The sequence below is a fragment of the Magnolia sinica genome, chromosome 19, assembly GCF_029962835.1.
Source record: "Magnolia sinica isolate HGM2019 chromosome 19, MsV1, whole genome shotgun sequence".
Classification (NCBI taxonomy): Eukaryota; Viridiplantae; Streptophyta; class Magnoliopsida; order Magnoliales; family Magnoliaceae; genus Magnolia; species Magnolia sinica.
Window position 1 is genome coordinate 52,139,390 of NC_080591.1, and position 72,089 is coordinate 52,211,478.

The window sequence follows — 72,089 nt, forward strand, 5'->3', positions numbered from 1 at the left end:
TTATTAAGTGCTATCTTGTTCTAGTTCCTTCTTTATTCCGCATTTAAATTTTTATTTGGCATAGTCCTATTCAACCCCCCCCCCCCCCCCCCCCCCCCCCCCCCAAGGATTGTTAGCTCAGTCTTTTCAGCAACAACTAATTAAAGGGGGAACCTGAGCTTCGCTACCCCGACCCTCGGCCAAACTACCCGGTTGGGATGAGGAGGGTTGGACCTTGCAATTAGATGTCGCCCTCACCTTAGGGAGCTAAGCCTCGGCCATAGGGGCTCTCGACACCTTCAAAGATCATAATCTGGTCTGGAGGAGTGACAGTGGCAGATACAACGGCTGCTTTCTTCCTCAAAGCATGCCTCCGCTTCTTCTGGGTCAGCTCAACCGTAGAAGGATCCTTTCGCTTAGACCGATTATACTCTAGCATCTCTTAATGACAGACAATGATGATCAATAAACACATAAAGGCAAGAAAAACCTCTAATTAAACCCTAAAAAGATATACCTGTCAAGAATAAATCAAGACTTGATTTGAGCAGTAGTTGGGGCATGATTAGGCGCCTCCAAGATCTCAGCTCGGCGTCCACCGACCTGGCTTCAGCAATCCGAGCTCGCTCTTCCTCACTTACTCCAGTAGAGTATTTGGGCAGAATTTCCATAGATGACCACAGTTAGAAACAAAGAAAACAAAATAAAACTAAGGAAAAATAGTTCAGATATACTAACCTGATTTAGCAAAAGAGGCCGAAACCCAAGAACGGATCCTGAAAATTCCTAGTGTCTCCCAGTGTAACACCCCTAACTTTTCAATACTTGAGTATTAAAAGTCCTCGAGCGTTACTAAGAAATTAACTTAACATGTACACATGTAGGGTACAAACTAACAATCCTAACCATACATATATACCCTAATGTGAAGCTAACCATTGAAAATGATCTCCATTTAATAGATCAAGCCATTAGACCATTAATCTCAAAATAAGACCCTCCATCATGTGATTTGACGTAAATACTTTTCCATGAGGACATGATGAATAACTCCATATCCATATTGATTTAGATATACATTCCTTTGTAAGAATTGTTTAGAAACGTGCTTACAACCATGTAGAACCATTAGATTTCACAAAACTCTTAGATTAACAATAATTAAAAAAATATCATCAACCTAGACTCCTGAATTGTAGATCACATAGTTCCTATAATCCATTTCATGTGAAATTTTATAGCAGGCGTAATTATCATAAATTAACCGTACACGTTGAATTTCAGCACTTAGATCATAGTAAATCAGCTACTTGACCTCTACATCCGTTCATACACTTATCAGGTCAAGATTCTGATCTGTCCATCTTGTTCACCCCATATGAATATGCTTAATCCACTATCAGAATTATGATCTGGGAAACGTACACATGTGAACATGACACTCTAATCTAACAATACACATGCTTTACCCCTAATCACCCCAGAAACCCACGTTATGTCCATTCATTTATTAAACAGACCGTACGTTCACCTACATACATGGTCAGGATTTTAACTAGCAAGTTGTCTTATTTTTAGCAAGTCATCTGACCATCCATCATGTTTGGATCCACCAAACGGGCCACACAAACATCACGGTAAACCGATCATTATGAAGATCTTAGGGTGTTAGAAAGAACGTGAAAAATAAAGACTACCCATCAAATCTCATCAAATTTGGACGGTGGAGTCGTGAGCCACGGATGGCAAAAGTTTAGACAACAAAAAGGGTAAATTTGTAAAATAAGATAATACCCTGCTGTTTAACCAAGACATGTGAAAAGGGTTTCAATGGTGAATGTTCACTGATAGTCGTCGAGGCTTTGTAGTCCACCTGATAAAGTAAATTGTCTCACATTTTACCCACTACCTAATGTTAGTGGGACAAAAAGGTGAACGGAGTGAATTTCCCATAAAGTCATCCCAGGATGATTCCATACGAAAAAAGGAAAAAAAAAAATCAGGATTTACGTGGTTTACGTAGCCACGTCTCGTTACGTAACAGAAGGTTTGAACGGTGTGTGTCACCCACACACTTCCTGAATGTGTGGCCCTCCGGAGAATTGGAATTACTTCGTTTTTAGGGTGGGGCCGATGCCTAACATGACCCCACAAAACCTATGGGCAGAGTGGATCTTCTAAAAACACATCATAGTGGGCCCACTAGAATTGTAAACCAATCAGTATCTCTGCCCGCAAATCAATCTCCCGTCCACTAAGGCGAACTTTCAGGAAGCTGTAACTGGACGGACAACGTCTGTTTGAGATGTGTCATGGGCCATCATAGCCATTCCTTGAGGTGATCCAAACCGTTCATGAAGTTCGGGGATCACCTCCGTCCCATCCCTAGCAGTCTCACATGAGACCGTACACCTGTGTGCACATGACTCCCAACAAAGGAGGGATCTCCGCAACGTTAACAGACGACGTCTGTTTGGAGATGCTTTGGCCCATCATTATCATCACTCCGGACTATCTGAACCGTCCATGGTGGACACGGATCAAAACCGACCACTCCCATGAAGGCCATTCGAAACAGATTTCGGACCTGAGTCGCAAGAAGAATCGTTTCTTCAGGCGCAAATCTGCGACTAACTCTTTACGCAGAAAGAAGAGCTACGTAAAACAATTACGCAGGCAGCGCCTTGCATGAGGAATACGCACAGGAGTTCCGGCCTTCCCATGCCTATAAAAAAAAACCCCTCCCCGCAGTCATGAGAGCATAGCAAAGAAAAGAGGGAGAGAGAGAGACTTCAGCGGAGTGGCAACAGAAAGAGAGGTCCTGTTCGCCCAGGCTTGCTGCCGTCCAGTAAGGAGAGAAGAAGGAAAGAGAAAGGAAAAGAAAGAAAAAAGAAGGAAAAAAGAAAGAAAGAAGGAAAGAGAAGAAAAGAGAAAAAGAGAGACGTTCAAACAAGCTAGGCCGTCTATCTGATCATTAAGAAGAAAGAGAAGACGAGAAGATGGGATTTCCATGCAGTCTGCTAGATTTGGATCGTTGGGTTGAGACCCAAAGCTACACAAGGTACATTATCCACCTGTCTAATAACCTAGGTTAAATTTAGATTATTAAATTATAATACCCTACACCTAAACTACGGGCCCAACCTTAGTCATTTATCTTACCTATACAAACCACGTGTTATTGTGATTTAACCACACGAAGTATGTTAATCGTGATTAGATCTTGGCCGTAAAGTACGAATACACCAAACCATTGCAATTAAAAGGCAATTTATCTTAAAAGGTGAGGGTTTTATCCTTTGAGCTTACATGAATTTAAGTTATTATATTTATTTCACCTTTTATGCCTTCATGCAACGTTATCACGCCTTTTTGCGAACCTTTTAATTGAGTTGATGCATTTTATTTTGCCTTTATACTTAATACATTCTTGCCTTTACCTGCTCTCAAATTTTCATTACTTTCTCTCTATTTTCATTTTAAATGGATATCATCAATTATTGGCCCTTTTGAGATTTTTAGATGATATCCATTGCATGAGGCTTACCTGAGTTTATGTGAGGCTATGGGTAAAGCTTTGTTCTTACCTTTAATCATCCTGAGTTGGCCTTAACCACTCTCCTCAGTTCGAGTTGACCTTCGTCACTCGCCTCTTATTCGAGTTAGTTATTATCACTCGTCTCTTTATACCTTAAGGGCTTGGCAGGTGTCTTGATATTCTTAACTGACCATGGATAAAGGAATTCTCTCTTGATGCAAGTACTATGTTGGAATCCCTCTCCTACCAATCGATTAAATATAGTAGACATAATGCGCTTTCGGTAGCAGCCCTGGGGCGACACGTAATTCCATGTTCTCGGGTGAGAGTGTAACAGCTGGTGTGTGTAAATCGTTTTATATATGTGACACATCAATTTGGGGAACTGGATGTCGCTTAGTCGCTCCTTTTCTAATTTTGGGGTTGGTTGTTGCTTTAGTCGCTCCAATCCGAGTTGCGAGATTCACCTGATCATGTGTGGTGTTCGTCTTGGGACAACGCATAAAACCATGTTAAACGGGGGACACGTCGGCGAATATCCATAGTATGGGATGCGGGTCGAGTCGGATAACTGTAGTCATATTCCACATTGTGGTGATCGCTAAGTGTGATACACTGCATATACTTTGTTAGGCATGCATCTCATATAGACTGATTGCGCATTGATACCTCTTGTGGTGTGGATTACTTAATGTATCAGAACATTTACATCACTTTTATGAATCTCTTGAATTACTATTAATCTTGAAAGATAACCATCACTATGAGTAGGGCATTGACCCTCTCCCAACCGTATAGATGTTGTAGGTGACGTATAGATTGAAGACTTAGATGACCAGCTTTCTATAGAAGACTACACCGAAAGATTGTAAAGACAGCTTATTTACTTAACTTTATACTTCCGCTATGAACTCGATGGATGTAATAAGCTTCCATTGTGACGGCCTTTGATTATTCTTTTATTCTAATGAAATATAATGAAAATAGATAATTTTATTCTTGTGAATGTTACCTTCATGAATGTATCTGGATGTAAATCAAATGAAAAAAAGGGTGTGATTCAGATCATCCAGTTTATACATTATTAACACCTGAATTTCTCGGGCACGAGTGTAAACTTTGGTTGTGAAATTTCAAGATGTTACACCCAGTCCTCGATGTCCAGAAACATTTGCCCTTCGAGTTCTCATTCGAGGTTGGGACGTCTGTGATTATGGCCTTGCCAGTCTTCACTTAAGTGGCAAAATAGTACCAGCCCTCATGGAAAGGATTGGACTTGGTACAAATGGAGAAACTCATTCATTGTAAGCTCGGGATGATCAAGCTCGGACCAGAGACTGAATGTTCCCACCAACACTCTCCAAGCATTTAGAATCAGCTGCTTGGGAGCTAATCCTAAATACGCAAGAATTCTCCCCACTATCCTTTGTAGAGGGAGCCTCAACCCACGTTAAAAGGCAACCTGGTAGATGGCCACTCGCCTTCCCAAGGTTCATTTGGGATCTCACCCAGTGCGGGAGCTCAGAGTATCAAGAAATCAGGGATATGATACCCTGACCTAATCCACACCGTACTGGCCTCCATTAGCGAGGACCCTACTGGCCCTTTCTCCTCTTCCTCTGATGAAGACCCACTAATATCCTCGACCATTGGGGCAGCCTCCACTATATCCTCCGGCCACTCAACCGAGGACTGCTCCGCCATCCACGACTTGTGGGATGCCCGAAAATCCCTGTCACTCATCATCATTAAGGGTGATGGTGGGTTCGACATAGGGCGAAGATCATTTTCCCCACCGTCATGCCGGGATATCCCCTCCCATTGACCAGACATCTCAGGTACATTTTTGGGCAGGAGATTCGCCAAAAAACTCAAAGAAAAGAAGAAAAAGATGAAGGGGAGGGGATAGGGAGGCAAAAATGGGGCTCACCAAGGGAGGATGCCTGCTTCAAAAGATGCCAAAAAAATCGCTCGAAGCTTCGCCGGAAATTGGTTGACCCTAGAGAGGAGCAAAGGACGCAGTAGAGACGAAGGGGTAAATAGCTCTGGACTATGTTAAGGCATCCCTTTTTACAGTAGGACTGCTCGTATGAGCACTTAATACTCACATTCAATGCATAGCCAAAAAATGGCTCCTCGACACTCCTGCTCAGACACGTGGAGCGCTACCACTCGCTATCCGGCTCCGCGACCGAGAACAGGCCATGCATCATCACCTCATACACCGAGCGCTGAAAAGGTGCCCTGACGGCGCACATGACATCGAGCCATGACACACCACCTTGAGTGCAACGTATGATGATTGTAGATACACCCCGATTCATGTGGACACTGCCTAAACTTGACATTAATGACGAGTTGATTCACAACCCGAACATAAGACAATCCGACCTAACAAAGACAAATCTAATTCCTGTGCCCTCTACACGAACTCGAAAGTAGAGGGGGGTTACTGTTATGGGAAAAATGGATCGACCAATAAGAAAAGTTCAGATCAGGACTCTATGCATTTCCTCAGATTGAACGACAATAGATATGACTAAAAATCCAACCTCTGACCCCAAATCGAGCAAGAAATGAGGTCGGGCTACGTCTCTCATCAGCAGGTCGTAAGATCCACTAATCCGTTCGACACTGAAAGAACCTCAACTACTTATCGAAAGAGTCACGTAGGCATAACCCCAGGCCAGCATCATTCTAGGTCGGCACAACTTACCTTCTGTTAGTTCCGACCTCATCCCAATTGTAGTTATCAAAGATCCCAGCTGAAGATCTAGGAAGTCGACTGCAATACAGATTTGCCCAAGATCCTAGCCAAGAATCTAGGATGATCCTCATGATTTGTGTAGGATCCAAATCCTACTACAATACATCCCTATTAAATAGGGAGATCTCTCTTATACCACCGCCTCTCCTCACCCATTAATAAGGGCATCTCCAATAGTGAAAGGTAGGCACAATTTTCAGCCTAAAATCTTATTTACAACTAAACCTAAATTCCCTACCTTATTTAGGCATCGGGGGGTCCCCTGTACTAGCTAGGGTCTCCTTTGTTTGTCCCTTATACAGGTACATGAAGGTGCAGGGAAGGCCAACCAGAAAATTGCATCAATAGTCCACATCAGGATATCTTTTCATGATGTCAGTATATTTGTTTTATAGAAGAGTGCAAAATAAAAACTTATGGTTTCATCTACAATGGAAGTAGAATTTATTGTCTGTTACGAAACCACTTGTCTGGTGATCTGGTTACAAAATTTTATCTTAAGACTTTAAGTTATATATTTAGTTCCAAAGTCTCCGAGAATCTACTATAAAAAACTGCGGTAGTATTCTTATCTAACAATAATAAAAATTTTCCTAAGTTAAAGCACATAGACATAAGGTTTCTGATTGTAAAAGAGAATTGAGATTCATATAGTGTTTGTATAACACATTAGCACGAAGTTGATGGTTGAGGACCCACTAAATAAGAGCTTAACTTTCAAGACATTCAAAGAATTAGTAAATGATATAGGATTGGTTAGCATTAAAGACACATTTAATTAGTAGAAGATGCATATACTCCAATTATGTGCATATTTTAGTTTTATTCAATATAGTAAATGGTATAGTTTTATGGTGTTATGGTTTCTATTTCTTAAGGTAAAGTTTTTATGCGTATAATTAAATAAGTAAAAAAGAATACTTTAAAGTTTTTGAGACAGTGTGACCGCTTGAAAGTCAGCATAGAAGACCACACCAGACAAAGATTTTCTTACCACGCTCCCTAGCTACCAAAATTCATGTCATGAGAGTTTTGTTATCTGGGATCATGCATGGTCCCTGTTCACAACCCCCAGTGTAGGGTCGCGATGTAGTAATAATCTTAATGAGACTGAGGTCAAATCCACAGGGACTAATCTTGTGTGTATTCTGAAAATAACTAAAAGAAGAACTAGAAAAAGATGAAAACCTAATATGAAATATTTGAGAGTAATTGTGAGAAATTTAATGAGAAACTTAAGAAAATCAAAGGTGGGAAACTAGGGTTTCCAAGGATCCACTTGTAGAGATCAGGGAGATCTATGCTTGATTTAAGTCACACGATTGAAATAAAATCAAATATGAACTTCCTTTGACCTAGTTCTCAATGAATGAGAGGTATGAGAACTAGAAGTAATTCCATCACAAAACCATGTCCAGGAGACAAGGCAAACAAAAGGATTTACCATTCCCATAACCAATCATAAGAGAATCATGAAGATTATAAGGATTCTATCACCCAACCATGCCCATGGGACGATGGAGAACAACGAGATTTTCTAATTTCACAATTTCAATACATGAAAAAGACATACTCAAAGCTATCGCAAATTTATTGTAATTTAAGTCACAACAAACCATTAAAAACTGAAATTATTTCTTAAATATCAAACTTGAAGTGAAAATAGTTCAACTTAAACATAAATCAAAGCAATAGAAAACATCTCATCACACTACAAGCTTCATCTCTTAACCCTAGCTAAGAGGTTTAGCCAACCATATACATGATTGAACTAGAATCTCTTAATAAAAGCATAAAAACAACTAAGAAAAGGGAAGAAAAAAACTTTTGGCGATGACTTCTCCACACTTTTGCTTCACTCCTTAAGCCCTAGATGATGCCTTGGAACATCCTATGGACCCCTATTTATAGTTTTGCAACTCAAACTTTCGCACCAAGTTGGAAAATTCCAGAAACCACTTCAAATTTTCGCACTTTGTGTGCTGTCTATGTAACCCACGACTGGTCGAGGGTCACCTTCGAATGGTCAAGGGTTTCCTTCGACGGATCGAGGATGACCTAGTTTTAGATGATTTTGCCACTGGAGTTCGAGTTGAGGAATCCTCGACTGGTCAAGCAGAGCTAGGACTGGTCGAGTAGAGACAGGACTAGTCAAAGCAGGCCGATTTTTAGGGTTCCCTTTCTTTACTTCAAGTCTTCAATGTTCTTCCATCCTCACTTGATTTTCTTAAATCTTTTTGCATGTGAATTCTTCATTCTTGATCTCATAAGATCCATCATTGGCTTTGGTGATTCTTGAGCGTTAAATCCATGCTTTTAACATCTTTTTCAATCCAAGCTCTTAAATTCACTTTGCAACACAAACATGATTAAAATAGAATATTAAGTATTATCATGTTCGTAAAACTAAGTAATAGATGGGGTCCAATATGCAATAGTTGACCCTCAAAAGTCCCAATACGATAAATGCAGTAACAACTGACATAGTCCCATAACAGTAGTCTTTGTAGGCTAAATTATTTGGATACTAATCCTAATCTATAATAAATATCTAGTAAGGTTCTGAGCTCGTAAAGTTATATTGGATATACATAATCCATCACTGTTATATATGTCAATACCATATATAAACCAATTGGGAGAATATTAGAAATAGTAGGCCATACATGGCATTCAACAACTGGATGTGGATGTGAACGGTTTGGATCATCATAATAAATTCCAGGTGGCCCCCATAAGTCTTTGCTAGGATTCTCTCTTTCTTTAAGGGAGAGAGTTGTGTCGGTGAAAGGGTCAGCAGGTGTGGACTCACCGCCGACCATCATCCAACTCTATTTCATCGATGCCCTAATTCCGGACACGCCTCATGGTTGTGATTTACATAATCCCTCTGCACAGAGACATGAGAAAGAGAATGACAATCCGATAGCAAGGCTATCTTATCCAACAAGCTCTACCTTTGGCCATTAATGGCAAATCCATCAAGCATGCCAGGTAAGCCTCCAAATCTCATGATCGATGCATAGTAGAATGAACTTATTAAATGCATGAGATTCACTTATAAAGGGAAATTACATTTGAATCAATTGCGTCTAATCTTTTATGCATCTCTATCTCTCTAGCTATACAAGAAGTTGTAGTAATTCCATGATCTACACATGATAAACGTCTCTTTAATCAACAAAATTAGAGCAATGAGATTTTAGGAAATTTTTTGCATTCTTTAAAAGCATGCATAGGTTTCAAAGTTGCAAGTGAGGACAATGTTTAATAATCTAGACCACTAATATGTTAAGTCCCATCGGGTGAATCATCCACAAAAAATCTCAAAATCTAGAAGATCCCAACGACCAAGGCCAGGACTTCTTCATTTCAATGTAAACCCCATCCACTTTCAAATCATCTGTGTGAAAGAATAAGATTGTCCAACAAAGGATGTTTTGTTAAGTCATACTTCATTCATGCTGGGCCATGGGAATAGGCCAAGCTCGGACCAAGCGAGGGTTGGCTATATCCTAGCCATAGTCCCTTAAGCCTAGCCCTAATCAGGCCAAAAAGGCCTTAGCACTTGCCTTGGCTCTATAGGACCATTCCTATGAGGAAAAGATAAAGTCCGGTGAACAAAAGTTTTTAAATAGTCTAGTTTAAGTTTTTTCTTTTCTTAGAATAGTCTTCATTCATAATCAATCCTACATTGAAACATGAAACCGGGTTAAATGATTGTCTTTGACTACACATATACATAGAAGAGGTTTGAGAAAAAACATCTTATTATTTCTACAACCCCTGGATAGAATTGGCCCTTAATGATTGGAATGGACCAAGGTTTTGGGTTGGGCCAGGCCATTCATCACTGGCCCTGGATGAATGGCCTGGCCTAAGGATCAGACATGATTTTGACAGGCCATGTTTAGGGGCCCAATTGGTGGCCCTACAAGGTCGGGCCTAACCACCCTTCCATTGACACTCCTAATAAAAGACCTATGGTCTAGATTACCAAACTATGGCCCAATATTCATGCGTAGATCCGTTATACACTCATCTCAAACTAACCGTTCATATCATTTGCTCCACTTTAGATGGCTCACAACCTAAAAAATACTAAATGGTGCTCTTATATGGTAGATTTTAATGGACTATTGAAATCAATGGCTGAATTGAACAAACAGTGTACGTCAATAAAGAGTGTTGTATAATAAATATAATTTTATATGTATAGTCGTGTATGGTGGTTTTTATTATTTGACGGTGTAGATTATTACACATGTATTTTCCAAGTATATAATAGTTTAGTGCATGCTTATGGATGACATGCATTAAAGAATTCTTCTTTGAGAAAATTTCATTTTTTTTTCTACGACAGTTTAAGAATTTTATATCACAATAAGACTGGGGAACGAGTTCAAAGTAGAGTTGTACATGAGCCGAGCCAAATCGAGTTTGACCCAAGTTTAATTTTGCTTGTTCATGTGACACCCCCTGTTCAAGCTTTACACAAGTCGAGCTTCGAGCATATCCCTACTGTTTGACTTCAATTTGGTCCAAATTATATGATCTCGAGCTTGGTTTGGTTTGGTCTAAATATTTGAGTTGAACCGACCCAAGTTCAAACATGGGTCAGCTCATTTTTTTGTTAAATAATAATATACATAATATGAACTTTTTATACAAAGATAAACACTACAAAATATTTTAAAAAGACCAGTACAAAAGTAAAATGCTAAAAAATAACATAATGTTTAATATCCTTCATAGGACAGTAACAATGAACAAAAAGTTAGGACTTAAAATACAAGTATATATGAGTCTCAAAGTTTCCAATTACAGAAGGCCATAACCAAAGTAATATAATTACATGAAAAGAACATCTCAATGCAGGTAAAAAAGAGGGACCTTCATGTAGACCCAGTCTCGCATTGACCCTTATGATCATCCTCATCCTCCTCAAAATCATAACTATTAGCTCTCCAAACTGGATGTAACCAATCTTGGCAACATATGAGGGCTTCACTTGTTTTTTGTGTGAGCTACGATGCTTGCTCAAAACCATATTTCATGTACTAAAGGCAGCTTTTGATGCTACAATTGATATTGGAGTTGACAATATATCACATGCCATCTTTGTTAACGTTGGATATAACTTCTTACTTTATTTCAGCTTCCACCATTCCAAAAAATTAAAATTTAAATCAGAGTTCAATATGTGTGGCTCTTTAAGATGTAAGTGTAATTTTGATTCAGTTGTTTATTTTATTACTTTCTCATTTTGTAAGAATGGCATGAAATTGAAATCATTGATATATTGATTGGGATCATTTTCTAATGATACACTAAGCCTAACCTGAGGATGAGATTCTTTGTTATGTATTTCAGCCACAATACCAATATAAAAATTGAAAAACTCATTAAGTGAATCATGAACCAAAGAGACCTCCTTTTGAACCCTATATATAAGATAAATCTTGGTAAAATAGAATTTAACCATTTCTGTCTTGTACCGATAATCAAGAACAGCTACAATGGATATTAATAACCCACAATCAGCTCAATACTCATCAAATTTTAATTTCATCCTAGATGCTATGATTTAGAAAAAAACCTGGATTTCAATTAGTTGTTTCTTTAAGGTATCTTTAATCTTACAAACTTTTGTAAGGAATATTTTTGCCGTAGGATACTTATTTCTTGAAAAAAACTTGTTATATTGATAAAAGATCTTAAGAAACTTATTTACCTCTCTAGCCATTTTCCAATTAACTTAAGAAGGCAGCTAGACATAATTTCTATCATGATCCGCAAAGTGAGGGAAAGCTTGCTGCAACTCTAAGGCTAAAACCAACATTTCATAAGTTGAATTTCAACATGTACATACATCTAACTTTAGCGTCTTATGTGATTTAAAATTTAAATATTAAATTGTTTCATTCCATGTACTCAACCTTGAAAGCGATTCTCTAATGAATTTAAGACTCTCTCAAATATTCTCAATCGATCAATTGTTTTAAGCCCTTTTACTACAATCAAGTTAAGTATATGGGCACAACACATTACTTGAAATATTTTTTCTCCAAAATATATATTTCCAGTGGCCTCAAATGTTTTTCCTAAAAATGCAATGACACTATCATTTGTATAGGTATTATCTAAGGTTATTGTAGAAGCTTTATTTATAATGCCTTACTCAATAAGAGAATTGTAGATACAATTAAAAATATTCATGCCACTATGAGGAGGATGGTGGTGAAAGTTTAGATTTATCTTGCATAATTTTTATTCCACATCAACATAGTGGGCCGTTAATGACATATAACACTTTCTTTGATTTGAAACAGTCCACAAATTTGATGTCAAACTAACTCGCATCACTAATATTAAAAGAGTCTTCAACTTCATTTTTTTTTTTTTTTACTATATATATTCATGCTCTCTTTCTTTATTGTTACATGAAATTTTTTCTCACATTTGGAATTTTATTTTTATTTTTTGCAAAATCCCATAAAATCCTTACTTCATATTGATTGGGTATTCCTCCGCAGTTTAGAGGAGAGGTAGTACAGTTTATTGTAAATTAGATGCCTCAAATCTTGGCATTATCGTGCTGCTCGACCAGTCGAGGGACTGGCTCGACCGGTTGAGGCTCACTCGATTCAAAGTCCAACAAGCTGTATTTTTTTTTGTATCGACCAGTCGAGGGTCAAGCTCGACCACTCGAGAACTTGGCTCGACTAGTCAAGGGTTACGCAGATTCTGCGCGGATTTTGTGTAGACTGTGCAAATTTGAGAAGGTTTCGTAGAGGTGCGAAAGGGGAGTTTCCTAAACTATAAATAGGGGTCTCTAGGGCTATTCTAGGGGTATGCTAAGACTTCCTAAAGTGATTCTATTAAGGCGTTTTCACATCAACGGTGAGAGAGAGAGAGAGAGAGGAAGCTTGTGGAAGGGAGGATTCTTCTCGTAGTGGTGATCTACTGTGTAGTCGACGTATCCATACTTCTACGTCCTCGTGATCGGTGAGATCTCTCCGTTTTCATTATTCTTTTATTGTCCATCCACTTTTACGTGAGTGAAGAAGGTTTGATCCAAGTAGTGTGTGCTTGTGATCGGTTGTAACGTTTTACTTCATAGTGAATTGTTGCTCTAGACTAGGTCTCGTTGTTTTTACTTATTCTAGGGTATGCTAAGGCTTCCGAAAGTGATTCCATTAAGGCATTTTCATGTCAAAGGTAAGAGAGAGAGAGAGAGAGAAAAGAGAGAGAGGAAGCTTGTGGAAGGGAGGATTCTGCTCGTAAAGGTGATTTACTGCGCAGTCGACGTTGTAGCACTTCTACGTCCTCGTAATCGGTGAGATCTCTCCATTTTTATTATTCTCTTATTGTTTATCCACTCCTACGTGAGTGAAGAAGGTTTGATCCAAGCGGTGTGTATTTGTGATCGGTTGTAACGTTCTACTTCGTAGTGACTTGTTGCTCTGGACTAGGTCTCGTGGTTTTTACCTCTTCGAGGGTTTTCCACGTAAAATCTCTTGTATCGTGTGGTTTATGCTTTGATTTATTTCATTATTTTATTATATCCCATAATTCTAGTGTTTTGAGAGGCGAGATCCTAAGGTTTTTTGTGCAACGCTCTTAATAAAGTGGTATCAAAGCCAGGTTGGTTGAACGGAGTGGGATTAATTCTAAATTATGGAAGGTGGCTCATTAAGGATGATCAGTCTCAATGATTCTAACGGGACCATATGGAAGGCTAAGATGGAGGACTTACTTTATTGCAAGGACTTATATGCTCCAATTATAGGCATATCAGCAAAGACAAAGGATATGTCAGATGATGATTGGAAGAAGTTGGACCGGAAGGCGGTGGGGTTTATTAGACAATGACTTGACGATTCCGTATTCTACTATGTGTCTAGGGAGATGTAAGTGTCATAATTTATAGCCCTTTATGTTGTCAAATTTGTGGTGCCAAAGACACTGTTATGAAGCTTGCATCTGTGAAAAAATGCTCTACGCAAGATCAACTTAGGTTGACAAGCACTGTTCACAAGTCAAGAATCTCAAGATGCTTTCAAGTTCTACCTCAAGATCTCAAGAAGCTTTCAAGTTTGAGCTCTATCAAGACTTCAAGCTTCACTACTTTCAAAGGTCACTTGTCTCCTATGTCTAATGTCCTTACTTCACTCCTGAGGTATGACTGACCTTAGGTTGACCTTTAGAGTAGGTCATTTTAGATACATAATTCATATATTTTCTATAAGTGAGTTTTGGTCTGTTCTAAGACTAGTCTTGGACTTTGTTCGACTAGTCCTAACACTGCTTCGACCTGTCTAAGAAATTTCTGGATCAGTCATAAGTTTGTTACAAAAATTAAAAATTTTCTATTAGGCTTCGACTAGTCCTGGGGACTGTTCGACCAGTCGTAGGTACAGTGTCGACTGCACTTTGACCTATCGTAGAGCTACGACTTAATGTACAACGCTGAAATTTGACTTGCTTCGACTAGTCGTGTGAAACCCATGACCAGTTGTAGGAGACCCACGATCATTCGTAGACCACCTACGACTAGTCGTAAAACTGTCAAATCTTATCGCGCTTGAATTTTTCAAATATTTGTTGGTTCTATGACCAGTCGTAGAGGTCCTTAAACTAGTCGAAGACATGATTTGCTCACCTATAAATAGAGCACGAATCTCATAATTATTTCATTGAAAAAAAGGCAATTCAAGTTAATTTAATTCGGTCTTCTGAGAGATAAGTCGGTGCTCCATTTAAGTTAAGTGTGCATATTTAATATTCTCTTTCTTTAGCTTTCTTAATTGATTTTGTTTCTTGTATTCCAATCTAATCTGAAAAGAGGAATTGTTGTTTTCCTTTTTCTGGAATCAAAATCAATTAGAGCTAGCCCTTTTGTTTTAATTTAAAATCTATTAGAACCTAGAACCATTATAAAGTGAGTATTGGACATTGAACTTTGACATTCAAATCTCTACTCCAACTTGGTTCTTCTGGGCTGCTACAACGAAGGAGAAAATCAGGTATTTTACAATTTGTGTAATTTACATTGTTTGGTTTTATTTGAGGTTAAGCCAGAAAAATCTCAAAGTTGTTGGTTATCTGAGGAGAGCCAGAAAACTCAGAAGTGAGGGTTTTTGAATTGTGTAAGCCCTTTGAAAAAGACACAATTGTGAAGGTTTTGGGTGAACCTATGAAAACTTATTTAATAGTGAACGCTAATATCCCCTGTGTGAGGATATCAGGAGTGGAGTAGCATTCTGTGTGGCGGTTGTTTAACAGTTGGTGAACACATAGGAGAACCACTATAATTCTTTGTGTTATGGATATGTGATTTATATTTCCTATCTTTTATCATTTTGAATTGTGGAATGTATGTGTGAATGCGAATGTTGCAATCATTTCATTTCAAGCACAGTGGGGAATGTTGTAATAATTTAGATTTACACTTCAGCATTATATTTTTGCTATCTCTTTATTACGTTGAGCTTCAGTTTCTCTATTTGATCTAGAAATAAGGTTGTCCTACCATAAATTTTGGTTTTTGGTGTAAGGTTGTCCTTAGAATAATTTTTGTTTAAATTTCTCTATTTTAAGTTGCTTTCCATTCCTATACTGTGATTGGTGTATAGCGCTATCTATTCCTTGTTTCATATTCCGCTGTATTTATTTTTAATTTGGCATAGTCGTATTCACCCCCCCTCTAGGACATATAGCTTGGCCATTTCAGGAGACCTCAACTGCTAGCCTATGGTTGAAATTGTAAGGGTTGTATGAGAGGAAGATAGCTGGTAATAAGATTTTTTTGATAAGACAACTTATGATTCTCAAGTTTCAAGATGGTGGTTCTGTGGCTGAGCACATGAATGAGGTAAGCAACATATTAAATCAGCTCTTCACTATGAAGATGGTCCTGGACGATGAACTACAGGCTTTGTTATTACTTAGCTCATTGCTTGACAATTGGGAGACATTGGTAGTGTCTTTGAATAACTCCTCGTTAGATGGAAAGGTGTCCATGGAATAGGTAACTAGTTGTCTCTTCAATGAGGAGATAAGGAGGAAGTCTTAGGGGTCTACTCAACAAGAGGCCCTAGTGAAACAAGATCAAGGGAGAGAAAAGAACAGAAAGGGCGGGAAGACCTGAGATAAATCAAGAGGCAAGTCGAGTGTCATGAAGGATGTTGAATATTGGAATTGTGGCAAGAAGGGCTACTACAAGTATGAATGTCATAAGAATAAGAATACAAGAAAGGAAAAGAAAAGGAGGGAAGATGAATCAGACTTCATTGCGGTCTCTTCAGATGGCGAAGTTGTAGTTATTCTTTTAACAGATCATGATATTTGTCTTACGGCTACGAGTCAGGACACCGACTGGGTGATAGACTCGGGAGCCTCATTTCATACAACTCCACGCAGAGATTTCTTCACGAGCTACAAGTCAGGTGACTTTGGAAAAAATATGGCGTATCGAAGATCATAGGGGTCGGTGATATTTGTGTGAGGACCAATGTGGGTTGTACATTGGTTCTCAGGGATGTGAGGCACATTTCAGACCTTCGCCTCAACTTGATGTCGACGGGGAGTTTGGATGATGATGGCTATGAAAGCCGATTTATTGGTGGGCGCTGGAAGCTCATCAAGGGTTTGTTGATCACAGCCAGAGAAAAGAAGTGTTATACCCTTTATAAGGCAAGTGTCAGTGTGTACAAGGGCGGATTGAATGCAGCGGAAGATTCAGCTACTGACATGTGGTGCATGCGTCTAGGCCACATGAGTAAAAAAGGGCTTCAGCTACTAGCGAAGAAGCGGCACCTTCCAGAAGTGACAGATATACCTCTCAAAACCTGTATTAACTGTTTATCAGGAAAACAACATAGAGTTTCATTTGTTGATTCTTCTTCTCATGTTAATAAAATACATGCATTAGATTTGGTTTATTCTAATGTTTGTGGTCTTATAAGGATTAAAACTTTGGGTGGGGCATTGTATTTTGTCATTTTTATAGATAATGCATCTAGGAGGGTTTGAGTTTATGCTTTGAAATCTAAGGACGAGGTCTTTGGTCTGTTTAAAATGTTTCATGCTATGGTCGAGAGAGAGACAGGTAGATCATTAAAGTGCATCCGCACTGACAATGGTGGTGAATACATTGGTGACTTCCATGAGTATTGTAAGTCCCTGGGTATACGGCATGAACAGACGGTTCCCAAGACCCCCCAGCATAATGGTATGGCTGAGCGAATGAATCACACCATTGTAGAGAAAATCAGATGCATGTTATCCCATGCAAAGTTGCCCAAGTTGTTCTAGGGAGAAGCAATGCACACGGAAGTGTATTTGATAACTAGGTCTCCATCAGCCCTGTTAAATAGAAAAGTACCTGAGAAGGTGTGGACTGGACAAGATCCTTCGTACAGTCATCTCAAAGTATTTGGATGCAGGACATCCATTCACGTACCAAAGGACGAGAGGTCCAAGCTCGATACGAAGATCAGGCAATGTGTGTTCTTGGAGTATGGTGATGAAAAGTTCAGCTACAGATTGTGGGATCCGACCGAGAAGAAGCTCGTCAGGAGCAGAGATGTGGTCTTCTTTGAAGATCAATATATAAAAGACATTTGTAAGCAAGAGAAGACCCAACCTAGTTCAAGTGAGCTAGAGGACATGGATCCGGTTACTCCTCATGTGGTACCTGATGACTGGGGAGTATAGTAAGGTGCAAAGGACAAGGGAGTTCCTATTGAAGATGGACTGGGGGAGCAGGCCCTACTTGATCCACCTGTTGAGCCACGGGTGAGGAGGACATCTAGAGACAGACACCCGTCCAAGAAGTACTCACCACATGAGTACATTATGCTCACTGATTGAGAGAACCAGAAGATTATTCTAAGGCCCTAGCCAACGAGCATATGGGGGAGTAGTTGAAAGCTATGTAAGAGGAGATTGAATCCTTACATAAAAACTACACCTATGATATAGTAAAATTGCCTAAGGGCAAGAAAGCTCTGAGCAACAAGTGGGTGTTCAAAAAGAAGATTGAGCAGAAGAATTCACAAATGAGGTTCAAGGTCAGACTTATGGTAAAAGGGTTTAGTCAGAGGAAAGGTATAGACTTCAAGGAGATATTCTCACCAGTGGTGAAGATGACATCCATACGGGTGTTGCTTGGGTTGGCGGCTAGCATGGATCTGAAGATAGAGCAGTTAGATGTTAAAACTGTCTTTCTCCATAATGACCTGAAAGAAGAGATTCACATGCACCGATCAGAAGGGTTCGAAGTCAAGAGCAAAGAACATAGGGTGTGTAGGTTTAGAAAGATCTTGTATGGTCTAAAACAAGCTCCAAGGCAATGGTATAAGAAGTTTGACTCATTCATGTTAAAGCATGGATATGACAGAATGGAGTTGGACTATTGTGTGTTCACGCGCAAGTTCTCAAATGGTGATTTCTTAGTTCTGTTGTTATACGTTGATGACATGCTTATCATGGGTAAAGACATCAAGAAGACTGATAGGCTAAAACAGGAATTAGGCTAGTCATTTACGATGAAAGACTTAGGCTTGGCTAAACAGATCCTAAGAATGGAGATAACCCATGACAGAAGTAGTAGAAAGCCTTGGTTGTCATAAGAGCGGTATATTGAGAAAGTCCTACAGCGGTTCAATATGAATGCAGCGAAGCTGGTCAGTACTCTATTGGATAGTCACTTCAAATTGAGCGACAAGAAGTATCTAAAGATGAAGGTAGAAGTAGATGAGATGAGGAAGATACCTTACGCATCAGCAGTAGAAAATTTGATATATGCTATGGTGTATACATGCCCAGACATAGCATATGCAGTTGGTGTTACTAGGCGGTATCTTGTCAATCCTGACAAAGAACATTAGGCAGCGGTGAAATGGATACTTCAGTATCTAAGATGCTAATCCAGGTTGAGCCTATGCTATGGTGACGAAACCTATGTTAGAAGGTTACAAAGATGCAGATATGGCAGGTGACATAGACTCCAAGAAGTCTACATCGGGGTTCATGTTCACATTTGTAGGGGGCGCGGTCTCTTGGCAGAGCAAGCTATAGAAGGTTGTAGCATTGTCAACAACAGAGGCTGAGTACATTGCAGTCATAGAGGCATGTAAAGAGATGCTTTGAATGAAGAGGTTCCTACAGAAACTTAGCCTGAAGCAGGAGCAGTACGTGGTCTATTGCGATAGTCAAAGTGCTATACAATTGAACAAGAATTCAAGTCAGCACTCCATGTCGAAGCACGGAGATTCAGTATCACTGGATCAGGGATACTTTAGAACAGAAGGTGTTACATCTTGAGAAGGTAAACACGGATGATAATAGGTCAGACATAATGAATAAGGCATTGCTCAAGGGCAAGTTTGAAGTTTGTAGAAACCTAGTTAGCTTGAAGAAGGTGAATTCCTCTTGAGTCGAAAAGGGGGAGATTTGATAGAGTTTTCCTCCTCAGTTCAGAGGAGAGGTAGTGCAGCTTATTGTAAATCGGATGCCTCAAATTTTACAATTACCGCACTGCTCGACCAGTCGAGGGACTGACTTGACCGGTCGAGGCTTGCTCGACGCAAAGTCCAACAAGTAATATTTTTTGGTGTCGAGCAGTCGAGGGTCAAGCTCAACCGGTTGAAGGGGTCCTTCGACTAGTCGAGGACCTGGCTCGACTAGTCGAGGGTTACGTAGATTCTGCGCCGATTTTGTGTGGACTGAGTAAATTTGAGACGGCTTTGCAGAGGTGCGAAAGGGGAGTTTCATAAATTATAAATAGGGGTCCTTAGGGTTATTCTCAGGTATGTTAAGGCTTCTTAAAATGATTCCATTAGGGCGTTTTCACGTTAAAGGTGAGAGAGAAAAGAGAGAGAGAGAGAGAGAGAGAGAGAGAGGAAGCTTGTAGAAGGGAGGATTTTGTTCGTAAAGGTGATCTACTATGCAGTCGACGTCTCAGCACTTCTACGTCCTTGTGATCGATGAGATCTCTCTGTTTTCATTATTCTCTTATTCTTCATCCACTCATATGCGAGTGAAGAAGGTTTGATCTAAGCAGTGTGTGCTTGTGATCAGTTGTAACGTTCTATTTCATAGTGAATTGTTGCTTTGGACTAGGTCCCGTGATTTTTACCTCTTGGAGGGTTTTCCACATAAGATCTCGTGTCGTGTAGTTTGTGCTTTGATTTATTTCATTGTTTTATTATATCCCATAATTCTAATATTTTGGGACGCGAGATCCTAAGTTTTTTTGTGCAACACTCTCAACACCTATCATTTTGAATAGTTTTTCCTTGACAATTACAAGTCTTGCAAACTACTCTTTTAAATTTTATTTATCAAATGTATAGTTAGAGAGGTTGGCTTGAGACTCATCCCCTTCAGATGTGGTAAAGAAAAGTATTTGTTGGCCTTTTCATGGGTTCCTCCTAGGTTTCATTTCACAAATCTTAAGATGTCTAATTAAATCACTCATTGCCCCACCTGTATTATTTATATATAAACTTTTACAATGTAGACATTTGATCTTCACAACACCCTGAATGGTGACTTCCTATAAATCTAGCTATAGAGATTATCTTTTCTTCATGGTTTTACTTTTTTCCAAATATTCAGTTACATTGTTTCCAATTATATCTTCTCCTTCCACATCAAGAGGAGAGATAATTGATACATCGGGACCATGGGTTTGGACACCTTGCTAGCTATCTATTCATTTAAAGAGAAGTGAGGTAAGAACATTTAAATACAAAACATGTTAAATCGTAAAGCAAATGTAAGGTACTCATTTTAATTATAAAATAGATGTGATGTTATGCAAACTAAGAAAGGAAACAACACTAACTAGGATAAGATAAAGAGTGTTATATGTTGTGGTCGATAATTTCATTGTCGAGTTTATTGTAACAGGCAGCCAAGTGCTTCTCCAGAAGTGTCAATCCAACCGCATTAACAATACCTGATCACGAGGGCCTATGGAGAAGAACATAATGAAAAATGAAAAAAAAATCTAAATATAATTAATACCCAAATAACAAAAAGACATAAATTCAAATAGCTACACATCTACTGAAAATAACTATACATCATAGGACAATTTCTTCTTCATTCCAATTTTTGTATTTACTTCTATTGATATAAAGCAAGCAATTCTTAAAAGGTGATATCCTAAGAACATATTTATGAATATACATGATCTATTGAAGTCAACAAATCATGCCGAGGATGGCCTACAGTGCGTGTTATCTGAAGGGTGAAGAGAACACGCTTTTTCGATCGCGGTGGTATGATTGTTGGGCCCTCTCCTCGTTCTGCTCATTGGCCTATTGGGATAGCAGCCTTCGGGCTTTGCCTGCCCTTTCTAATAAAGAATTCCGGCTCGGCTCGGTAAAGCGCTGGCAACAACAGAAAGGAAGGGGTCCATGTAGCTGCTGCGCCCGCCCACTGAGCAGCAGGTTCGGCATCTACTACAAAAGAGAGAATCCACTTTAGATAACCACGCTTCTGCCAGGCAGCGTGTGGAATGGCCGAGAGCGGACCTTTCCCTCTTTCATTGGCATATGACAGCAAAGTTCATTCTTTTGACAACATGCTTAATTGAAAATGGAGTGTTATGTGGCAAAAAAAATTAAAAAAAAAAATAAAAAATCAAATAACACTCCATTTTTTCAAATAATCCAAATCCGAATGACATCATAATTGATTATTTTCACCAAAAATTAAAGAAACTTCAAAAGGAGATATACCTACATGAGATTTCTTTCTATACAACATAAAGCTAATATAGAATAGAATATAAATGGGTGTAAAAGAAAGATTTAAAGAGAGCATAAACCTCATGATTGCACTTTTGGATCAAAAAGCCATAATGCTAACCCTAACCCTAGAGAATAGGAGAAAATCACCTTGAGAGAGAGAGAGAGAGAGAGAGAGAGAGAGAGAGATTTGAAAGAGAAAGAGAAATGGAGTGCGGCTAACGACACAATGCGGGAAACAAAAAGGGCTGGAGAAAATTGCCCTGAGAGAGAGAGAGAGAGAGAGAGAGAGAGAGAGTGGCACTACAAAAAAGTAGGCCTTTAGCCTCAATTTTTTAGCCTCATTTGAAAAAATGAAGGCTAAATGTGTTTTTTAACCTCGGTTGCTAAGGAAGTGAGGCTAAAAGCTTATTTTTCGCCTCAGTTGCTAGGTAACTGAGGCTAAAAGTCTACTTTTTAACCTCAGTTACATAGGAACTGAGGCGAAATGTCTACTTTTTAGCCTCAGTTGAAAAAATGGAGGCTAAATGTGTTTTTTAGCCTCGGTTGCTAAGGACCCAAGGCTAAAAGTTCATTTTTCGACTTGGTTTTTAGGGAACCGAGGCGAAATGTCTACTTTTTAGCCTCAGTTGCATAGGAACCGAGGTGAAAGGTCTAATTTTTAGCCTCAGTTGTATAGGAACTGAGGCGAAAAATTTACATTCTAGCCTCAATTGCATAGGAACCGAGGTGAAAAGTCTACTTTTTAGCCTCAGTTACATAGGAACCGAGGCGAAAGGTCTAATTTTTAGCCTCAGTTGCATAGGAACCGAGGCGAAAAATCTACATTTTAGCCTCAGTTGCATAGAAACCGAGGAAAAAAGTCTACTTTTTAGCCTCAGTTACATAGGAACCGAGGCAAAAGGTCTACTTTTTAGCTTCAATTACATAGAAACCGAGGCGAAAGGTCTACATTTTAGCCTCAGTTGCATAGGAACCAAGGCGAAAGGTCTACTTTTTAACCTCATTTGCATAGGAACCGAGGCAAAATGTCTACTTTTTAACCTTTTTTTCAATCTCAATTCCATAGGTACTGAGGCCAAAAGACTATTTTTTAGCCTCAGTTGCAGGAATGGAGGGCAAAACCCTACTTTTTAGCCTCCGTTACGAACCGAGGCCAAAACTCTACGTTTTTAGCCTCAGTTATGAACCGAGGCCAAAAGTCTACTTCATATAAAAAAAAGGTATTAATATTTCACAATTTTTACTCTTTTTCTTACAAGGGTAGCCGACTTCCCCGTGATCCAAACCGTTGATACGAAGGACCTCACTCTGGATAGCCCATTGGCTAACCATCCCCCATAAGAAAAAATGGTCTTCTATCTTCTATCCGTGGAATGTGGAATATTGCCATATTTTGTTTCTTACAAGGGTCAGGATCTCTCCATCCAAAGAATTTTTTAATTTATTGTCCATTTATAGTGGGGTCCTTATCTTCATCAGTTCGGATCACTGACCCATGTTCTTCACTTCCACAAGATGGAGTATGAACATACAAACATTTGTCCAGAGCATTGTATAATTTCACCCATTTAGTTCTTTTAAGTAAAAGTACAATGGTCCAGCCTCTCAACGACTCCTTGCTTTTATTTATATATATCTTTGCTAAGCCCACACACGTGTAAAACTCATCTAACGCACACGCCAGCAAATAAACCAACATGGCACATGATTGCAAAATCCAAGCCATTCATTGGAAGGGCACCATTATATAGATTCACTATCCCTGGAACCAAATCGGTCCACTAGACAGGTGGGCCACGATTGTAAAATCCAAGCCATTCATTGGAAGGGCACCATTAAAAGTCTGCCTTTTTACCTCGGTTAGTGAGCAACTGAGGCCAAAAGTCTCCATTTTGCTTCGGTTGGTAAGAAATTGAGGTTAAAAGTCTACCCTTTTGCCTCGGTTGGTAAGTAACCGAGGCTAAAAATCTAACCTTTTGCCTCAGTCGATGAGAAACTGAGGCCAAAAATCTGCTCTCAATCATTTATAATTTTTATACAAGAGTAGACCATTTATAATCAAATGGAATCAACCCATTTCTCATCGATTGTGAATGGTTCAGATCGTTCATACGCGCTCCTTTAGTCCACATGTTATGGAGCGAGTGCACATAAAACGTTGTACTTACGAGGGGCGCGGATCAGTGGTAATTCAATAAATAAGAGAAAAGGAGGGATGTGTTTGCAATCTATCAACATATATATACCAACAAACACGTGTCATTTCCGCGGCTAGAGTTTCAACTTCGTTGAGCGGAAGAGAAGAAAGGAGAGAAATGGCGTTGAAGGTATGTGGAATTTCTAATTTTTCTCTGTAAATTCCTTCCATTACCTCCAACGATGGAATTTCTAGCTTTGGATTTCAGTTTCTTCTACAGAGATCTTTCTCGATTTCTCTTTTCTCTTTCCGGTTTTGAATCTCTCTATTTGATTACTTACTCTACGAATCTCGCCCTACTCCATGTAGAAAACGTGGAGAAGAAATTCAGATCAGTTATTTTTTTAGATGAAGAAAATCTCGATCTGTTTGTTTTTTTTTTTTTTTTGGATCTCGAAGAGATGAAACCAATGTTGCATCGATTTTAGTGAAATTCCTTCAAATCTAAAGTAATTCCAGACATGCATAGATTAGAAGGGGGATATTGTTCTAGATCTTATCATGAATCGGGCATATTCTTCTTTGGAATCTCTTTAGGGGAAATTTTAACTTCGTTAGACTGCGGACCGAAGTTAGATCTGATGAGAAAGTGTTGAAATCCTGCCGATTTCTGGTAAGATCTTAGGCCTCAAAGTTCTCCTATCTTTGATTTGTTTTGTACGGATGTTTGGATCTTGTCATCGTTTGGAAATTGGTATTCAGAGCAGAAAGCATTAGAATTGTCCAATCTGAAGTAAATGGCCATGATATGTCCAGTAGAAATGCATGCAAACGCAAGGATGCATCATAGATGTAGGATCAATGTGACATACATTTCGATAACAGGTTACTTAAATTTTCAATTCAAGCTTATGTTTGGATTAGCATGACTAATGATTTGATACATTTGGATGGAAACATGAAGATGAAAAACGAAGCAAGTTACTAGATTTTAACAGAAATTATTTAGAAGTAATATTATATTGAGATTCTCAGCAAGATTTTCCTGATAATATTGGTTAGTGGTGGAAATCCTACAAACGATTCATGGTTTCCCTCTCTTTTCTTTTCACATTTTCCTTCTCTTTTCTTGTTTGAATTTGTGATCCAGTTGTATTTGAAGTTCTCCACCTTGAATGGACTGAAAATGCTGAGGAATCTCAGCCTCTCGGGCAATTCTTTCATCGGTCGCCTCATCCCTACCATGGAACGATTACTTCTCTGCAGCATTTGGATCTGTAGGAAACCAGTTCTATGGTCCAATCCCAGCCCGGCTCATGGAGCTCTAGGGAATCTTTTATGCAGATATTTCAGAACTTGGAAATATTGGATGTGAGTCAAAATCAGATCAGAGGGAAGCTTCCTTCGTTTCATCCATTGCTATCCCTTCGGGTTTTGTGGGTTGGTAACAATCTGCTAGATGGATCTATACCACCTGAGCTCTTTGGGAGTTCCATGCAGCTGGAAGAACTGGATCTCAACAGCAATGGATTTTCGGGTAAGGAAATTGCCGATGATTTTAAGTGCATACACATTATCTTTAATCTACACATCCTTGTTTTGCACAAAGTTTCTGTGGAAAGTAATGCATTGGTTGTATTATGCTTTAGTGGCCTTTTTTTTTTTGTCAATTATTTGAATTTGAATTTTTGAATCCAACTTGTGGAGCATGTTTTCTGTATGACAATTTTTTGTTGTATGAGAATCCAAGTAAATTCTTGATGTCTGCTCGTAACTTCAATTTTATTGCATTGGGTTTGGGTGGGTGGACTATTATGAGTTGATGTCAGCTTTTAAATTTCCAATGCAAATTTTCATGGTGTTTGAGTTGCTGGCATTACGTTGATTCATTTTCTGACAAGAAACTGTATGAGATGTTTTGTAATGGAAAATTTTTTCGCTTCTGTTTTCGTATTTTGTAGATACGTAGGGCATTGGCTTACATTCATGGTAATGTTGGAGTATCATACTTGCCATGCGGGCCATGCCTCACTTCAGGGTTTTTTTTTTTTTTTTTTTTTTTAAGGATGAAAGTGAAATATAGAATCAAATGCATATTGAATAATTCTTTATCAATGAAAGTGATTTAAAAAAATAACTAGAGGGAAACTCACTTCTGACATAGTACCCTGCCTTGGCGACAACTCTTTTGATAAAGACATCGCTTGAACTGAAACCCTTTCCCTGCACATAGTAGTATCATGATCATAATTATAGGGTCCTAGTCATGCATATCATTCCATTGGCAACAACTGCTACTTAAGATGTATTGCAGTATGAGATTTAAAAAAACATACCTGCAGGGCTAGAGGAGCCTTGAAAATCACTGTCTGTGACATCGGGATCTTTAAAATAATAAGAAACCTATAAAGTTTACAAGGCAACACAAAAGATCAACTCTAAGATATTTAAAGGGGAAAAAATATCATCTAGATGAGCAAGATCTACATGATTCTGGAAGATAAAAGCATCAAGCAATCTTGATTGGGTGAGCATTTGCAATTCCACTTAGTTGCATATCTAAAGTTCCAAATTCATCCTTAGAAAATCAGTGTGAGGAATTAAATTGACAGCAAACTAAACCCATGAAATTGGTTCGAAAATAGTAATTTCTTGATTCAATGTGTTTATCAGTTGTGTATTCAAACACAGTCTCAGTAGAGTCGATATTTCAATTTGAATTGACAGGGAACTAAACTTAGCACATTAGTTACAATTTTCTCATTTATAGATTAGATGAGCGTTTGCAATTCAAATCATTTGTGTATCCATACATAGCCTTACAGAATCATTTGCGTATCCAATCACCTTGGATAAGCTAGAATTGGTAGCTTAGTTTGTTTGTTTGATGTACTAGTTTCCATCTTATTCTGGATTATCATTAATGTGTTATTTGAGGCACTAGTATTCATGTTAGTCTTAAATGTCATGTGCTTCTTCTCATTTCACATTAGACTACTTTTGGTTTCTCTTTATTCAATTTACAGGAAATATAATATTATGAGGCTTACTTCACATGTAATGTTGTACCCACCATCCATGTAATAGATTTCATTGTGTTTCTTTACATCAATGTAATAGATTTCATTGTGTTTCTTTTTCTCTGTCATTTAATATACTTTAGTTTTTTAAATGTAACAATCTAATATGTCATTTAATATTTTTCTACTTGGGATTTTAGAAAGCCCCCAGTTCTGCCCAAAACTTGACTCGTCAGGTTGATTTGTTGTGCTTTTAACTGACTCATGAAGTTTCGTGAGCGTTATACCTATTGTTGTTTCCCCTTTTTATCAAATCATACATTTCATTCTTCATATTTTACTATCTAAATCATTAGCTTTGCTTTCTGTATTGTATTGTTTTCCATTTTTAGTTGTTTCCATCTCAAATTAAAAATAAATAAATAAATAAAGAAGAAAAGAGAAGCCCTTCTTCTCATGGCAGCTAGAATCATATGTATCAGGTTGAGACGGTCCTTCGAGAGCATCCTAATCCGTCTTAAGTGGAGAAGGTGAAACTAATCCTTGGGGTAACTTTCTCCTTTTCAATACTCATCCATACCATAATTCCCTGTTGCTTTATTAATGGTCTCACACATTGGATTTAAAAAATCAGATATTCAAGATCATATCTTTTGCAATTGATGTGATATTATTATTATTATTATTATTATTATTATTATTATTAAATAGGAGCATGAAAAAGAACTTAGCGAAGCACTTGAGAAGGTTGTTGGTGTATTAGACGATGGTGAGTCAGGGACGTTATAATATGCTTATCTCAATTTTCAATCATTGTTTTTTAATAGGAATTGCATGATCCTCAACTCAATGATAGTCAGTATCCTTTTGTTTTTTTAATAGGAATCGCATTGATTTGCAAGGTGATTATAGCTGAAATAGTCGATACATGGGGCTGTTGGACACTTTGATGTGTAAGTATTTCTGATGTAGATAGGCAACATCCTTTGTTTCCTATGAGTGATGCAAACTGTAGGATGTTTTTTTATGTTGATAGATGCTAACTCCTTTTTGTACTACAGCCCTGTTTGATAGGCTGTGTCAAAGATGATTGGGTTTCTGTACCTCTGTTATGTGGGTAAGAGCAATTGGAGTCTTATGGAATGGATCAGTTGTACCTCTGTTATGTGGTACACTCTGGATCTTAAATCATTTATATTGTCTATGGTTTTTATGCTCTTTTCAGTTTCTTGATCATGTAACCTAAAACTATTTGAGAGTTGTTTGTGTTTAGGAGTGTAAGATCATATATCATGTAATGTCAGTGGTGGTCTCTTTATACTTTATATCATATGCATTTGGTCTCAAGATCCTGGTAACTCTTTCTGTGAGTAGTTTTGGACTTGGGCAATTCTGAAGAATACCTCTCGAGTTTTGGTCCTGAGCAATTCTGAACAATACCTCACGAAATATACATGTAGGTTATACTAGTTCTATTCCGCCCGATCTCAGGCATGCAGAGCTAAAACAGATGACTCTTTGCCATTCATAGATAAACTTCATATAATCCATATCTACTGTAAGCAACTTCCCGTTGATATAATTATGACTGGACCAAGGTTCTAAAACATGAACTTGACTCTCTGTAGCCCCAATCCGAGGTCATCAACTTCAACATGGACAACTGTCTAATTATTTAATTGAGGTTTTCCAATTTTGAAAATGATTATGCTGTAATTGAGGCCCTGTACGAATATTTTTCAGCTCTTATTGAGCCATGGGATGGACCTGCACTTATATCATGTGAAGTTTGTGCTGGAACTGCTTCATGCTTTAATGATTCTGCATGTGACATGAGTATTTTGAACTTATATTTATTGTATAAATGCAGTTACTGATGGCCGCCATCCTGGAGCGACATTGGACCGAAATGGATTGCGCCCCAGTCGCTTTTACATTACACATAGTGGACACGTGATCATGGCCAGTGAGGTTGGTGTTGGAGACATCTTGCCAGAAGATGTGGCTAGGAAAGGAAGACATCTGATCGGTCCAAAGGGACCTTACTGAAACAGTTCATGTGGAAGGCTAGGAAAGGAATACATTTGTAGTTTGTTTTTAAAACTTTAAATAGACCATTAATTGTTTTGTTGATATTGTGCTGATTGTTGTCTTGATGAATGTTAAATGGGTGAAATATGCACAGGGTCAATCGTTTGTTGATTATGATATTGTTAGCTTTAGTTGATAGAGAAATGAGGTCAAAAACCGAATTTAGCCTCGGTTGATGCCAAAAGAGGCTAAATCCATCTTTAGTCTCGGTTTTGCCTCAGTTATATAAACTGAGACTACAACTCCCGTAGCTAAAGGCTTTAGCCTCGGTTGTTGACAATTGAGGTTAAAAATAGTTTTAGCTTCGGTTGGAGGCAACTGAGGCTAAATCCAAATTTAGCCTCAGTTGGAAACAATGGAGGCTAAAATTTTGATTTAGCCTCGTTTCGAAAAAACTGAAGCTAAAAAGGTTCTTTTAGCCTCACTTGAAGAACTGAGGCTATAAAATTCATTTTAGCCTCGATTGTTAAAACTGAGGCTAAAGCCTTTAGCCACGGGGGTTTCAACCTCGGTTTGGATAACTGAGGCAAAACTGAAGCTAAAGGCTTTAGCCTCAGTTTTTAACCTTTTTAACCACAGTTTTGAACCCTAGGCTAAAACCCCCTTTTCTTGTAGTGGTATAAGAATAATGTTTGAGGGGTTGTATGTGGAAAACCACCTTTTGGGATTTTTTGAGGAGACTCGAAGAGTCGGATTCGGTAGTGACCCCTCAAGTACCGGTACTGGTTAGTGCTATGAGCCCCACTATTATGTATATGTTTTATCTACTCCATCCATCCACTTTACTACATATTTTTAGTGCATGAACCAAATAATGAGATAGATCCAAATCTCAGGTGGACCACACCATGGGACATAGTGGTGATTGAATGCCTATCATTAAAATTTGTTTGGGGGCTACAATGGTTCTGGATCTAATTGATATTTGTGTTTTCCCTTCATCCAAGTTCGTGTGACCTAATCAACAGGTTCGATGGAAAATAAATGTTACGGTGGGCCCCAAAAAGTTTTTAATGATGGGCATTCAATCACTATTATGTCCTTTATAAACTCATATTTGTCTCATTTTTTGGATTATTTCCAAAAATGATGTCGTGAAGTGAATGGATGAAGTGGATAAAAGATATACATCAAGGTAAGGCCCATGCAACTTTTCAAGCACTGACCCAACTAAATGGAAGTTCGCTTGAAGGACTAGTTCCCTATGATTTTTTTATGGGGCCCCACCTAAATGTATGTGTTGCATATCCATGCTGTCTATCCATTTTTCCATATCATTTTAGGACATGGGCCCAAAAAGAAGCAGTTCCAAATCTCAGGTGGGCCATACCACAGAAAATAGTGATCATTGAACAACCACCATTACAACTTTCCTAGGGTTTACGTCATGTTTATTCACCATCCAAACAATTAATAATGTCACATAGACATCTATAAAGGTATTGACCATGAAATACTTTGTGTGGGCCACAAAAGTTTTGGATCGTGCTGATATTAACACTATGATGATTTCAATGGTGATCATTCAATGATCAATGTTTCATGTGGCGGTATGGCCCAGCTGATATTTGGATCTACTTCATTTTTTAGCCTACACCATAAAATGAGTTGGAAAAATGGATGGGCGGTGTAGATATGCATCACGTACATTGAGGTGGGCCCCACCATAGGAAAATAATATTTATACGAAACTTTTGTTATCCAACAAGTTTGGATCCTATGTTGGGGTCTACCAGATGTTTGGATCTTCCTTATTTCTGGTCTTGTACTCTAAAATGAGCTGGAAATTATGATGGACGGCTGGATAAAACAAATATCATGGTGGGGCCCAAAGCTTTGACACTGGGTAGGTGACGGGTGTTGAGGTCACCAGCCAATTCAAATCCCGCTTTAGCACTGAGTAAACTTTGTGGGCCCATGTTTGTATATATGTATTGTCCTCCGACTTGATCCAACTCCAAAGCACAAGTAAACCAAACCACAGAAACGATTCTGCATTCATGTATATGTATTATTTATTATCCCCATCGTCATGTACATGTATTATTAACACCGTCCATCCATTTTTACATATCATTTAAAGACATGATTCCAAAATTGAATTATATCCAAAGCTCAAGTGGATCACACTACAGGAACAGTGTGCATACAATTTTCAAGCCAAATCAAACCGAGCTGAATAAAGCCTAGCCAATATTGCCCTAATTTGAGCTTGGTTTGATTTTATAAATGAGCTTGACTCGGCTTAGTTTGGTTCGAACTTCTATTTAAACCATGTGGAGCTTTTTCAAACCAACCTACCTGAACCTTTGAGCTGGCTTGGTTTATGTCCAGCTCTTAAGACAGAGGGGCATAAATAAATAAAAATGTTAAAAAAAGGATCTTTATTTTATCTTTACGAGGGTTACAAGGAATTTTAACATTTTACTGGGAGTTTTGAGCTAAAGATGGAAAAGAATATATGAATTGAGTGAAAAGACATTCCTACTCTCGCCGTGTATGATGTACCATGTGTGTCCACTGTTTATGCAACGCAACCTACACGTGAAATTTAGATTCATTCCATGATCCTAACCTTGGGTTCGTGGACATTTGTTTCTCCAGATTTTCACCGTCGATTATTTTTCATTTCTACTATCCATTTGATAACTGTTGTTTTAAAGGCTGATAATCAGATGTCCAGGATTATCCAATCTATGTGTATCTTGAAGCATTTGCCATCCACAGTAAATCCCACTAGATTGACGGTCTAGATTGGTACAAAACCCTGTAATGAATGTTTACAGTGCAGGATGGCCATCCCATGTTGAACTGTCAGCGGATTAAATAACCCCCCATTAATCTAACATTTTGTTATGATTGCTATGTACCCCATCAGTATAGTGGGCCCCACAAATGGGACAGTCTGGATTGTGTACGCCTAATGCCTGCCTGGGTATATCCCACCATTCTCTTCCACTATCTTCTTCCATGAAGTGCATGCAAATGCATTGAGTGGTGGTATGGCTGATTACCTTCGAAACCTATGTGCGTGCGATAACTTCCAATCTTTCATATGGATGTGGCATCCAACCCTTCCAATAGGTTGACCCCAACATGAAGATGACCTATAACAAAATTCAACCCCATATACTGATCAGGTTGGCCATACTACCGAAAACTATGATAGCCATTGATAAATGGAAAAATATAAATCTGGTCCACTCAATGAGTAGAATGTGGCTGATTTTTATAAGGCAATCTTCATGGAGGGGCCAACCTATTGAACCAGTTGGATGCTGCATGCACATGAAAGGTTGGAAGTAATCCGCTGATGGACTGTAATTTGTGGTCCAGGCAGTTGGACTTACGCCCTATCATTGGAAGTTATCCCGCGTTTAGGATCATCGTTCAATCTATCCGTTGCCACTGTGTGGATCACCGTACTCACCCAGTGCATTGATCATCACGGAACAGTAATGTCCTCATGCATCGCAATCTGAACAGTACAACTGAGCCCATGGTTCGGTCATCCAAGCCGTTGATCTGATAGGCCCCACCATGGAGGCACAATGCTCCAATTTAGGCCTTTAATCCAAACCATTCTCCGCATAGAAAAAATTTCTTAGCCGTCGCTGCATAGGCGACTGGATCTTCAAATCTAGAAGATTTTCCGCACATCCCCTGCAGATCGCAGGGCCCATGGAATCAAATGATCTGGATCACTAGAAAGTGGGCCCCACTGACCTGTAATTGGTGCATTAGGACACTCGTCACACTATTCAAGTCCTGACTCACCATGACCCTACAATACCCATCTCAAATAACTTCTCTCAGCATTCATAAGGCCATTTACACAGGTACATCCATATGTGAAAAGAGTTCCATACACTGGGGGAGTGTGATGAATGATACTCGGGCACTTAGAAATTGCATATTCGTTAAACATGTAGTAAAATTAAACCGTTCAAATTATGTTAATTAGTTTAGATATATCACGATCCAGAAAATAATCTTAATTCCATTATCCAAATATCGGATTCATTGGCATTTATTGGATGGTTAAAAGTGAAAAATATCCATTGGCCCTATTTCCACAAACAAGTCTATGAATCAAAGGTTAGGATTGATCAACTAATCTGATCTTAAGGTAGTGACTCCAAGACCGTGGAATGCACAATCTAGTTGGTGTACAATGTCTGAATGCCTGCGTATCAAGCGGCATACGTATCCTACGCATCACATAACTCCTTTTGCCAGCCAAACGCCACCCCACCAGCCGTCTAGAAAATTGAAATCTCCCAACCTAGAGCTATTAAGATCATTCATGGGTTCTTTTATTGTTAGGGTAGTCATTTGATACTCTGGCATGGTACGATGGTTGATATGCAGGTGCTTAGGAATTGTATCCCTGCAATATATCAACTCATTTAAACTATCCAAATCGTGGGATCCAATGTCTATGGGTCGCTTTCCAAAATTAAGATTGGTTCAACGATCCTAACTTCTGATTATTGAGCATTGTTATTGAATTTGGAGCATCTATTATTTTTCATTTCTACCGTCCATTAAGATCCACCATCAATCATCAAGGAAATCAGGTGTATAAACCATATAGACTGGGACCTCTAGTTTAAGTTTACAATATGCCACGTATGCAGTTTCTTAATGCGTGCATATCCACATCACACTGTAGGAAAGTATTTAAGTTTTGTTTTTTATTGTTATTATGATTATTATTAAGGGAGTTGTTTGATACTCTGGCAGAATGTGATGGTTGATACACAGGCACTCAAAACTTGTACACATTGCTTATATTAATTCAAATTAAACTGTCCAAATTGTGGGACCGTATCCACCGTCACAATCTGCAAGAGCATCAAAGTTTTCTCTTGCAGTTATTATTATTATTATTATTATTATTATTATTATTATTATTATTACTATTATTGTGAGAAAAGATTCCATGTGGTCGACCTCATGGGAGTCTTCCCATCAGGTTGAGCTTTGTGGGCCCAACTGTGATATGTGACAGACATCCATCCCATTAATCAGATGCATCCTTTTATGTTGTACCTTAGATATAAAAATCAGGCCAATGCACGACTTAGGTTGAGAGTAGATAAATGCCCATTGAAACCTTCGCGATTGTTTATATGGCTCCTGAGATGTGGTTCAGACATCCGGCCCATCCATTGTTTGTGTTCCAGTTAGACGAGTGGTCACATTAAGTTCCAGCCATATAAAAAACTTAGGTGGGCCCCACCAAGTGGTTAGGTATAATTTCACATGGTTTTCGATAATATGGCCCACTTAAGTTCCTAATACCGCTGATTTTTTTAGATATCTCCTAACCTAGAGGGGACCCACCAAATGCACAGCTTGATGTCCAACATATATCACAGTGGGGCCCATAGTACTCAGCCTCATGGAAAGCTACATGGGTCGACCTTATAGCACCATTTCCTTTTATTATTATTATTATTATTATTATTATTATTATTATTATTGAATGCATGTATTAAATGTGATCTTAAAAAAAGAAACTAAGGAAAGCCATTTACTCTCCCCACCATCCGTAACATCTGGCTTCATTTTCCTATGCGGGCCCTTCATTGCTCCCACCTCACTGAGTTATATAAAGGGTCTCTTGGGATCTAAATAGCTGTACAAAAGTAATAAGGGATTTTCATTATTGAAAAATTAAATCCATCCAAGTATCTTAAGTTGGTATTTGTGTACTTGAAAATCACTTCGCAATTACTCAGATTTTGAGTACGGAGAAAAGAGGCTACAATTTTTTTTATCCTTTTTAAAATTATGATTATTATATAGGAAATTACTTTTCAGAATTTTACAACCGAAAATGAACTGAACTAGCTCAATTAACTCGATTAGTTCAGCTTGGATGAGCTCAATTCCAAGTTGGGTTCAGGCCTAGCCTTGCTGATTTTTTTTTATTTTTTTTCAACTTGGAAGAATTTCGAGCTGAGCTTGAGCTGGCTTAAGTTCGACCCGACTCAGCTCGAAACTCGGCCTGAATTTGACTTGGTTCGGCTAGGCTCAACTCAATTCAGCTCGAGTTATAATTTAATTATAATATATATAACTTAATTAATTTATTATATTTTTTATTATATATAATATAAAAAAGAGCTTGTACGTGTAAAAACTTGAAAGGAAATGCTCAACTTGAAAGTTTGAACTGAAACTGAGCTCGAAAGCCCAAGCTTGATCAAGTTAACCTGAGCTACTGACCATATTAAGCCAAGCTAGCCAATCTAGCTTAAGAATCGAGACTAGTTCAACTTGAGCTAAGATAGGCTGCTACCCAAACCGAGCCGATCTGTGCTAAGCTAGACTCGGTTTAGCTGGTGTACAGCTCTAATAAAAATCTTCCGGCAAACATAATTAGGAAAGACAAAAACTTCGATAATATGGCAGTGTGTGATAAATGATACACAAGTAATTAAAAAATATTTACAAATTACCTATGTAGCATGTGTAATTCAAACTAAACTTGACGCAGGGGAGGACGTGAGGTCGAGCACCGTCTTCCTCAAGAGGATAACTATTCCGAATCCACGGAACTTCTCTGGACTCCTCACAGAGACTTCTCGAATCCACGAGGAAAGAAAGAAGAAAATAGAAATAAATTCTAATAAATTCGAAATTGATTGATGAATGCTTAAAATCGAGTTCACAACCCTTTAAATAAGGGTATCAAGCAATGGGAAAGAAATCATAATCAAACTACAACTCAAACTCCTAGAATCCGCGACTTACTATAAATAGTAAACTTACTATTTATAGACGGTCGTGATGTCTACTAGTGCGCAAGGTTTTCGGCCAAAAATAGTAAGTGTCCTATTTGGCTTCACCAAACCGTTCCCCTAATTATTCTAAGCTCTTTTCACGTTGGGCGCAACTCCTAAAGCCCGACGGATGAAGAGTTATAATCAAACTAAAACTTACTATTTATAGTAAAAACGGAATTAAAACAGGGAAACGACAACCCGGCATAGCAGGGTTGGTTGGCTAAAGTAGCACGTTCTACCCCAAAATCATATATTTTACGTCAGCTAACTCTTTCCGGATTGCGAGATACGCCCGATCGAAGGTCCGATGGTCCGGATCACTTCTGTCGTCGACCGGGCCTTTTCTGATCCATCTTGGCCATGAAACTGTCCGCGACCCGCTCTACATCAAAACTGCGGAAACTATTGTAGACATATGTTGGACGATTAAAAAATGAAAAATATTCAATGGTCCTATTTCACTAAATAAGTATCTACGAAAGGATTTTTCAACAATGTTGCTTTAGCATTGAGACTTGGATAAGGTGGGTTCCAAAGTTTGGTTGGCTTGATTTGAGGTAATGTATGGCAATTTAACCGTTTCTGAGGGCATGAATATTAAGTGTTGTACTATGCCGTAGTATCAAATAACTGTCCAAATGAAATTTAAGGGCTGTCAATGGATTGGACCTGGGTAGGGTGTCGGACTGGGTCTATTCAAATTTCTGATTTTTCAGGCCCGAGCACACCCCATTGACACCCCTAATGGAATCCCATTGTAATTCATTTCCCACCCAACAAAAATTCAGCCCTTCATTCAAGGGATTTGGGCCATCCACCAAATGAGAGGGCTCTGGTGATTTTTGGGCCATATGATCTTTATTTGGGGCCCACTTGAATTTCATCCGGAACAGCTCTTGCTTTTTAATGTTCTTAATCGAGATGATTAACGTGAAAATAAAAGAATAAGATGTGATAAGAAGGGGATTATTTGACACTCCTGCAGCATATGACATTTGACACACGTGCACTAAAACAAATGCACACCCGGCAAGCATTAATACAAAATAAACCTATTAAATTGGGAAATGCGCTGTTGATGAGTTATAGTTCCAAAATCTGATTGATATAGAATTCCTGACCTCTAAATGGTGGACACTTGTTTACTAAAATAGGACCATTGGATATTTTTCACTCTTAACCCTCTAATAAATGTCCACCAATCCAATGGCCAGATACAATCGAATAAGCATAAAAAATTTTGGTTCATGACACATCTAGAGTAAGATTCATAATTTGGCCAATTTAATTTGAGTGTATTCGAAATAATATAAATAAAAAAATTAATAATAAAATAAAACGTACTTTTTGAATTTGAAAACAAACTATGAAGTATTTAGATTCCTAGGCTTTCATATCTTCAAGCAGCAAAGATCTGAAATTCACTCACCGTGTCCATTGACTGGTTGGCATGGGTCAATATCGCAGTGGGCCCCATCATGATGTTGATGTGAAATTCACTTTGACAACTAGGTGCTTCATCTCGTATTAGATTGTGTATGCTGGAGGGAGAAGTGCAGCTTCCCTGAAAGTTTGGGAGATCTACTCTCTTTATTTTCACTGGTTGCCTTAGTCAAGGGCTTTTGTAACGTGGGTAGAGATGTTATATTTGACCAAGTTGCTACTAACCAATTATTACAATTATACGGTCAATTAGAACCCATAAAAACGCTTAAAATTAAGAATCCGAAAATCCTATACCATAAGATGACTCGTAAGTTTATATTCTAGATATTCCGAGTAAGGGACCGCAGTTACAGAGAGGGAAGGTATTAGTCACCCACTCTACTCATACGGATGTACGTTCTTTGCTTCACAAGATCTTACTAATTTCTGAAGAATATGGGCAGTTCTTGCATGCTATAAATGTAATGCGATGCAGAAAATATAATGCAGTGTTGTAGTAGAGGTGTTTGATCAGTCCGAATTTTTTATGGGCAGGGTTCGACTATATCGGCAAGCAGCAGAGCATAGGTTCGAAATGATCAAGTGCAGGGTACAAAGGATGCTTGATGATATATGGATGCTTATGGTAAAACGACGGCCAACCGACAAAGGTTTATGGTGGACCTGCTGCGATTATATCGGCATGTCTCAGAATATACGCCTGCCGGCCAGATATGGTGAAAACAATGGAATACAAAATATATATTAAAACGATGGCTGATTAGCTAAGGTTTCTGATGGGCAAGATTTGATTATATCAGCAAGCCACAAAGCATACACTCGCCAGTCAGATGTGATGAAAACGATACAAATACACTATAATGCTTATGTATATGAGAAGTAAGGGGTTGAAAGGAGAATGAATGTTGCATGATGTTGATTCACTGATTTGATGAAACTAAAGAGGTTTGAATGGTAGGATGAACGGTAGTGTTACAAGGCTAGGTTGAGTGACTCAGATTTAAGCTTATGTGTCTCAAGAGGCTTGGACTCTGGTGAGACAAGGTTAGAACAGGGCTAGGCTCTCTCTCTCTCTCTCTCTCTCTCTCTCTCTCTCTCTCTCTCTCTCTCTCTCTCTCTCTCTCTCTCTCTCTCTCTGCTTGGTGGAGGAATGACTAAGTGGCTAAGACTCTCTCTTTCTCTCTTTGAAATGAGAAGGGATTTGAAATGAGCGTGGATACTTGAAATGATAAGGGGATTGGGCCATTTATAATTTGTCAACCTGGTTTTCCTGTAATTCCTAGTGATCCTAAATGCAAAATATAGTTGAATGGCTGGGATTGGAGATTTCACATGGCATCATTTCATGGGTCGGATTAGTTGGTAAAATAGTAATTTTGGATAAAGATATGAGCATCAGAGTAAATGCACCTCAACCGCATACTTAAGGTTTGAAATAAGAGGAACCCCTATGCTTGAGGGATGCTGCCCAAAAGAGAGGGAGTGTCACATGGCCGGCAGCAACCTAGTTGCTGCCGATCCCCACATAGACTCTTCGATTTAGCAGGCAACATCCTCTAAACATGTGGAGGGTCTGTTGTGAGGGTTGATGCTTCAGAGTTTCTACCATTTCTCCATTTGGGCTTGGTTTTGGGCTTGACTAGGTGAGTTGACTAAGTGAGTTAACCTGGTGAGTTGACTCAAGGCTCTAGGGTTTTGGGTTAGGCTGACCAAGTTGATTAGGTTGACTAGGTTGGATGGGCTGAGTTGGGGCTTAGGATTGGGTTTCCTAGTGTTTAGGCTTCTAGGGTTAGGGTTTAGGATCAGGTTGCAGTTGTCCGTCCATTTGTTCAAACACTATCAGCTTATCAGCCTGAGGTGGGGTGTCTACATATGCCCTTCTTTGGCAGAGGATGTGTGCAACCAAATGCCAAAGAGAGTATACACCTCGCCTTTGCCAGTCAATCATGAATTGCGATCTGAATTTATTGTCTTCCTTTTTGTCTATGTCAGCTAGTTGTCTGGAAATAGATAACTCGCACAGATCGCAAGGGTTTGAGGAAAACATTGTGATTCCTTGCGCGGGCCGCCAATCGCAACCCTCTCACTCCTTATCAGTACTAACATTGGAAATATATAGTGTAGCCTCTACGCTTTCTATGGCCTTATGAGGATACTAACCCGCTACTGGATTGTCTGTTTCTTCCTATATCACCCTAGGAGTACTTGTTTTTATTTTATCATCAAAGTAGTTAGTTGCCCTGTGCTTTATACAGCCTTAAAGGGAACTCACTATGATGACTTGAACTCGAGCAAATTCCACAAGTATCCATGCCTAGGTATATGCAGGTGACTTTTTTCATGCAATCTTCTAGTTTTGACACTTATGTTACCATTATTCTTTTTCACCATTTGGATAATTTCTTCTTACTAGGCTTGGCCTATCACCTTTTCAGAGCATTAGCATTTTATATAATGGAGTTGACACTAGAGTTCAATTCAATTGTATTTTGATGTGCATTCGAATCCAATGATCTTCGGGGAAATCCTGAGATATCGAATCTTATTTGATGTTGCGCTGACTGTCACCCAGAGATATGAAATATCTCTAAAGATCTCTTAATGCCTCAGAAGTTTGCCACTTTATTAGGCATTTTTTTTTATTTTAAAATTCACCCCTCTGAGGAGGGATACTCTATGGGGGTTTTATTGCAAGATGATTTTGAAATATGTCCAGCTACTGGTCGTCTCCACTGGGGATGCCTATGGGACTTTAAGTACACTGGTTTTTATATGCGATGGGTAGTGTGCATGCATGGTTATGATGAATGATTGACTTAGCTAGGGATTCTGGATATTAAAGATGCTATATTTTATTGCTTGTGTTTTGGTTATCACAATTGAGACTGAGAGTTGTTGGGGATGATTCATTTGATTCAAGTCTTATTAATGGTCATGATTAGGAATCCAATTAGAGATGGGTGATTAGTTCCATCATCTCACAGGGTAATCAGACTTGATTATTTGGGGATGGTCCGAAAGGTTGGTTGTGATCAACTCCAGCTCTTATGATGTAGCTCTACCCGTGGATGGTAGTTAAGATTTCAATTTACGACCAATCGAGTCCACCGTCCCACAGTTTGTGGTCAAGATTCCGATCTATATTTGACTGGATTTGTCGTCCCATTAGTTTGTGGTCAAGATTATGATATATGATCAATCAGATTTGTCATCCCACTAGTTTATAGTCAAGATTTTGATCTATGATTGATTAGATACATTGTCCCACTGTGTTGTGGTCAAGATTCTGATCTATGATCGATTGGATCTGTCGTCCCACTGATTGTCTCTTTGAGGAGATATTTTTGTAATTTTGAAATGTGATCTGGTCCATTAGATTGCGAGTTAACGGTCGCGATCGATGCTGGTTTTTATGGAAAGAATCCAGTCCACCAGATCACGAATCGACAGTTGTGATCGATGTTGATATTTTAGGTTTTGAAAAGATGTGATCCATTAGATCGTGAATCAATGGTCACGATCGATTTTAGTTTTTAAAGAATCCAGTCCATCGAGTCGTGAATCGATTTTCATGACCAATACTAGTATTTTGGTTTTCTGAAAAAAAAAAATCTAGTCCATCAGATCGTTAATTAATGGTCGTGATCGATGCTGGTTGTTACTGGGAAATTTGTGAAGTTTTTTTTAAAATGATCCAGTCCATTGGATCGCAAATCGAGGGTCACGATTGATGTTGGTTTTTATTGAGAAATTTTTGAAGTTTTTTAAAATGATCAGTTCCATCAAATCACGAATCGACAGACGTGATCGATACCAATTTTTGTTAGAAAATTTGTGAAGTTTTTTATAAATGATCCAGTATATCAGATCACGAATTAACGGTCATTATTGATGCCGGTTTTTATTGAGAAATTGTAATTTTTTTTAAAAAATGATTTGATCCATCGGATCGTGAATTGAGGGTCGCGATCGATGTTGATTTTTATTGGAAAATTTTTAAAGTTTTTTTTAAATGATTTGGTCAATCGAATCGCCAATCGACGGTCATGATCGATGCCATTTTTTATTGGGACATTTGTGAAGTTTTAAAAAAATGATCCTGTCCATCGAATCGTGAATCGACGGTCACGATCGATGCTAATTTTTATTGGGAAATTTATGAAGTTTTTTTAAAAATGATCTAGTCCATCGAATCACGAATTGACGATCGCGATTGATGTAGATTTTAATTGAGAAAATATTTTTTATGAAATTCAAAAAATGCATAGGATTTTCTCTCTCCTCCACATCACCCTTCCAATTTCTCTTTATTTTCTCATGAGTTATTGGATCTTGGGATAAAATTTTGAAATTATCTGCCATTTTCATATTCACTTTTCTCTCTTCCATCACCTCACAATGGACAATCTGTGCAAGATTCCTTATAAGGAGGTCTTCCTAAGGTCTTTCTCTTCCTAAGGGAGAGGGCTAGGCCACGTCTCACAACAAAAGGGAGACTAGTGGCAACCAGGCTGCCGCCGGTCCTCCCTTTGCCCGTTGGTTTCTTTTAGCAACTATGTAATGGCGTGTGGCCCCCTCCTCTATATATTTCAGATTGAGGTGGCTCATTCCAGCATGTTATACTTCACGTTTTCTCATCTTTCTCTCTTTTCTTTCTCCCTTTCAAGCTCTTTTTCTCTTTTCCTCTTCCCTCAATCCCTTAGTTTAAGTAGGGGCTTTGTTTGGAGTTTTGGACAACAACGTGGTGCCCTCTTGGTGTGAGGAGATAAGGGTAAAAGTTAAGGTTCATTTGTGTTTTCCCTTTCCTCCATTTGTTTCTATTTTTCTTCATGTTCTCATGCCTTCTCTCTTTCTTCTTGTGGGTGCTCCTTGGGGCTTTTAAAGTGTGGTATGAAGTGGTGGACAACAGTAACACTTTAAGTTCTAGGTGGCGCACGGAGTTGCTCTTTTCAAGACTTTCATTTTTTTTTCCTATTTTTCTCTCTTCTCCACATGCACAAAATGACACTTTCTTTCATGTGCATGAAGCTACATGTAAGGAGTGTTATTTTCTTTAAGAGCTTTTGTGTTATGTAAATAATGAATCCAAAGTGATTACTTGGGCACCATGTGCATTTGGGTTAGCTCAAGCTTCATTTTGGAATCCCTTTTCATGCTTTCTTTGCTTTTGTCTCCATTCTCTTGTCCTTTCTTCTTTTCATTTTCATAAGTGATTGTGCCCATTGAGATGGAATGGCCCATATCATATTTTTGGCCTTTAAAATTCTCTACGGTCTTTTGGGAATCCTATGGACAAAAGAAATGATCCGCATTGTGCTATTATGTTCAAATGGGCTTGGGATATCATATTGGGCCTGAATGAGACAACTGACCCATCCCCCTTTAGGGATTTTGGGTTGGCTTGCTCTTTTGTGTTTTTTGGGGCTTAAGTTCCTTTGGACCATGATAGTTATGCCATCTTGCCTTCTTTGGTGGGCTTTGAAGAACTTTTGTGGACCATGTCAATGTTAGGCAAGGGCTTAGCTTCTTAAAGCACAACTAAGGCACAAGTGGGCTCACTTTGGTAAGATTGTTTGCTTTGGAGTGAGCCTATTTTGGGCTTGATTTAGAAATCCCAATCCCATTTACACATGTGAATATGACTTTTCTACTCTTGTTTGAAGTTAGATCATGCTTTAGTTCATAGGAAGCTCTTGTAAGTGTAGAAAATGGGGCATCCTTGTCTTGAATTTTCTAATGCTTGGATGGGCTTGCACTCTTGCCTTTCTCAAGTTTTCCACTAATAGATGTTTGACCCTCATATCATTTGCAATGTACATTTTATGAAGAGGATTGGTCTCATGGTGTGGCACTTGACAAAGTTCCCCCTTGGGGTGCCTCATTTTCCATCTTACGATCACTTGTATGCTCATAGTTGGACTTGTATCCTTAATAGGCTTTCCTCTTTCTTATTGGGTATAATCTTGTCCACACTTACCATTTTGAAGTGGGTCATGAGACAAGCTCAAATGAAGCATCTTTGGACTTGTTATCATACGAAGTCATTCCCATGTCTCACTTTAAGTTAGTTATCCAAAGGAAAAAAGGAAGATGGGATGTGATACTTACCTCGACTCACTCTTGTAGATATGCCTCGATGTTCCTATAACTTTATTGGTCCTCCACGTTGTTTAATGTGTACCTGGCCTTTATCCCTCACGAGAACAACCATCTCTCTTCTAGAGATCGCCCTGGCATTTCCTTGCCTTCTATTCGAAGACGAGGAGCTCATGAGAACTGGGAAGATTGGTTGCCCGGTCCTTGGCCTCGTCTCAATGCGATCTTAGAGGCTTCCCCATTTGCAGGCTTATTAACTCTTCGATTTCCTCAGGCTAGTAGGATGCTGGTGGTAGTGTTGTGTGAACATTGTTGGGACAACACTCATACATTCCTGTAACGCCAAATTTCGAGGGTCGAGTAAAGCTCAACTCCCGAGATCCAATGCATCACTTATGCAACATAGGTAATGATGTTTAAATGTTGTCTATATTAGTGCATTAAACATGAGAGGGATTATACTAAATCAACATATCATACTCCAGGTGCAATTAAATTAAGCAAGCGGAAGACTTAAGTACGTGTATTAACACATGAAAGTGTTTTAAAAACCGGAGTATGAATATATACCAGGTTGAATATATACAAGTGTTGTTTTAAAATATATAAAATGTAAATGTCCGACTAATCCATGTATCCCTGTAATCCTATCGAAGTAGCATGAGGTCTACATAGACCTGCTAAAGAGCTGAACATAGGAGAACTCTTCCTCCTCATCTATGAAGTCCAACTCCGCTGCATATACATCCTCATCACCTGCATCTATAACAGAGTACGGTTGGTATTTTAAAACACCGTCCTAGAGTGGGAGTGAGTGATCAACTCAGTGGTACTATAAGGCAAAGGTTAACATGTTATCAATTCAATTAAGCAGTAATAATAAAGCAAGACAACAATCACTTCCTAAATATTCTGGTTAATGCAAAAATGAAGTGCAGTAATGATGTATGCACTCGCACAAAGCTCCCTCACAAGCGACAACATCAGCCATTCGCGCATGTCCAACTCCCTAATCGTGCCCTTCATCTACAAAGGCACATGCAATGTAGTGCATGGTCATGTTAGCCAGGTTCTTAATTAGGTTTATTCATACAGTAGATTTGGAAAGCTAAGGTACCTCCCTTTAAGTCATTTACCCAAACAAATGATCCATCTAGAGTTGTCAATCTTAGTTAACCACATACGATTGGCAAGTTGTAGGGCATCACCCTAATGAAAACAGTAGATGGGCAAATTCAAGAGTTTATACTTGAGGTCACTATGGGGAGGCTCGTCACCTCAGCGTAGGTCGACAGCTTGAACACGGTGTCGCATACCACCATGCCCGGCTCATGAGTTTAGGTTGCTCACTGGTCACTATGAGGAGGCTCATCACCTCAGCTTAGGCTGACAGCTCGACCACGGTGTCCCATACCACTATGCCCGGCTCATGAGTCTTAGCAGATCAAGGTACCATGGTTGAAACGGACATTTACATTGGTAAGTGGTACCTTAGTTTCAAGCAGGGATGTCCATACATGGTAAACACACAATAGGCCAATCGATTTTGTTGGATAAATTCGATTGGTTCGAGCGCACGTTGAATTAATTGACATGGAGTCCATAAGCACTCCATGTGGCCTAACCACTGTCGACAATCATCGTACGACTCGGATTCACCAAACGTATCAAATATGGCGAGACTAATTCTGCCCTCAAAAGGGAATTGTTACGGATTCCTTGGGCCAGAGTATAGCCCCAATCTTACTCAAGTGCAATAGGCAGAACACATGTGATAATCATAACCGCATTTAACAAACAATCCAAATACAATGCTCATTTGAGTATTTTGTCAACACATTGAACACGTTACCAAATATTTTCATTTCATCCATAAATTGCGTAATCAAAATTATGACTACATAAAGGAAGCTAGACATATAGATAAGGTAATTGAGAATCCTAATTCAATACTCTTATTAAATACAAACCATGAACAAATTCTCATTTAGACATTTTATCAAACACTTAGACTACGCATTACTAAGTACATAGACTAGATTAGTTACGACAGGAACTATAGTGATTCATTACACAAGGAGACCGTGATACATACGACAAGCATGAATCCTAGATTTATAGTTAAGTCAAGCACAAATCAGAATTTCATACCCGTTCAAACATTTCAACAAACACATGGAATGCATTTTATATTCAACACAGTTCACACATGTATAATTTATCGAAAACATCATAACTAAGATCATATGGCAACAATCAAGTCAGACATAAATCATTACTGACATTGAAAGCCTTGAAAACCATAACCTAGATGTTTATATCCGCACCTTTCGCCGGAATACCCGATTTGGACTCGGTCCAACTGTACGTTTCCAAAAATGAGATGTTAAACTCCTATACGACGTAATAGGTTAGCTAGCTCGGCAAACTACCAACCTGGATCTCTACAATGAGATTAGGGTTAGGGTTTCTTACCCAAATCCGTAGCCAAAATAGGTCGGATAGCATAAGGAAGCAGCGATCTAGCATCTAGAGTCGTGTGGGAAGATTCCTACAACAATCTCCCTGAATCCCTCTTTCTTCCTTCCTCCTTTCTCTTCTCTCTCTCTCTCTCCCTTAGGGTTTTTAGAAAATTCGTATGAGGGAGAGAGGGGTGGAATAAGGGCTATATATAGGCTTAGAAGTGATGTGAATGGCCCCAAGGCCATGGTATACTTAGGTTATAACCAAAGGGTGCCTGTTTTTGACAAACAAGGCCCTTAAGAAGGTCCATTTCTCACCTATGTCATAGAGCAAGTTCCCTGACCATGGATTTAAGCCAGGTTGTGATTTCGGTTCGATTGGATTAGCAGATCGACCGCGGAGGACCAGGGTCAGATCAATGGTCGTTGTCGGTCAATTAAGGCCACAAGTATACAGATATGTGCAGGAAAATTTCCCTGATCCATGGGTACAATTTGGTCAGAAACTGTCGATCTGAAATCTTCGATTTCACTCGCAAGCGAAAGGCCCAATTCACTTAAGTTTCAATGCATTTTCCAAGGGTATTTGCGTTTCTCACACACTTTGCTCAGGGCTCAAGTTGTGCGGTTCTAGGTACTATTTGGGCTCGATTCCCGCAATGGTTGTCAAGCCTAATAAGATGGTCATATCCCTATAGTTTTGCAGTTATCGAACTTTCTATATGCGGTCCAGTTCTTATACGGAGTTTCAATGTGCTCCTAAAAGTCCTCCTACGTTTTTAAGTCGTGTTAAGTTAGTGATTCTGACGGTTTTGGGTCTTGCCATTTGTATAGATAGTGGTTCGAGCCAAATCCATCGATTATTTAGTTTAGTACTTAACTAAATTTTTGTCTAATTTCTATAGGATACGGTCCTTAGGGATTTCTGCCTGAGGTGGCATTCGGGTCTTTGTACAAATTTTTTTCGAGACGTTACAATTCCAGCTACCTTTCAGTGAGTAGGGGATTACCCCACTTGATGTCTTCATGCATGTAGGGCTTCCTTCCTATGGTGCATGCGTACTGAATGTCGAGACTCTTCCAGCCGTCACGAATGCTAACTGGATGAACCTCCTCGATTTTATTTCCCCCAGCTCGGAGTTCTACTATAAACAATTGAAACTCCGATGGCTAATGGTTACCTTTGCACACATCATCCTAGAGGATAATCAGACAACCATCTCAAGGCCCAAGCCATTGGGATGTTGTCACTCCCCAAACTTGGAAACCGGGCTCACAAAATTCTCGATCGCCGAATCTTGTGCCACAGCCTCCGTAGTACCCCATTCTCGGCTCCTAGCGTCCATGCGCCAGATTTTCGATCCTGGGATCCTACAAGGAGGATTTTTCCAATGTACATTTAACTCGTAAGAAGCATAACCACAAGTATACCCAAATCACAAAGGCAACATCATCATCACATATCCACTAATATAAACATTTGAATACAATGCTAGAAAAAAATACATATATCAAAAATCAAAGTTCCAGAAGACCGCTGCACACTCCAAACTCAATGTTGCTGCAACCTAACATCACCTGTATGCATCTATCATGCATAAGCTTATAGAAAACTTAGAGGGTGGTGTAAGTGTGTGCGATGCACGTGCCAAGCATATAATATCAAAGTAAGTAGAAATACTGAAAATCCATGAATCATACAACGTCAGAGTAATACTGAAACATGTTGGCAAGTTCATAAATGCCATCAGCCTTATCCAGGTTATGCGATGCAAAAACATAATAAGCCAATATCATATACTGAGGAAGCAATGTAGGTCAGCTATACAATGCGGAGACATAGTAAGCTAAATATCATATACCGAGTGCACGGATACCGTCAACCTTAATCAGGCTATATAATACAGGAGCATAGTAAACCAAATGTTATGTGCTAAGGATGCAATGCAACATGTGATGCAAATGAAATGACCAAGCTAGAGTGTGAAGTCGGGATGATAGTATGTAGTATCACAGGCTACGGGGTCCACCACAAGGGACTTCTATCCAAACCGGTCCTATACCTAAATTTGGATAGATAGACTCAATGTGGTAAACTCCTGATCTCAGGTTAGTCGCGTGCCCCAATCGAAATCCTGGCCATTGTGAAAGTACACGTAACAAATAGTTGCGCACCACTAACCCGAGTGGATAGTGAATGAATGGATGGATGAATATGCAACTCCTACTTAATAAGTCCACATATCAGTACTAACATCTCTGGGATCATCACCGGGGTCTAGTACACTCTACACTAGTTGCCGCCCCATCAAGCACACAACTGGGAAACTGGAAGAGACCTCACTATCCGCCTGCCAATATCCGGCCCGACTCGTCGATAGTGGACCCATTCCTCAAGCTAGTCAGACTCAGCCTAGCTATGCCTACTCCCTCAAGCAGGTAAGGCTACACCCCCTCCCAACCGACCACGACATAGTGGGAGACACGACCTGCTAGTATACAGCCCTCATGCACTCATATATATCCACTTGTCTCGATGTTGGGGCATCCTCTGGTATGAAGAGGGTTTAGGGATTTTCACCTAGGGCCATCTATGGTGGCTCGATGCTAATAACAGATTTTTAGTATCCCATCTGGACATCCACGCATGCCTGTAGAGGCTACGACCCTAATGTCGCTAGGGCGTATAGTAATCACAACACACAATGCAAGATGCATGAGTCATACAATCCAGTCATGCATCAATCCTGCACATACCGTGCACAATCTCCGCCTATCAGGGAGTCTCATAACAACATGCCCAATGACATATGCAATGGTCAATCACATCTCATAAAAAACATGCAGATGATGTGTATGGGCATGTATCATGATGCGATGTTGTTATATACTCATAATTGGCATCGATAATCGGTCTCGACAAACGATGTTGACAATCGAAATCGGCCTCGATAATTAGAATTGGCCTCAACAATCAGAATCGGCCTCGATAATCAGAATCGGCCTCGACAATTGGCCTCAAGAATTAGCCTAAGGGAAGGTCACATGTGGACATTTAACCGTTATTGCCTATCAATGTGGACATTTAACCAATATTGCTCCCAAGCAGTGGCCCACATAAATATCATTATATGGGACTCACTCATGGACCTCATGTACATCACAATGGGCTATAATATATGGGCCCTATATATGTTAAATGGGCCGAAAAATACATCTCATTGGACCTTACTAAATGGGCTAGAAATACATCATAATGGGCCTCATCGCATAGGCCTCATATACATCACAGTGGGCCTCAACCCATGGGCCCCGAATACATCATATTGGGCCTTAACGAATGGGCAGCAAATACATCATATTGGGCCTCAAATATGCCACAATGGACCTCATATCAGGGCCTCGGATACATCATAATGGGCCTCTCATATAGGCCCAACATACATCACATCAAGGTGGGGCCCATACATCAACTGGAGGTCATTTAAAGCATTATGAATCATTTTAAAAGATCACCTAGACCATACCACAAATAACAGTGGTATTGATAATTTCAACTGTTAAAAATTTAGAGGGCCCACCATAGCATTTATTTCTCATCCAGTCTGTTCATAAGGTCACAAAGACCTGGATTTAGAGGAAAAACAAATATCATATTAGTCCAAAACTCCGTAACCCAAGGGGGTTTCCATGGTGGACGTTCAAACCCACTGTTGTCTGTAATGTGGTCCACCTCATAACTGGATCTATCTTATTTTCAGTCTCAAGCCTTGAGGAGAGCTAGCCAAATGGATGGACGGATCAGATGTAACACATACATTAATGTGGGGTCCATATACATGGCCCAGCATGTAAAAGGGATGGACGGTTTAGATGAAAGGCACACACAGCAGAGTGGGGTCCCACACGTCCAGATTACTGGACGGTGTGGAATGAAATACATATATGGTGGGGTCCATAGAATTGGTGACGTCAAACAACAACTTAATAGCTACTGTGAGATGCATCAGCCACACTTCATGCAAGTGGGTCCCACGTGGTGGGCCACCCACTACGGTCTCAAAAGATCATGGATGGTTAAGATCAAAAGATCATGAACATTCCATGCCACCACATGTGATTGGTCTCCCTACCATTATATAATATTATATTATAATATAAGATTTCAACATCCAGTGTCTAGAGAGTATGAACGTTGGATCATCACGTCCAATAGGGTGAGTCCACGTGGTGTGGCCCACCCAGATATGTATTATAATATATATATATATTATATTATATTATATATCTATATTATGTTATATAAATTATAAAAAAAAAAATCCAACCAACGTGTGGGATCTCCACCATCACAACAATGGACGGTGTGGATCTCCACCTGCAATAGGATGGGCCACACCGTCTGATGGACAATTTATATATAACACATATTTACGGGGCCCACTCCATCATGATAGATGGAGAGAGAGAGAAGCGTGAAAGGGGACCCCGCCACTAATGGGCCCTCCCTTATACAATGCATACATCAAGTGGGTCCCACATCAAGTGGGCCCTAAAGTTTAAAATCAATGATGGATCACCCACATTTGGCCTCCTTCTTTAGCTCCTTGGACTCCAATGCTCCTTGCCTTCAATTTTGATGGAAGTTGATGAAGAATTAATAGTTAGATGAGAGGGTGGGAAAGTGGGCCACACTTGTTGTTTGGGAGAGAGCTTGGACATGGGATGTTTGCTCTTAGGGTTGGAGAGTGAAGATAGAAATGAGAAAGAGGGAGAGAGAGAAAATGATGGATGAAAAGGGATGGATGGAATGGTTGTTGTAAGGGATGGGAATGGGAAGGCATGGGTTGGGTTGAAATTTGTATAAAGGAGGTATGGGTGGGGAGAGAGAGAGTTGATTTGTGAGGGGGGTGAAGTGGCATGGGGTATTGGTGATGTACTTGAGATAGGGTGTTTACTTAACTGATTGATTGATGGGACATGTTGTAGAGATTCTCTCGAAATTCACAACGCGTGACGTTTCTTAAGAATGAATGCGGGCCCACATCTTCTGCTCGGGTATCACCTCGATGCGCGAGATGTGGCATCAGAATCGTGGCGACAGCGCGGTCGCAATGATACAAGTTTTGAGTCGAGCCGGCTCGATATATGAGACACAACTCAGGATCACACGCAAACACCGATAACAGATCACGGGTAGCCGAAATTTCATCGGGAGGACCGCGGAGGCCTACGAAATGGTACGAGCTAGGATACGGGTCTTACAAATGTTCCTTTAGGGCTCTCTCATATTTTGTCATGGAAATGAGGGAATGAACCCTAGATTGATCTTTCTACTGGAGGACATCTCGTTCCCGTACAACTGGAACGCGGCTCTCTTCGGTGGTATGTACCACGACCTAAACAAAGTTAGTTGTGACAGTCATTCTCTGACTGGATTTTAATCCATCATCTAGGTGACTGCCACTTCCTTAGCCTGATTTCTTGATCTCTTGAATGGTAACCATGCTCACTTCTCATTTTTGTTTAATCTTCGGACCTGCTTCTATGACCATTTTCACCTTACCCCGCCCTCGAGGGATCAGGATCCTCCTCACTGCTGCTTCATGCTATGGCGGCCAGAGAATCACTATCCCATCTCACAGATATCCAAGGATAATTGGTGGACCAATATTGATGACCTCACCCAAAATGATGTAAGCTTTGCTTTTTAATCGCTGAGTGTCATCTTCTGCTTGCTCTTTTTGATCGATGGATGATTTTAGACCCTTACACACTTTTGAATGATGCCATATGCTCGTGCTCGTCTCTGTGTGTTCTCAACCTTGTCGTACGGGGTAGGTTTTGAGGCATCTTATTAGCATCGCCTGCTTTCTGATCCTGATACATACAGATGGTATCTAGGTGAGCAATTGTTTGGTCAGTTTACTGGGGTTCTATATGTGCCTTTGTCCCCGGTGGCCGATTGGTTCTGGTCTCGTAGCTGCTGGTAGCTTCACTGGGATGTCTACGCAGGATTTTATCATGACTGATAAGGATTATGCTTCATAGTACTGTTAGTTCGGTATGGGGTCCATCTTTCCTCCTCTCTTCTCTCCCCGCCAGGCTCACCGATATGCTGGAGTTTTGGTGCCAGCCCCTCTGACAGATGAATTTTATGCAAGGCAGCAAGAAAGAGTTGATGATGATGACTATGTGGGTCATCTATAAGAGCTTTAGCAGGCATTTGATCCTTCTTCAGTAGCTTTTGTATATTATTTTTTTGTACTCTTCTTTGAAGGATCAGACACTTATACTTGTATGGCCTAAATGGTCTTGATAAATGAAATGTACCTTTGCACTTCGGATCTTGGTCACTTGATGCATGTTCTTAGTATTTCCAGTCTTGAGGAAGATGATCGATGGTATGGAGCATGTCTTGGTGATGTTTTAACAGCCTGGATGATTCGAGTCCACCTTGATCATCATTTGAGTACTTTTAGGTCTAGCAGGCCTATTTTAGGCCCACATCTTCATGAGCAGTCACTTGGAGAAGGCTTTGGAATTGTTGATCATATTTTGGCCAAAGTAGAGGTCCATTTGAATTACTTGCAGCAACCGAGGTGGCTCCGATTGATATTACCTGTCATTTTCATCTATTGCGAGATCCAAAGCCAATCTCGCATAAGCGGGGTTAAAACGTACGGACTGGTTGCCGCCGGTCCTCCATTTGGTGAACTACTTTGGTCTGCTCTGCTTCATATTTTACAGACATTCTCTTACTTTCTGTCTCTATCATCCTCTATACTCTGAAGTTTCAATTCTTCCATGGATTCTCCACTTTTCTCTTTCCTCCTTTTTGTCCTCTTCTTATCTTGGTCATCCCTTCCATGAGCCACCCAAGATGGTTTGTTAGATGACATTGTTGATGGAGTGAGTAGACCCTCATCATTGGATGAGTCGATGGCTTTGGATGATGCTTTCCTCATTACTGGCTTGGATGATGTGTTGGTAGGAAGCACTAATGGTGGGGCTAATGAAGGCTTGGAGATGGAACTTGGGGTTGGATTAAATGCCTCCATTAATTGAGGATTTTCTAAAATTCCTACCATTAATGAAGAGGCCTTAGATCAAGCTTTTGATGGTTGAGATAGGCTTAGGAGAGAGGTTATAAGTCCCATTAGAGTAGGCCATGTGGATGTGACTTTGGATGGTGAAGATGAAGCTATGATTGAAGTGGACGGGCTGATCAACCATTTAGATGGCTTGGATAGCTTAGGGACCACCTTGGATGGCTTAGATAGCAGTGTGATGGTTCGAATGTAGGATCCTTTGGTTTGATCAGTCATGATGCGATCCCAACCATGGTAGATGGTGATGTAGCTCCTCTAAATATCTGACGGTGTAGATGACTTGACAGCTCTTTGGATCGACCATGATGATAGCTGAATGTGTATCTTTCTTTAAGATGGGCCGATCGATGGAGATCTAGGCATTGATGCTTTGATTGGGCCCATGACAGCCCTTTTGGTTGGCTTGGATGATACGTTGGATGACTCAGATCATTTCTTGGTAGCTTCAATGGATCACGACACATTTTTGGACGATCAGATTGATCCTGCTTGTGGTGCAGTATTTAGCGACATCTCAACGGTAAGTTTCGATGGTGGTGATCATCCATTATTTTTTGCTCATCTTCCTTCCTCACTTGTAGTGGTTGACATGCTTGTGTGGTCCACCTATGAGATAGGTGAGTCTTCCCAGGCTACTGAGGATAGGATTAAGCAGTTCACTGTGACCCCTGGAGTGCTTGATAAGGCAACTAGGTAGCTCCCAGCTTTGGAAACTACATTTGCCAACTCTCTTTGGTTTGATGTTGTTGTTGATCTTCAAGATGAGGGGATGTCGCATTTTGATGAGCTGCTGCTTCTTCTAAGATGATGGTTCTTGATGGCATTCCTATGCATACTTGTCGACTCCATCCGCGATCAGTTTACTCTAACTGGTTACGATCCTAGGTTAGGAGCCTGTCAGACTTTGAGCTCCATGAGATGGAGTACTATAGCTTTGGCGGGGTCCTTCAGCTGATTCAGATAGATTTTGACTATAGGATGCTCGGGGCAACTTTTGACGGTTGGGTACTAGCATTGAACTTGTTCAAGTTCAATGATCTGGAGTTGGGACCATCCCTAGAGGAGTTGTCGTACATGACCGGACTACCTTTGGATGCTCTGTATGATGCATTCTCAATTGATAGGGGCTTTTCAGGGTCTACGCAGTCTTCGGAGTGCCGCACAACCCTTTTCTTCTGCTTGATTATTGAGATCTTATTCTCCGGGGAGCATAGCTCGACTCTTCCACTTCTCTTTAAGGTGATGAGTCATGCATATTTTCAGAAGAGTATCGTATCCTTGGTCCTTGCAAAGGTATTTGAGGGATTGACCGACTGTAGTCGTGGTCGTACGTGTGTCCTGCGGGGCTGTTATACCTTCCTCTAGGTATATATCATTCATTGCACCATCATCCTTTTGCATTTGTCCTTATTGCATCCTTGTTGATCTGGTTCGTATGGATTTTAGCAGTTGTGGCTTTGGTAGAGGCTGGCGATGACAACTCCAGTTTCTCGATCTATTCCCCGGGCTGATATTCCTCTCCATATTACGAGGAGGCTTCCTCGTGCAGCAGGTATGAGCGAGTCATTATACTGCCGGATGTTCGTACAGCTACATGGTTGGGAGATCCGTTGGGAGTCTTCTTAGCTTTCTTGTCCGCCTATCATATACAACGCCCATATAGAGCCTCTAATTATCATGGGGTTGCAATCATATTTTTTTTACCACCCGATTATATTACTGCGATAGTTCAGAAGTTAGCAAGACATTCCATCTTTTACGTTCTCAGGCTTTGGACGGTTTCCTCTTCCACAGGTGATTAGAGGTCTTGACACTTAAGTTCGAGAACTTTGGGGAGGGCTGCTTGATGGCTGTTGCGCTGGGATTTGAGTCTTAGGGTCTGTCTTTGGCGATTGCTCCATATCTTCGATGGATAGCAGAGCACTCGCTTTATCGTTGCTTCCCAGGCTGGCTTCTGACGAATGAGATCATTGAGCTGGACTTTCCTGACATTGGATTGGCTATCAGATTTTATGAGCCATTTGAGGAGCAACCCTTCATTGACCATGGCTTCCTTGTATCCACACATGGCCATCTTTTATCATAGATCTCCTCATTGTGTTATTAGTGTATTGAGATATCTTAACGGCTTTCATCTTCTCGTCGGGAGGATGAGGAGGAGAGGGTTGCTCGATAGTGTGAGCATGAGGTGTTGTATTACCTATGCATGGAGATTAGCAGGCTTCGAGAGCAGTTAGCAAAGCTTGAGACAAGGGAGTGGTTTTTACCCAGTGAGAAGAGTTTAGAGTTTACTTGAATGCTCTTTTGTTATGGGAAAACTTGTATTTTATTTTTTAGAAGGCATGTGCCTGTAATGAAGAAATATGAAATAAGAAAATATTTTTAAGAAAATTTGTACCTTGTATTATATGTGTGTGCGAGTGTCTGGATTTTTATGCCAAAGTGCAGGAATCAAAACTGTGGCTCAGCCAAGGTTTTGACTTGTGACTTAGAGTAATGCCTTAGGAGAATCCTTGAATCCATAGGGGAGTATGTAGTTGAAATAGTTACCTTTCAGAGTTTGTTAGATGTAGTGGCTCCTTATCTTTGATTATACTTCTTCTTGTTCTTGACTTGAGGCTATCTAATGAGATGTCTTAGATGTTCTTCTGATACCTTCTTTTCTTTTTCTTTTCTTTTCTTTCATCCATTTTTACTTGTAGCGCCCTTTCAGGTTTTCACTACAGCCAACTTTTTTTCTTCATTTTTTCTCATGGTGCCATGTTCCGGGTATTTAATCGTACCTCCCCATTAGCAGATTTGTTGTTTTTACCCTTGGCTCCCCTTCAGGTTTTCACCAAGTTTGCTATGTACCTACTACTTTTACTCAGAGCGCCCTTTCAAGTTTTCACTATGCCCTTTCCTTTAGGCACATTTCTTTTTCTTTTTCTTTCTGCAGCAACTAAGGGGTCGGAATTCCATCATTGCAGGCTGATTGGCAACTATTCTAACCTTTTCTTGAGTTATAATGGTAAAGTTGTTGACCTTAGCTTGGCTTATCCTAAGGTGAAGGGATGGTGGTTTTTTGTTTTGAGGGTCTAGATTGCGCGCTCTTTATTTTGTCATTATTTTCTTTTTTTTTAACAATCTTGAAGCTTCTCTTTCGGACTCTTTTGTTGTAGGCCCAAGCAATCCTCTTCCGATATCTTTGGGAATGACTTAATGCATGCATGCGCTTCTCATCTATAAGGTGTAGCTAATCGTATTTGTCTTTTAGCCATTCCCCTTCCTCGACTTCACTCTCAAGTAGTATTTGAAGAGACAGTTTTTACACTTCGACTGGTAAAATTGCTTCCATTCCGTATGTAAGCTCAAAAGGAGTTGCACTTATAGAAGACCGTACAAATGTTCGATAGGTCTAGAGTGCATATGGGAGCATCTCAGACCAATCTTTATATGTCTTGACCATCTTCTCCAGTATCCTGATAAGCACTTGTTGGTGGCTTCCACTTCTCCATTCATATGGAGTCGGTAGGAGGTCGACCATCGATGTTGAATCCTAAACTTTCCAAGGAAGTCATCCATCTTCTTGTTGACAATGGGTAAACCATTGTCTATAATGATGGTGTGTGAGACTCTGTATTACCTGATGATATTAGTCTTTATAAACTTGATTGATTGAGATGATGCTATGGTGGTGTAGGATGCTGCTTCTACCCACTTGGTGAAGTAATTAACTGCCACAAGTATGTATTCATGACCATTTGAAGCTTTCAGATATACCTTTCCGATGATGTCAATACCCCACATGGCGAAGGGCCATGGCATAGTTTGGTTGTATAGCTTTGAAGCTAGGGCATGTATTTGATTTGCATGCTGTTGACACTTGAAACACTTCTTGACGTATTGGTAGCAGTTTGTCTCCATAGTCATCTAGTAATAGCCGAGTCGTAGAATCTTCTTCGCCATCATGTGTCTGTTCATGTGCAGGTTGACACTCCGTTGTGGATTTCTTTCATAATCTTTGAAGCTTCAGATTCGTCAACACATCTAAGGAGAATATTATTATATGATCACTTGTGGAGAATTTCACCATTGATTGTGAATTATCCCTCCAAACGTTGGATGGTCCGGCAGTCGGTTGATGTAGCTTCTTCCAGGTACTCTTGGCTTTCCAGATATCTTTTGATATCAGTATAATAGGGTTTACTAATAGATGTGGCTTTGGCCTCTTCGATTTGCAGGCAGAAGGTAGGTTCATCTTGAAGTTTAACTATGAGCTCCCATTCTGAAGCTTGTCTTGGAATATCCATTATTGATGTTAATGTGGCAAGAGCATCTGCGAACTGATTCTTTGCTCATGGGATGTATGAGAAAGTGACCTCTTTGAATTCTTTTATTTGATTTTCAAGGTATACGTGACATAGTATCAACTTCTCATCTTTAGTCTTCCAGTCGCTATCGGTCTGGTTGATGATAAGATGTGAGTCTCCGAAACCTCGTTTCTTCTTTACGCCCAAGATTATGGCTTCTTTCAAACCAGCTATGCAAGCTTCATAGTCTACTATATTTTTGCTTCATTCGAATGGTATTCGCCTGGAGATAGGAATTAGGACATCATTGGGAGAGTAGAGGATAGCTCTGATTCCACTTCCCATGGAGTTCGTTACGCCGTCGAAGAATAGTGTCCACTCGCTGTCCACTCAACCGCCTTTCGTTCTTCATCTTCCTCAATGAGTAAGAGATGTTCTTCGGGGAAGAAGGTCTTCAGTGGCTAATAATTGAGCAGTGAGTGGGTGGCGAGATGATCGGCGATGGCTTATCCCTTGATTGCCTCCTGAGTGACATAGGTGATGTTGAACTTAAAAAGAAGTAGCTACCATTTAGCTATCCCTCCAATGAGTGCCAGCTTCTCAATCAGGTACTTGAGTGGATCCATACGAGCGAGGAGTAGGATAGGATATGCAATCATTTATTGTCGAAGTCACTAAATTTCCCAGACTAGGACCAAGCGTGTCTTCTCAAGTGATGAATATTTATTCTCATAGTCTGTGAACTTGTGACTTAGACAATACATTGTTTCTTCCTTCCTGTTTTCTCGTATTGGCTGAGGACGCAGTCGATGGCATCTACTACTGTCGAGATGTATAATAGTAGAGGTCATGCGGGAGTCAATGGCACTAGAACTAGAGGATTCATGAGATATCTTCTGATATGATCGAAGGTAGCTTGATAATCATCGTTCCATTCTTTAGGTAAATTCTTTCGAAGGAGTTTGAATATTGGCTCATAGATAGGAGTGAGCTATGCGATGAAGTAGCTAATGTACTAGATTTTGCTGAGAAAGCCACGAATTTCTTTTTCTATTCTTGGAGGTGGCATCTTGATGATATCTCTTATCTTTGTTTCGTTGACTCTGATGCCTTCGTCACTAACTATGAAGCCGAGAAGTTTGCCTCCGGTTGCACTAAAGACACATTTTTAAGGATTAAGTCAGAGCTTATACTTTTCTAACCAGTCGAAGAGATTCTTCAGGTCTTCATAGTGTCCTTCAATCGTGTGAGATTTAATGATCATGTCGTCGACGTATACTTTCATTTCCATGTTCATCATATCATGGAACAAGATTGTCATCACTCGCTGGTATATAACTCATGTATTCTTCAGACTTAACGATATAATCCTATAGCAGAATGTTCCCCATGGCATAATAAACGAAATCTTCTTGAAATTGTTGACGGCCATCTTTATTTGATTGTATCCCAAGAAACCGTTCATGAAGGAGAAGATCTTATGCCTTGTAGTGTTATCGATTAGAGTGTCGATGTGTGGCAGGAGCAAGTCATCTTTAGGACTGGCTTTGTTGAGATCTCGGAAGTCGATGCACATCTGAACCTTGCCATTCTTCTTCGGTACTGGTATGATGTTAGCGAGCCATTTTGAGTGGTTTGAGACTACTAAGAATCCCACAGTATATTGTTTGATGACTTCATCACGGACTTTCAAGGCCTAATCCAGCTTCATTCTTCTGAGCTTTATTTTTACTGGCTTCATCTTTGGCTTTGTTGGCAGATGGTGTACAACAAGTTCTTCATCGAGCCCCTGCATGTCTTAAAGTTAGATAGTCTCGAAGTTAAGAATTCTACCATTTTCTGCTTGTACTCTGTCCGCAAGGATTTCCCAATGCGTACTTCCCTAGGAACTTCAGGGGTTCTCAAACTTACTACCTCAAAGTTGTCGCCTACTACATTGGCTTTGGTTTCAAACTTTTTGAGGAGATCCTTAAGTTCCGAAGTCATGTCATCATCTTCCCTACCCTAAACTTCGTCCAGACCCATGAGTTTGAAGTCTAACTCGATGTCAAAATCATATGTGTCAGCTTTGAACTCATGTGGCACTTCATATGAACTAGGCACATTTATTAATGCATGAATGAAATGCTATTTGATTTTTGAAAATTTTAGAGATTAAAATGCTAGATGGTTTTTGTAAATTTTTGACTTTTTTGAATTTGTCAGTTCCAAGGGACCATGAGCAGGCAGGCATTGAAAACCATGATTGATCCTAACCTGGCTTAGGATGTCAAATGCTATCTAAATTGGCATTTCTTTTGGAGACCGATGCCTTTGGATGGCTCACCAACTGACTCAATGGTTAGGGGAGTAGTTATCCAATGGAGAACTCGGGTTTGCTCCCCTAAAGAGGTAAGGATCAATGCATTGAATGGAGGATCATGGTTTGGCCCAATGACCATGATTTTCCCTTGGTCAGGTTTAGGATCTGAGTTGTACTCAGTCCCTCCCGAGTCACTTATCATACATTGGAGCTCCTCTTGCTCCACCGACCGGTACTGATGTGGAATCTGAACATCGGACCAATCCAAGGCTGGCCACTTTCCCTTTTTGGTCCAATGGATCGAACCATCGTGGCCATGACTGGGTGATGGACGTCTTTGGTTGTTGACGAATGATGTATGCAATGTAAGCATGGAATGCCCCTAATTGATTGTTGAAGCATAAACAGGGAGGGTGTGCCCCTAGTTGATTGAAGCTGAGATAGGCAGGGTGTGCCCCTAGTTGATTTAAGTTGAGACTGGTAGGGTGTGCCCTTGTTTGATTGAAGTTAAGATAGGCAAGTCATGCCCCTGGTTGGTTGAAGCTTAGACAGGTAGGGCATGCCTCTAGTTGGTTGAAACTGAGGCAGGAAAGGTGTGCCCATGATTGGTTGAAGCTAAGACAGGTAGGGTGTGCCCTATTTAGTTAAAACTGAGATGGGCAGGGTGTGCCCCTAGTTGGTCGAGGCTGAAACAAGAAGGGTGTGCCCTTGGTTGGTTGAATTTAAGGTAGTGATGATAAGTATCAAGGTGTTCAGTCATCCTTCGAAAGCTCACAATAGGTTTTGTTCTTGGTCCAGCTCATGGTCCGAGGCTTCATCTTCCTCTTCTTCTGGTGTAGGCAGCTCCTTCCCTAATGGCCCAAGGATTGTCTCCCACTGGATAGGGGGCCATAGAGCATCATTATAGCTTAGAGAGGTACCTTCGGGTAGCGTAGCTGATATCTCCTCCTTGTAGGGAGTCTCAGGTTTGACGAAGTTGATAGGCATGCATCAGAACTCCTTTTTCCTCCCCTTTTCCTTGGGATTAGGCTTGTATCCCAATCCCCACTTTCTCTTGTTATAGGTAGTTTCTACTACCCTTGCTCTGGAGTGATTCTTTGCGTGGTATCTGAAGCTTTATCACTCAGCCAGTGAGAAGACATACTCGCGCTCACTGGCGACAGCTTGATCATTATGTTCGTAGTTTCAATTTTGACGCTGTGGTAGGGGATGTATTTCTTTGAGTGTTAAATGTTAATGACTGGAATGTCTGGCTCCGGGGTACCGTAGTCACTTGGAATGACAATCTCTAGTTCAAGTAGGATAAAGATTACCTTGTTGTCGAGGATAAATTTCACCCATTGATGGAGAGTGGAAGGGACAGCTCCAACTTTGTGAAGCAATGGCCTTCCCAGTACCATGTTGAAGGATGCAGGTATATACAATATTTGGAAAGTGATAACTGAGATATATGGACTGATCTGCACCTCGATGTCTACCTCTCCTTCGACAGTTCTATGGGAGTTGTCGAAGTCTCTGATGCTCATGTCACTCGGTCTAAAGGATAATGGCTCGATCCAAAGGTGGAGTGTTTTCTGGAGTGGGCACATGTTCAAGCTTGAACCATTGTCAATGAGGACTAGCGAAACTCTTAGGTTACTATATTGCATAATGATATTGAGAAACCTTCTGTGATCTCGTCCGTCGGGAGGAAGCTCGTTGTCTATGAAAGTGATAGCTCTGGGTGCGAGGAGTTGCCCGATCATTAGTGTCATCATCTCTGGTGGAGTATCCAAGGTGATGTGAGCATTGTTCAACATCTTGACGAAGAGCTCCCAATGTGTCCTTAATGTGCATAGCAGTTCCCATACAGATACTTATAATGGGATCATCTGGAGCTTAGTTGTTGTATGTGATGATATCTCATGTCCTGATTTGGACGGAGCGCCTATGTCATCACCACGTCCGTTAAGGCTCAGGTTCTTCACTTTGTCACACTTCGAATAGTACCAAGGAATTGCATTATATCATGGAGGCTACTTCTCCTCGAATGTCACTGGTTGAGCTAGAAGTTGCACAGTGCTACAGGAATGACTATTATCTCCTCCTCATATGGAGCCCTTGCTTGTAGGACCACTCTGTTGCCTATGTTGCATGGAATATGATGATGCTCGTCCTCATGGATGATATGAGGGTTGGGTCATGGCCTAACTGTATTCATGGTTGGAGGCTGCCATGGGATGAAGAACGGTCTTCTCTCCATTATTGGTGCTTGTCGAGGGATCCTCCCATCATGCACTAGTTGGTGTGGCCTTTCAGTGATTGCTCATGCAACTCCTTATAGGATGACTGCCTTATATGCTAAGGGTGTTCCTTCCAAGATGACTAGCTCAAAGTCAGAGGGTGCGCCTTCCAATACCACCGGCTCATATGATTAATAAGGAGTGTTCCTTAGAGGACCATCGGCTCAGTTATTGGGAGAGAGGTGTGAGGTGCCCCTTACAAGACCAGTGGTGCGTTCGAGCAGTCTCTAGATATGGCGTGGATAGACCGTAAAGGAATGAAGAAGTGATTGATGCTTTCCCTCTCAAGGAGTTGACAATTGGACCTCGTGATGGAATTCGCAATACTCATTCTCGTTGTAGTTCATTGGCAGAGGATTTGGAGGTGGTCTTGGCTACAGAGGAGTGAGGTGTTTTTTTTTTTTTTGCACCAACGTTGTTAGGATTTGGCTATACATTTGTGTGAGTGGTGTGAATCTCCTAAACTCCCTATTCCCATTCCGATTCTGATGGGGATATTGGACGAATCCCCTGAATTGTTGTTGTTGTTGCTGAGGTTGTGGTTGTGGATTTTATCACGGTGGTGGTGGTTGATATCTCTGTTGTTGATGTTGAGGACGGTATTGCTGGTGTTGTTGTCGCCCTTACCAAGGTGCATACTGGGTGCCCTGAGTTGTAGTGGTGATGTTGTCTTAGGCAGCGTCATTGCTGTTTCCGTTCCCATTTCCCATGGGTCTTCCCTCGACCTTGTTCCATTTGGTTGGAGCAGCCTGATGAGGCCACAAGGAGATTGTTCCTACACATATTCCTGCATCTACCTGCTCTTCAGCACAAATGAGTTGAGCGAAGTTCGCATAGGGATGCGAGATCAGATATCCAGATATGCCTAGATTTACTAAATGGACGATTATGGAGATCTGCTCCTCATCGTCAATTGGAGTGCACATTTTAGCGACCATCGCTCGCCATTGCCCTACATATGCTGATAGTGTTTCGTTACCCTTTTGTCTCAAGGCTTCCAAATCTACCCTTTTAGGAGCCATGTTGAGATTGTAGGTGAATCTATTAACAAACACTTGCGATAATTGTTCACAGGTCTTGATCCGGTTACAATCCAGGGAAGTGTACCAGTCCAAAGCATAGCCTTTCAAAGATTTTTAGAATAAGCGGATGAGTGGTCCTTCATTTCATGCCACTGCATTTAATTCTCCATTAAATGCCTTGAGATGTGTTGTAGGACATCTGTTGCCATCATACCTTTTGAACTTGGGTACCTCAAAGTTCTGAGACACCTACGCATTTGGGAAGGGACGTAAGTCCTTGAAATTCGTTGAGGGGAGATCGACCCCTTTTTATGTAACGCCCCGAGTTTTCAAAACTCAAGTATATGACTCGTTTTCTAAAAACCCATGTGTTAACCTTTAAAAGTAGCTAAATTCTATGTATATTCTTTTCTTTTCTTTTCTTAGAGTTAGTAGTTTAGCATAAGATGGACAAGTCAAGCATAAAGGAAAATTTGTATTTACATTAAGAATATACGAGCGGTTGCCCAAATGACTTATACAAACCAATGTCTCTATGCTAACAAATACAAGATTTACACAATTTAACACATGAGAAATAATAAAATACATATAAACTTGAGCCGCAAGATCACGCAGCTTATCTTGGCGGATACAATCATGCATCCTTAATCATTATTCTCTGCACTTCATCAATTTGGACATGGATATTATTTAAACCACCTGCGCTACCTGTACTATTATATATTCAATGAATGAGTGGCCAGGTGAGTGTGAATTCCCTTCAAGATTACACACCATCGCATTAGTCAAGCATAGTTTAAAGAAATAAGACACCCAAAATGATACATGATGTAGTCTTGTTTAAATGCATGGATGTGTGAATGCACATCGACCTAGGGATGCTCATCCAGTCGAACTTGGGCTCATCACCCATGCATATGGCTGGTCACCAGCGAAGCACATCACATGCGTACATCATGTACTAGCATAATGACCAAGCCATCATACATCACGTATTTGAGTTGATAGTCGATGGTCTGGGAGCTAACGATACAATACTATGCTAAGGGCACGTGCTACAACATCCAGAATTAGCCACCCATCATCACCCATATGTTATAAATGCATGATTAGTTTAACCGTAATTATTCTGATTACAACCAGCTATTTAAGAAAGCTCAAAGGTCTCTACGGGTGTCACATCCCAAACTCGGAAAACAGGCTTACAAAATTTCTGATCGCTGAATCCAGTGCCGACAGCCTCCGTAGTGCCCCATTCTCGGATCCCGGCACTCGGGTGCCGGATTTCGATCCTGGGATCCTATAAGGAGGATTTTCAGTATGAATTTTTTTCTGTAATGGAGCATAACTACGAGCATACCAAGTCACAAAACAACATCACCACATATCCACTATATCAGAAACTTTAAGTACAATGCGGAAAGAGAAATACAAGGTGATTAAAAACTCCCAAATGATCATGATGTGCGTTCCTGCCTCAGCGCTGCTACGATCCAAGGCCACCTGCACACAATGGTCATGTATAAGCTTACAAAAGCTTAGAGGGTGGTGTAAGTGTGTGCGCAAGGCAAGCGCCAAGTGTACAATATCAGAGTAATGCGAAAATATGCGGTAAGTCCATGAATGCTATCAGCTGTACCAAAGTTATGTGATGCAAGGCATGTGCTATCGGCCATACCAAGGCCATGTGAGGCGAGGCATATGTAGCCAAATGTCATATGCGATATGTAAAGCAAGCATGCCACTACTCATCAAGTACACATATCAGTACAATTTCTCTCTGGAATATCACCGGGGTCTAGTACACTCCACACTGACTGCCGCCTCCTTAGCCGCACAGCCCAATGAAAGGAATAGACCTCACTATCCGCCTGACCAGCAGTCTGTCAATACCTACCCGGCTCATCGATAGCAGACTCATTTGTGAGCTGGTCAAACTCAGCCTAGCTTATAACCCCCTCACTCGGGCGGATAAGGCCACACCCCCTTCTAACCGACTAGACACAGTGGGAGATGCGGCCTACTAGTATTCAGCACTCAAGTACTCATGTATCCACTCGGTCTAGACATTGGAGCAACTCCTAGTACTAAAAAGGTTCTGGAATTTTCACCCAAGGACATCCTAAGTGCCCAAAGTGCTTGAACCAAGTATTTCCAGTATCCGATATGGGCATCCATGATGTACCTGTGGAGCGGCCCTGATGTCGCTAGGGCATACAATGATCAAGTCACACATATGCAGGATGCATGAGTCACACCATCAAATCATGCAGCAATTCCTGCGCGTACCATGCGCTCATGTGAGAGCACTCCGTCTCATAAGGAGTCCCGTAAATGTCTCAACCCAACGGCTTATGCTATGATCAAACATTCCTCATATCAAGCATACATATGATGCGTATGGGCATGAATCATGGAGCTATACTAAGCATGTTATAAAGTGATGAAGATATCGAAAATATTAGCTCTAGATGGCCTGCACACAACAAGTACGACCCTATCAATGGGCCCTAGGGAGAGTTATAATGCAGACATTTAACCAATATTATTCTTATAATGTGGATGTCAAACCAACATTGCTCCCAAGGCATGGCCCGCCATAAAACATCATTACACAAACCATGGAGGAATCATACATTGCAAAGGACCTTAAGGACATCCCGTTGGGTCTCGACCCATGGGCCTTAGATACATCAAATGGGCCGCATCACATGGGCCTTATATTGATCAAGTGGGCCGCACTAATGGGCCGCACCAATGGGCCTTATGTACATTGCAATGGGCCATAACCCATGAGCCTTGAATACATCACAATGGGCCTCATATCATGGGCCTTACATTCATATTAAGGTGGGCCTCAACAACGGCCATAAATATGACAAGTGGGCCACATCGCATGGGCCATATGTATATCAAATGGGCCACACCAATTGGGCCCCATGCATATCAAATGGGCCACACCCAATTATAAGTGGTGATAATGATTTTTCACCATTAAAATTCCCAAGGCCCACGATAACGTTTATTTCCCATCCAATTTGATCATGAGGTCACACTGACCTGAAAGGGGTTTTAATGGTGGACGTTCAAACCCACTGTTTTCTATAGTGTGGTCCACCTAATCATAGATCTGTCTTAATTTGAACTCAAGCCTTAAAATTACTTGACAAAATGGTTGGACGGTTAGAATGCAACACATGCGTCATGGTGGGGTCCACACACATGTCCCACCAATTAAATGGACGGCTTGGATATAACATAGACATCAAGGTGGGGCCTACTGGTTGTCTAGCAAATGCCTGGACGGCATTGATAAAACACATACATGGTGGGTTCCACCGTCCACTGCCGTGGACATGTGAATAAAACACATACATCATTGTGGGTCCAACGTGGGCCCACCCTAATGTTTATATGCCATCCAAGCCGTTAATAAGGTCACGCTGACCTAGATGAAAGGAAAAACAAATTTCATACTGATTCAAAACTTCTGTGACCCAGAAAAGGGTTTCAATGGCAGTCATTCAAACACATTGCTTCCTGCCGTGTGGGCTACTTGAGTTCCAGATAGGGCTGATTTTTTTGGATGGGGCCCACTGTCCTAAGGGGCCTAACAGATGCATGGTGTGGATATTCAACACACATCATGGTGGGGCGCACATGTGGGACCGTGGTCCCTGCTGTCCGTCCACCAAAACGTAGTAGTGCTACCTACTTATATTTTTTTTCTTTTCTTTGAAAAATGGAATGGGTTTTTTGTACGTGGGGCCCACATTAGGAGGATCCACTCCGCCCAATGGCTCTTATGGCTCAAAACAAGCCAAACAAGCCCAATATTCAATATATTTTGGTGTGTGGAAACATCATGTGGATTTTAAAGGTGAGAAACACTATTTTTCTATGCAATGGCCCACAAAGTCGGATTGGGTACATTTTCTAGTTCACACCTAAAATAATCTGAAAAATAGGATGAACGGCATGGATTACATTCATACATCAAGGTGGAGCCTACACAAGTGGCCGCCCAAATAGCTCTGAACCAAGGCTAATATTTGTGTTTTCATTTGATGTCCAGCGTCCCTGGACGCTAGACGGTCTCGGCAAACCAGGCACATAAGGTGGGCCCTGCTCAGGTGGGCCACCAAATGGTGGATGGTGTGAATACAACACATATATAAAGTCAGCCCCACTTACGGATGGCTTGGATAAAATACATGCTTCATGGTGGGGTCCATCCGGGTGGCCACACGGCCACATCATCACATAAAAGAAAAAGAGGGGGAGAGAGAGAAAGAAATGGACACGTGTGATGGAGGGACCCTGACACTATGAGCCCTCCTTTTTAAGCATTCAATCATACATCAAGTGGGTCCCAATACATGTGGGTCCACCAAATCAAAAATCAACGGTGGAGATTGTTTCTCCACCAAAATGGAAGGTCTAGATGACCTCTTTAGATCTTAGGAAAGTAAACATCATGATAGGGTCCATGGAGGATGGCCCCATCATGGAATGATAATAAAAATCAAGGTGGGCCATCGGTCACATCAAGGGTCCAAAGTGAGATCCATACCATCAATCGGTAGGCCCCCACTTGGCCCATCATTAAAACCATGCAATCTAGGCCTATAAAAAGACCCACCGTTCGATTTTCTTGGCCCGATGAAAAGTCAATCTCCTCGTGTCTCACTTTGATGGAAGATGATGAGGGATGAATGGCTAGGATGAAGGATTTGGGATAGGAAAGTGGGCTACACAACACTCTTTTCTCTCATGAAAAACCATGGATGTCCACACTCTTTTACTTCTTTGGTGTTGCTTGGAAAGTGTGAAGAGAAAGAGAGAGAGAGAGAGAGAGAGAGAGAGAATGGGATGTAAGGAGAGAGAGTGATGGGTGATGAAGTGATGGATGTGAGGTGAGTAATGTACTTGACATGTATGGGTGTGTAAGAGAGAGGGTGAGAGAGAGTTGACTTGGTAGTTGCTTGACTTGGGGAGAAAGAAAGCATTGATTGATTGATTGATGGGATATGATGTAGAGATTCTCTTGGGATTGCAAATGCGCAACATTTTCTTTGAAATAAACACTGACCCACATCTCCCTGCCAAGTTATCGGATTGGTATGCAAGACCCGCCGTTGGAACCGCGGCAACGATGCGGTCGCAATGGTACAAGTCTCGGATTAAGCCGACTCAAATATACAGGATACGACTTAGGGTCACACAAACATCAATCATATGTCTCAGGTTGCCGGAATTCATCGGGAAGAATTGCGGGAGTCGACGAAACATTACAGATTAGGATACGGGTCTTACAACGGGGGGCTCAACACCCAGTGTAAGCCAATAGCTTGGGTATAGGTCCTATATCACCATCCCCAGCTCATAAGACTCTAACATTGGGATGTTTAATGTCAACCTCCTCGACTAGTGGCCAATCATAGTGCCACAAGTGGATCTTACCATTGCATAGATATACAAAAATAATCCATCAAGCCACTTAGGAAAAATATCAAATGAAAGCCACATAGGGCAAATATCATATCGAAGCTAGAAATAGCAAATATTATATCGAAGCTGGAAAATATCACATCAAAGGCGCAAAGGGTAAATATCACATTTAAGACACAGAGGGCACAAGGGTCCGTAAGATGGTAAGTTCACAACAACTTAGGTAAAATGGCCACTAGGTCGGGGGCCCATTATTGTCACAATCAGTCAAGTTACATCCCAAGTCTGGATACACATTTATAAGTGGAGTTTCCAACTGATAGATGTACCAGTTTAAGTTCCATAAGCAATCCATAAGCATGAGAAGGTGTACAAGTGCAACATACATATATTTATACAAGATAAATGTCGAGCATACAAGTTAGAAGTCAATCCAACAACTAGCACAAGTAATAATTAAATAGAGATAACAATTATCAACTTGAAATTAAAACAAGAACTATCACTTAAACTAATAGGAAAGTAGAAAGCTCAAGGGGAAGAAATCATCAACTTATGAAATGATTATTGCTTATTCGTACTAATTATGAACCTATTTACTTGACTAGGTGAGTCAACATGGTGCAACTAGGTGCGATGGTTCAAGCTTGACAAGAATAAGTTAGATTTCTTAGAGGATGATCAATACAATCTATCCATAGGAAGCAGTAAGGTTTTCTCATGTCTAAAAATAACTAGGGACGAAGGGAGTCGACCGCTAAGTTGACTCAGTTGGTGTGGACCCGGTTGGGAGAGTCACCTAGCAATGGTGTACGTGTTAGGGCTTAAGCTATGAAGTTGATGGACGTTGTTGGCCTGCTGGCTGAGTACGACCTAGAAATGGTTTAGGTTTGCCCCTGACTTAGGCGAGTTAACTCGGTTTGGATAGGACAACCCCTTCTTCCTCTCTTTTCTTCTCCCTTCTTCACTTCTTCCTCCCTACTCTCTCTCTCTCTCTCTCTCTCTCTCTCTCTCTCTCTCTCTCTCCTTCCTACCTTTCCCTTACCCTTACTATCTTCTCCCTGAGGAGGGTGTGAGGCAGCCCAAAGCTCAACCAATGAGTTGGGCGATTGGCTCAGCTGGACCTAAAGCCTGCCTGAACTCCCACTCTTCCTCCTTCTCTCCCCCTCTTTCTTTCTCACTTTATATCTCCTTCTTTCCCATAACCAGGGCTAAGGAGTCGTCCCAACTCGCCCTGAGTCGAGTTAACACTGGCTGACTGGTATGGTGAAGCACAACCCCTGACTCTCTCTCCCTCTCCTGCTTTCTCTCCTCCGTTCTCTCCTTCTTTCTCTCCTTCTTTCCCACACAGAGTCTCTAGATTGCTTAATCTGTCTAACTCGAGCAGGCCGGAACAACTCGTTGGAGTGCAGCACAAAGTTTTGCTCGAGCTCAGTTCTCTTCCTCTCTCACTCTCTTTCTCTCTCTCTCTCTAATCTCACTCTTTTCTCTGGATTTTAAAAAGCTAGGGCAGACCATCCAGTGGTTGAAAGTGCATGCCGCATTGCTCAGACATGGTGGGTCACACCCGCTGATTTAAGCCGCATGGCATTGGCCCATTACGTGGGATGAGTTTCCGCAACTGTTACCCACCAATGGGACATCCCTGATTGAGAAATGGCCCACACCTCATCATGATGGGTTCCCTAGTCAGACGGGGAAGATGCAATGGCCGTCAATGACAGACCTCCATCTACAGCCTTACCTAATGATCTGAACCATTTGGACGAGCCATGTCATGCCCCAAACTTGGAAACCAGGCTCACAAAATTTTTGATCACCGAGTCCGGTGCTGACAACCTCCGTAGCACCCCATTCTCGACTCCCAGCGCCTCTAACCAGTTTCTGATCCTAGGATCCTACAAGGAGGATTTTTTAATATGAATTTGTCTCATAAGAAGCATAACCACAAATATACCCAAATCACAAGAACAACATCATCACCACATATCCACTAATATAATCATTTGAATACAATGCTGAAAGGGAAAAATACATGCATATAATAAAATCTTTATAAGGCTCGGCTGCACGGTCCTGCTGCAGCTTAGCTACGACTACGTTGTAGCGTCACCTGCATGCATCTATCGTGCATAAGCTTATAAAAAGCTTAGAGGGTGGTGTAAGTGTGTGAGCAGTATATGCGTGCTCAAAATGTAATATCAGAGTAAATGGAAATACTGGTAAGTCTACAAACCATACAATATCAGAGTAATCAGAAATACTGACAAGTCCATAAAAAATATCATCAACCTTATCTAGGATATGCAATGAAAAGACATAGCAAACCAATGTCAAATACCGAGAAAGTAACGTAGGTCAATTATGCAATGCGGATACATAATGAGTCAAATATCAGATACCGATGATGCAATACCATGTGCAATTCTGAAGAGCTACGAATACCATCAGCCTCATCTAAGTCACATGAATGGAGAAACATAGCAACCCAAAATGTCGTATGTCGAGGATGTAATGCAATGTGCAATTATAGTGCGAATGAAATGACCAAGCTATAGCATGAAGTCGGGATGATAGTACGTGGTATCGCAGGCTATGGGGCCTATCACAAAGGACTTCTATCCAAACAAGTCTCATACCTAAATTTGGATAAATAGACTCAATGTGGTAAGCTCCTGATCTCAAGTTAGTCGCACACCCCAACTGAAATCCTGGCCATTGCGAAAGTAAACATAACAATTAGTTACTCACCACTAGCTCGAGTGGATAGTGAATGAATGAATGAATGAGTATAATGCTGAGTATACAACTCCTGCCTAGTCAGTCCACAAATAAGTACTGTACATCTATGGGATCATCACCGGGGTCTAGTACACTCCACATGCAAATCGCCGCCCACTGATGTGTGACCATGCAAGTAGAAGAGACCTCACTATCCGCCTAGCCAGTAATCAGCCAATATCTACACGGCACATCGATAGCGGACCCATTCACGAGCAGGTCAAACACAGCTTAGTTATGCCCCCTACTCTCGGGCAGGTAATGCCACACCCCCTCCTAACCGACCACGATACTGTGGGAGACGTGGCCTCCTAGTATTCGGCACTCGGGCATGCATGTATCTACTCGGTCTCGACGTTGGGGCATCTTATGGCCATGGAGGTTTAGAGACTTTCACCATCCAAAGTGCCTACATGCTCGAACCAAACATTTTTGGTGTCCCAACTAGCCATTCACGACATGCCTGTGGAGGTCACAGCCCTAATGTCGCTAGGGCGTACGTAATCACAATCACACAATACAAGATGTATGAGTCATGTAGTCCAATCATGCAACAATCCTGCGCATACCGTGTACTCATGTGAGACAATCTTCGCCTATCAGGGAATCTCATAACAACCTGCCCAATGACATATGCAATGGTCAACTATATCTCATAATAAACTGGCAGATGATGCGTATGGGCATGTATCATGATCCTATGTTGTCACATATTCATAATCAGCATTGATAATCGGTCTT

General features: G+C 40.5%; 1 long non-coding RNA gene across 2 annotated transcripts; it reads left to right on the forward strand.

Annotated features, from left to right (window-relative positions):
- Positions 1 to 24,453: 24,453 nt before the first annotated feature.
- LOC131235295 (uncharacterized) lies at positions 24,454 to 29,344 on the forward strand. Of its 2 annotated transcripts, none has more exons than XR_009166043.1 (6): positions 24,454 to 24,864; positions 27,694 to 27,759; positions 27,923 to 27,980; positions 28,094 to 28,164; positions 28,273 to 28,667; positions 29,082 to 29,344. It is a non-coding gene; the product is annotated as an uncharacterized LOC131235295 (long non-coding RNA). The 2 variants fall into 2 exon arrangements; XR_009166042.1 differs by having other exon boundaries at positions 24,461 to 24,864; positions 28,273 to 28,380.
- The last annotated feature ends 42,745 nt before the right edge of the window (positions 29,345 to 72,089 follow it).